The sequence below is a fragment of the Echiichthys vipera genome (assembly GCF_963691815.1).
Source record: "Echiichthys vipera genome assembly, chromosome: 1".
Classification (NCBI taxonomy): domain Eukaryota; kingdom Metazoa; phylum Chordata; class Actinopteri; order Perciformes; family Trachinidae; genus Echiichthys; species Echiichthys vipera.
Window position 1 is genome coordinate 38,455,673 of NC_139826.1, and position 71,149 is coordinate 38,526,821.

The following is a 71,149-nucleotide window of genomic DNA, read 5'->3' on the forward strand; positions in this document are numbered from 1 at the left end:
GCCAAACTCACGCTCCATCGTCCCCTCGCTCATGAACAAGATCCAGAGGTACTTGAACTCCTTCACTTGGGGTCAGGACTCATTCCCTACCTGGAGTAACAATCCACCGGTTTCCTGCTGAGAGCCACAGCCTCAGATTTAGAGGTGCTGATCCTCATCCCGGCTGTTTCACTTTACAGATCCATATCTTTAATGTTAATATTCTGAACAAATGTATGATTAAATATTGTGGATAAAACTACCCAACAGTAAATTATTTAATTAATAAGAGGAACACATTAGTAATTAATCCAATGCAATGAAATGAGTCATTCCAAATAAAGATTACCTTCACTTTAGGTACTTTTGGAACATTTGGGTGCCAGTATTGTACTTTTACTTCAGCAAGACTTTGGTTGCAGGACTTCTAGTGTGTGTGGTGTGCATATATGGATGCACTATTACACTGTTACAGGGATGCAGCTCATTTTCAAGGGGAAAACAGAGATTTAGAATTAGTTTAGTTACATAAAACTGCATCGTTTCAATGTGTTGACCTGCTTAAATTTCAAACACGTTGAAGTATTTTAGAGCTGTTAAACGTCACTGTGCAGGGTCACATATCAATTTGATTTACAAAGCATACCAAAAGTTATCTCAAGGCATTTTACATATAGAGTAGAGACCACTCTATGACTAATTCATGATTTCCAGAGACCCACACAGCTGATTCCCTCTCCTGCTGTGACTGTGCACCCGAGCAGCAGCAGCAGCAGAGCTTCAGTAATAAGATTTGCGCGGATGGATTTAAGCTGTTGCCTTCTGATTCGTCCACTCTGCACCTTATTCCCCCAGCAGCGGGCTGAGAAGACGAAACGGATCCCCAGAATGCTACAAGAGCCCGCTGGTAAGTGCTCAGTAAATGTCAAAGAAAAGTGAATCGAGGGGGGGCTGGAGACAGCAGATAAACCGGGGTCTGGTTACTGTGCGCCGTGGCTTTGCGTTTGGAGACCGGAGCGCACCGCGGCGCAGTGCGGAGCCTGGACGCATGAGCTTCCTCCCGGGGAAACTCTCCCGCACTTCACCTGTTTTCTCGGGGCAGCTGGATACGGCTCATAGATGAAAACTACTCCGGAGAGAGTCGTTCTCCGTCGGACAAGGAGCCTGTCAGTGTGCGGCGCACGGCGGAACACCGGAGACGATGTCGGGCATCTCCACTGACTCTAACAACGACACGCTGCCGGCGGCTGCGGTCACAGACTACAACTTCCCAGCGCTGATATTCGGGATCTTGCTGATTGTGATCACCACGGGTGGAAACGTGCTCGTGTGCCTCAGCGTGTACCTGGAGAGGGCTTTAAAAACCACCACGAACTACTTCATAGTCAGTTTGGCGTTTGCGGATCTGCTGCTGGCGGTGCTGGTTCTGCCGCTCTTCGTTTACGCAGAGGTAAGCACCGACCTGCAGGAGCACAGGTGGATTGGGGCACCCAGGGACACAAGGGGTCACGGGGTGGGGGTGCACATTACCAGGATGTGTGCTGTAATATTTAATACCTGTGTAGTGTCAGTGTGGGTCTGTGGGTCAACAGTCAGAAAGTCTCTCTTCGCTGTAAATACTGGCAACATGGCTGCAAAGACACGCAAATTGACTACAAAGACACACAGTGACTACGAAGACCTGCAGAATGACCTCAAAGAGATGCAAAATGACTACAAAGACCTGCAAAATGACTACAAAGACACACAAAATGACTGCAAAGAGATGCAAAATGACTACAAAGACCTGCAAAATGACTACAAAGACACACAAAATGACTGCAAATACATGCAAAATGACTACAAAGACATACGAAATGACTGCAAAGACACGCAAAATGACTACAAAGAGACACAAAATGACTGCAAAGACACGCAAAATGACTACAAAGAGACACGAAATGACTACAAAGAGATGCAAAATGACTACAAAGAGACACGAAATGACTACAAAGACACGCAAAATGACTACAAAGAGATGCAAAATGACTACAAAGACACGCAAAATGACTACAAAGAGATGCAAAATGACTGCAAAGACCTGCAAAATGACTGCAAAGACCTGCAAAATGACTGCAAAGACCTGCAAAATGACTACAAAGACACGCAAAATGACTGCAAAGACACGCAAAATGACTACAAAGAGACACAAAATGACTGCAAAGACACGCAAAATGACTACAAAGAGACACGAAATGACTACAAAGAGATGCAAAATGACTACAAAGAGATGGAAAATGACTACAAAGATACGCAAAATGACTACAAATACACACAAAATGACTACAAAGAGAAGCAAAATAACTACAAAGACACACAAAATGATGACAAAGACCTGCAGAATGACTGCAAAGACCTGCAGAATGACTGCAAAGACACACAAAATGACTACAAAGACCTGCAAAATGACTACAAAGTCACACAAAATGACTACAAAGACACACAATGATTACAAAGAGATGCAAAAAGACTACGAAGACACTTAAAATGACTACAAAGAGATGGAAAATGGCTACGAAGACCTGCAGAATGACTACAAAGACACACAAAATGACTACAGACACACAAAATGACTACAAAGACACGCAAAATGACTACAAAGACCTGCAAAATGACTACAAAGACACTCAAAATGACTATGAGGACACTCAAAATGACTACAAGGACACGCAAAATTACTACAAATACACACAAAATTACTACAAATACACACAAAATGACTACAAAGAGATGCAAAATAACTACAAAGAGATGCAAAATAACTACAAATACACACAAAATGATGACAAAGACACACAAGGTGACTACAAAGAGACAATAAGACTACAAAGACCTGCGAAATGACTACAAATACATTCAAATGACTACAAATACATTCAAATGATGACAAAGACACCCAAAACAACAAGACAACAACAACTTGTGTCTCTCTCAGTCTGGTGTTTTGGCGGTTAAGAGTATAAAAATTCAAAGTACAAGTAAAAGTAAAAGTTATATCAAATAGTTTACAAAGTTTTATATATAAAAAAAGCAAAATGCTTTATTTAACTAATCTGATGTGGGAACCAGAGGCAGAAAAAAGACCATCCAGTGCTGCTTTCCTCACGTCTTTAATCAGGGTTAATTAAATACGGGGAGACACTGGGGGGTTCCTGCCGGTTATTATGAGAGGCATGATCCATGAATCAGGATATTTACAGCCACTAAAAGATTTGAATGAGGTTATTAAAGTATTTAACGCCACCTGCCCGCCTGTCTGCCTGTCTGCCTACATATCTGTGTGGCTCAGAGATGCTCTACTGCGGCTCCTCCTGTAAGTCCTCTTTAATTAGCCGTGTTTGTGATCTTGTTACCTGCGCCAGCGGCCACAGCCAGTTAATCTAGCGAGTGTCACAGCGGCGGTTCGTCCCCGTGCACTCACTGGATTAGAGGAGTCAGTCTGAAAGTTAAAACCTTTCCACAGCCACCTGAAGGGAAGTGAGGAGAGCAGAAAGTGTTTCACTGGAGGAATGTGTTGGCTCAACCCTGAGCTGCAGTGGTGCAAGAGGATTAAACATATTTACGCTCAGATTTAGGGCTGCTAATCAGTTGGTGTGTGTGTGTGTGTTTCTTCCTGTGTGTGTGTGTGTGTGTGTGTAGTTTCAGGGCGGAGTCTGGTCCTTGAACATGCTGATGTGTGACGGCCTGATGACCATGGATGTGATGCTTTGCACCGCTTCCATATTCAACCTCTGTGCCATCAGCGTGGACAGGTACGTACGTGTGTGTGTGTGTGTGTGTGTGTGTGTGTGTGTGTGTGTGTGTGTGTGTGTGTGTGTGTGTGTATGTGTATCAATCATCCCTCTGCTTTAACACGGGAGGACTGAGGATGAGTTAGACCGTGTGCCCCAACGAAGGAAGAGAATGAAGACCCCAGTGTGAGAAAGTGAGGATTCATGATCAATGAATGAATCAAAGACAAAGAAAACTTAATAATAAATATATCTGCTCTCATTTGTACACCACTCTCGTACTCTGGACTGCAGCTGCAGCCTTTTCCCAACCCTCACCAAGTGGTTTTATTACCTAACCGCGTTATTTTATGTGAGTTCACAACGTAAACAATGTGTCCCATTGTGTTTGAAAGGTCGGTGTCTTGCTTTCGACGCCAAGTGACGTCAAAGGGTTCAGACAAATTGGTAGAATGTGACTGCACTTTAAAATATAAACAAAGTGCAGTAAACAGTTCAAAACACCGAGTTTGTGCGAGGACATCAATCTGAATTTCACTTAATCAGAGCCTTTATCCGCTAGTTGAAGTCGAGGTGTGATGGAGGGGATTCATCCGCCGTTTTGAAGCCGCAGGAGCGCCGCCCTTTTCCCTGAATGCGTTACGGGAATGATCCAAATTAGCGATTACCAAAAGCTAAAGCGTCAAACACGCAGAACAAATGTTGACCAGTCGCTCAAAGAGAAGGTTGAAAGTGTGAAGATTTAAAAGTCAGATTGAAAAAAAACGGGTAAAGTCAAACAAAAATAACAAATGGACTCCGTTAAAGCGACGTCGAGATTTTGATCAAAGAATCAGGAAACAACTCCGAGCAGAAGTCTGATGCTCTGTGCTGCTGACGGACGGAGACTCGCACTTATGCAGGAGTTGTTTAAGATAATTCAAAAGTAGTAAACTCCCGCAGTATATCACACATTTACTGCTCTGATGCTGAAGACAGAATTAAGTGTTGATGTAAAACTAAGAAGACGGGAGCTTCAAGACACTTCCTGTCTGGAGCAGCGGGGTGACGCCTTCATGGTCCTTTTTTTAATTTCATTTTTCTTCAATGGCTTCAATAAAAAAGGAATATCATATATATAATATGAGTGCATGTGTTGGAAGAAAAACATTAGATCTCATTCATAATAAACCAGTTTTTTGCTTTGACTATTTTAAAAAACATCCACTGGAACAAATATTCATTCATTCATCTTCAACCTCTTGTTCCTGTCTGGGTCGCGGGGGGCTGGAGCCGATCCCAGCTGACATCGGGCGTGAGGCGGGGTCCACCCTGGACAGGACGCCAGTCTATCACAGGACACATAGAGACGAACAGAGACAGACAACCATTCACACCTACGGGTGATTTAGAGTCATCAATGAACCGAACACCTGCACGTCTTTGGACTGTGGGAGGAAACCGGAGAACCCGGAGAAAACCCACGCAGACACGGGGACAACATGCAAACTCCACAAAGAAGGGCCCCAGCTGGGGTTTGAACCAGGAACCCTCTTGCTGTGAGGCGACAGTGCTGACATTACAGGAATTGAAGTTATAAAGAATACAGCTTTGGACTAACTTCTAATTATAATATCTGATAAATACTAAGTAATTAAAAGAATGATAAAGAAAGACGTATTAGGTATTAAGTAGCAGGTGACGTCTATTCCAAATGTGCTTCAGAGTTTCAACCCTGCTTCTTTGTTTGCAGGTTCATCGCTGTGTCCATCCCACTGAACTACAACCGTAAACACGTGGACCATCGTCAGCTCATCCTGCTGTCGGCCACCTGGCTGCTGGCCCTCGCCGTGGCCTCGCCCGTCATCTTTGGCATCAACAACGTGCCTGACCGCGACCCCAGCGAGTGCAAACTGGAGGACAACAACTACGTGGTGTATTCCTCCGTCTGCTCCTTCTTCATCCCCTGCCCCATCATGGTCCTGCTCTACTTTGGTGTTTTCCGCGGGCTGCGACACTGGGAGGAGACCCGTAAGGTCAAACTGCGCAGCAGCATCGAGGCCTGCAGGAGGCTGCAGCACGCGGCCGTCGCCACCGCCCTCCCCCCGCTGGCGGGCACCATCCCCGGGCCTCTGCCCATGCCTCTGCCCAGGATCATCGAGCGGGACTTGGCCCAGTGTCGGCTGGACGACACGGGCGACTTCATGCAGCAGGAGATTCCTTACCCTCGGCAGTACCGAGAGAACTCGGTGCCCACGGTGACGTTCAACCAGCAGCTGCACAGGAAGAAGAGAGCCAAGATCAACAGCAGGGAGAGGAAAGCTATGAGGGTGCTGCCTGTCGTAGTAGGTGAGTGTTCACGTTCTCCTCAATTAAAGAACCATAACAGCGCTTTTAATCCTGAGCCACAAATAACAATTTTACAGCTCTGCAGACACTTTACACAACACAGGCGTCGGTGCAGAAGCCTGATTCACAAATTTGCAAACACCACTTGGTTGTGGTCACGTGCAAAACTAACCTTTGGTAACCTTGGCTGTAGTTTTGTAGTAAGGGAGTGGTTGTTGTTGTACCAGATACAAGGAAACTGATTTCTGTGTGCGTCACATTCAGCATGAATATCGCTGTGAGTGTTGTTTTTCTATCATGCGGCTCACAAAACCACAACAAAACAAACATGCAAGGTTGAAGAAGAACAGTCGATTGTCTTGTCTTGTCTGCCCTGTACAAACGTTTTTGCGTTGAGGACCACAATGGAAATAAATCCTGGACTTTATTGTGTTTTTATAATCAATTGTATTTGATGTCTTTTCATGTGTGTAAGACATTTCTGATACAATCTAATAAATCAAACCAACACACGAAAAACGCCAGCACAAATGTCCGAGTGGAGAGACGACCAGATTCAGGAGCTTCAGTCAGTAATTATCAGAGCAAATTCAATGAACGGTTATTTATGATCAAAATCACGAACCGGCTCCTTGACCGTGGTGTAATCCGTGTCATGTCCTGCCGCCTGCGCGCTCTACCCAGGCGCCACCCGTGTCTAAACCTAACAGTATTTCTAGTAAGTGGGAACACGTGTGACACGGAGAATCTCCTGTTGTGTGTGACAGAGGGACTCAGGACCTGGTTCCCCTGATATTCATCTCATCTTCAGCCTCTTATCCGGGGTCGGGTCGCGGGGGCAGCAGCTCCAGCAGGGCACCCCAAACTTCCCTTTCAGGAGCCACATTAACCAGCTCTAACTGGGGGATCCCGAGGCGTTCCCAGGCCAGTGTGGAGATCTAATCTCTCCACCTGGTCCTGGGTCTTCCCCGAGGCCTCCTCCCAGCTGGACGTGCCTGGAACACCTCCCTAGGGAGGCGCCCAGGGTTCATCCTTACCAGATGATCCTGAACCACCTCAACTGGCTCCTTTCAACGCAAAGGAGCAGCAGCTCTACTCCGAGTTCCTCACGGATGCTGAACTTCTCCCCCTCTCTCTAAGGGAGACTCCAGACCCCCTCCTGAGGAAACACATTTCAGACGCTTGGACCTGGACCTGGTTCTCTGGGTCCTGACCCAGCTTTCATGACCACAGGTGAGGGTAGGAACCAGGACTGAGGGTAGATCCAGAGCTTTGTCTTCCTCAGCTCTCTTTTCGTCACAACGGTGCGGTAGAGCGACTGCAGCTCCGCCCCCGCTGCTCCGATTCTCCGGCCAAACTCACGCTCCATCGTCCCCTCACTCGTGAACAAGATCATGAGGTACTTGAACTCCTTCACTTGGGGTCAGGACTTATTCCCTACCTGGAGTAACACTCCACCGGTTTCCTGCTGAGAGCCACGGCCTCAGATTTGTCCGGAGTTAATATGTGAAAGCTATCGAGATTCAGCTTTGTTCAGTGTCAAAAGTGGCCTCTTGTTTGCACCTGCAGGGTTAAAGGAGGTCTGAACACGTCCAACCAGTTTTTCCATCAGTACAGCTGGTTCTGTTTAATATCTAGAAGTGATTATAGTCAGACCTCAGGCAGCCCGAGTGCCTCTTGCTCTTCATTACCGACATAAATGGATTTCTAAGAGCCAAACACACCTATAAAGTGTCCACTGAGAAACCTGAAGAAAGTGAGAAAGTCCTTTATTCAGACGGCTATTTCATGGTGAATTTCTAAAAGCACAGGCTGATGTTCGTACATGTTAAAATAGAGCTGGGTGAGACGCACAGCAGTGGCTCAAACTGTCTGTTTTTTTAATCTTAATTATTGTACCGTTCAGAACACACCAATCAACTCATTTTGTGCTGTTTGTTTACTGGCAGGAGACGTTATAGAAGTTATTCGGGTGCAACTTTCCACTTTAATTTCAGTCGTCTGTTTATTCACTGAAGCAGGAAATCGAAGTAAAATTGCCGGTGACAGTAGGTGAGATGTTTGAGTGCTGAACAGTTCAATATGATAATTACAAGCCTCTTTAAAAACGGCACTGCAGCAGATGAGCGCGGAGCCTATTAATCAAAAAGGATCGGAAGATAGAATTAGGGAAGAGGTCGGGAATGAGTCCTTACCCTGAGTGAAGGAGTTCAAGTACCTCGGGATCTTGTTCACGAGTGAGGGGACGATGGAGCGTGAGTTTGGCCGGAGAATCGGAGCAGCGGGGGCGGAGCTGCAGTCGCTCTACCGCACCGTTGTGACCAAAAGGGAGCTGAGGAAGGCAAAGCTCTGGATCTACCGCTCAGTCCTGGTTCCTACCCTCACCTGTGGTCATGAAAGCTGGGTCAGGACCCAAAGAACCAGGTCCAGGTCCAAGCGTCTGAAATGTGTTTCCTCAGGAGGGGGTCTGGAGTCTCCCTTAGAGAGAGGGGGAGAAGTTCAGCATCCGTGAGGAACTCGGAGTAGAGCCGCTGCTCCTTTGCGTTGAAAGGAGCCAGTTGAGGTGGTTCAGGATCATCTGGTAAGGATGAACCCTGGGCGCCTCCCTAGGGAGGTGTTCCAGGCACGTCCAGCTGGGAGGAGGCCTCGGTGAAGACCCAGGACCAGGTGGAGAGATTAGATCTCCACACTGGCCTGGGAACGCCTCAGGATCCCCCAGTTAGAGCTGGTTAATGTGGCCCGGGAAAGGGAAGTTTGGGGTCCCCTGCTAAAGCTGCTGCCCCCGAGACCCGACCCCGGATAAGCGGATGAAGATGAGATGAGATGAAGATAGAATTATAAACTAATCTGTCACAATTTCAAACCCATCAGAAATGTTTACCTGCTGCACATTTCAGAAGAAGAAATGGACTTTGGGCTCTTGACGCACTCTGTGTTTGAACTAAGTTTGTGTCGCAGCTCAGGTCGCGCTGAAGGTGTGAGGCTGCCGAAGTTCTCGCAGGTGCGGTGTGAGTGCCGGGATAAAAGCGTCACCTCTGACTCACCGTCTCTCAACAGGCAGCGCCGTTATAGCTTAAAGCCCTCAATCCAATTATTGTGCAACGCATGATGCCACCGTCACACCGTCGCTCCTGTAAACTGATCCGTTCTGATTCCTTCACCTTTTGGACCGATGACCCACCAGAGCGTTTAGCCACTACATGCAGTATGTGTGGTTTTTACATAAAGATACGTTTGCAGTCACTGCTGCCACTTTTGTGCTCAAACTGCAGCACTCAGCGGATTTACAGCCGACGTGGTGCAGGTGGTATAAGACCATAAAACCGTTAACACTCGTTTATGTCGACAGTAAAGAGATTCAACCCGCAGAGCAAAGCCTCGACTGCAGACACGAGCGCCGCAGAGGTTAACAAGACAATATCAGACAATGTTTTGTTTTTGACAAGACAGAAAAAGAAAAGACAAGATAGAAAAAGACAAGATAGAGAAGATAAAACAAGACAGAATTTTTTTCCCCTTCTAAAAATCACTGTGTCCGCGTCATAGTTTTCCTATTATCATCTGTCTTTAATACCACATCTAGATATAAGACGAGGTAGAAGATAAGACAGAGAATAAGACGAGACAGAACAAGAAAAGACAGGACAAGAAAAGACACGATAGAAATAGAAAATCTAGAAAAAGAAAAGACAAGATAGAAAAAGACAAGATAGAAATAGAAAATCTAGAAAAAGAAAAGACAAGATAGAAAAAGACAAGATAGAAATAGAAAATCTAGAAAAAGAAAAGACAAGATAGAAAAAGACAAGATAGAGAAGACAAGATAGAAATAGAAAGTCTAGAAAAAGAAAAGACAAGATAGAAAAAGACAAGATAGAAATAGAAAATCTAGAAAAAGAAAAGACAAGATAGAAAAAGACAAGATAGAAAAAGACAAGAGAGAAAAAGACAAGATAGAAAAAGACAAGAGAGAAAAAGACAAGATAGAAAAAGACAAGAGAGAAAAAGACAAGATAGAAAAAGACAAGATAGAAATAGAAAATCTAGAAAAAGAAAAGACAAGATAGAAAAAGACAAGATAGAAATAGAAAATCTAGAAAAAGAAAAGACAAGATAGAAAAAGACAAGATAGAAATAGAAAATCTAGAAAAAGAAAAGACAAGATAGAAAAAGACAAGATAGAGAAGACAAGATAGAAATAGAAAGTCTAGAAAAAGAAAAGACAAGATAGAAAAAGACAAGATAGAAATAGAAAATCTAGAAAAAGAAAAGACAAGATAGAAAAAGACAAGATAGAAAAAGACAAGAGAGAAAAAGACAAGATAGAAAAAGACAAGAGAGAAAAAGACAAGATAGAAAAAGACAAGATAGAAAAAGACAAGATAGAAATAGAAAATCTAGAAAAAGAAAAGACAAGATAGAAAAAGACAAGATAGAAATAGAAAATCTAGAAAAAGAAAAGACAAGATAGAAAAAGACAAGATAGAAATAGAAAATCTAGAAAAAGAAAAGACAAGATAGAAAAAGACAAGATAGAGAAGACAAGATAGAAATAGAAAATCTAGAAAAAGAAAAGACAAGATAGAAAAAGACAAGATAGAAATAGAAAATCTAGAAAAAGAAAAGACAAGATAGAAAAAGACAAGATAGAAATAGAAAATCTAGAAAAAGAAAAGACAAGATAGAAAAAGACAAGATAGAAATAGAAAATCTAGAAAAAGAAAAGACAAGATAGAAAAAGACAAGATAGAGAAGACAAGATAGAAATAGAAAATCTAGAAAAAGAAAAGACAAGAAAGAAAAAGACAAGATAGAAAAAGAAAAGACACGATAGAAATAGAAAATATAGAAAAAGAAAAGACAAGATAGAAAAAGAAAAGACAAGATAGAAAAAGAAAAGACAAGGAAAGACAAGATAGAAAAAGAAAAGACAAGGAAAGACAAGATAGAAAAAGACACGATAGAAAAAGACAAAGTAGAAAAAGAAAAGATAGAAAAAGACAAGACAGAAAAAGACACGATAGAAAAAGAAAAGACAGAAAAAGAAAATATAGAAAAAGACAAGATAGAAAAAGACAAGATAGAAAAAGAAAATATAGAAAAAGACAAGATAGAAAAAGACAAGATAGAAATAGACAAGATAGAAAAAGACACGATAGAAAAGGTAGAAAAAGAAAAGACGGATAAACGACAGGACACTTTTGCTGATCTCCATCTGGGAAGTTTGATCGTTGCAGCAGAAACGATACAAACAACAGAAGTAAATACAAACAGGGAACGACGTCACAACAGGAACATCAGCACGGGAGAACATGGAAGACAAGGACACGTTACAGTGGGAGAGTGAGTGATGCTGAAGGTGACAAGTTTAAAACACTTAGGGCGCACTCCCACTGTCTCTCCGTACCGTGCTCCAGCACGTGTCACGGCTAAAGTCTGGTTCCTTTGACCAGTGTGAGTGCAACTGTACTGCGCCTAGGAGCGGCACGCTTGCCGTCCACGGCCCGTTTGGGAGAGGTGGGCTTTAGTAAAGCACGTTTGCACATGTACGAGCATGAGCGTGCGCACGTGTACGAGCATGAGGCCTACGGCGGCTCTGAGGTCATTTACTGTGCGTCTGTTGGAACATAGAAAAAAGGACAAGTGGCTCTCAAAGTTAATGTCGATCCCTGACTTGTCGTACTTTTTAAATCACAAAATAAACACAGGAGTAATTATTTAATTGTGCCTCAAAATCCTTGAGTGTCTGAGGGCGCACTCACACTGTCCATCCGTACCGTGCCCGAGCACGTTTCACGACTAAAGACTAGTTAGTTTGACCTGTGTGAGGCGCGGTATGCTGGCCGTCCACGGCCCGTTTGGGAGAGGTGGGCTTAGTAAAGCACGTTAGCACGAGCACGAGCACGAGCGCGCGCACGTGTACGAGGCCTACAGTCGCACCCGCAGCCAAACTATGAAAAAAACTGCGACTTAGGGTGCACTCACACTGTCCTTCCGCACCGGGCCAAAACCGTTTTTTCAGCTAAAGCCTAGTGCGTTTGACCAGTGTGAGTGCAACCACTCCGCGCATCTGGCCGTCCACGGCCCGTCTGAGAGAGGTGGGCTTTTGTAGAGCGCGTTTGCACATGTACAAGCACGAGGCCTACGGCGGTTCTGAGGTAATTTCCTGTGCGCCTGTTGGGATGTAGAAAAAAGAAGGAGGGAACATGCGCGGACATTTAAAACAATGGCGGTGAAAGGTTCACGTTGGTGTGATGCGGAGGTGGAGTGTTTACTGCAGATTTGGTCGATGAAAAGATTCAAAAACAGTCGACAAGACGCACAAAAACTCAGAGGTCTACGGAAAGATCTGGAAACAAAGCCACGCATCGCCATGACGTCATCAATGCGTGTGACGTGTTACGGCGTGATGACGTATAGGCAGCAAGAAGCATTCTCCGAGGCCCAGGTAGTGTGAGTACAAACGGGCCTGGAGGGGGGGACAAGGACCCTAAAGCACGGGGCACGGGACGGAGGCACAGTGGGAGTGCGCCCTAAGTCCCCCTCCACACAAAAAAAAGTGTTTTCCTTCTGTTTGTCCTTGAAAATGTCAAAAATTCTTATCAAAAGTGCGGTAAAATAGAGTTTGAGCCGTGCTTTTTTGATTAAAATACTCCAGAAAATGCCTTCAGAACTAAATAACCACGACAAATCACTGACATGGGTCCCTACGTTTAACGGAGCCGGCCTGAAGCATCGCATGAATAAGAAGTGATGCGCTGATGTCGCACCGACGCTACAGCTGCGGAGTATTATGCAAAGTCTGTTCTGCACAGAGAGAGAGAGAGACATTAATCTCATCCGTCAAAGTCTCAACACAAAACCAATAAATCGTTCGCTTGTTTTATCAACAACAGGCGTCGACACCCGAGACAAACGGCCTCGGTTTGATTCAGTGACGTCGTCGTTCACGGCGTTTGCTGTTGAAGGGAAATAAGCTCATTAAAGGCGGTTGCATCAGACGGAGACGCACCTTCAGTGACGGTTTGAGGATATTTATCATGTTTTCAGGAGCACGGCTCTGAAATTACTTTAATCTGAGGTGGAAAACTTCAGGGGAGTCTCCAGGAGACGCTGTTTTCCTCAGTTTAATGTAGAAATATAAAGATAGAGACAGATATAGATAGATATACTGTAGATATAGATATAGATAGAGATAGATAAAGATAGATATAGAGATAAATTAGATAGATATAGAGATAGATAGATAAAGATAGATATAGAGATAGATAAAGATAGATATAGAGATAGATAAAGATATATATAGGGATAAATTAGATAGATAGATAGATATAGATAAAGATAGATCAAGAGATAGATTAAGATATAAAGATAGATTAGATAGATATAGAGATAGATTAAGATATAGAGATAGATTAGATAGATATAGAGATAGATATAGTGATAGATAGATAGAGATAGATAGATAGATAGATATAGATAAAGATAGATAAAGAGATAGATTAATATATAGAGATAGATTAGATAGATATAGAGATAGATTAAGATATAGAGATAGATTAGATAGATATAGAGATAGATTAGATGGATAAAGAGATAGATTAAGATAGAGATAGATTAGATAGATATAGAGATAGATTAGATGGATATAGAGATAGATTAAGATAGAGATAGATTAGATAGATATAGAGATAGATTAAGATATAGAGATAGATTAGATAGATATAGAGATAGATTAGATGGATATAGAGATAGATTAAGATAGAGATAGATTAGATAGATAGAGATAGATTAGATGGATATAGAGATAGATTAAGATAGAGATAGATTAGATAGATATAGAGATAGATGGATAAAGATAGATATAGAGACAGATAAAGATAGATATAGATATAGAGATAGATAGAGATAGAAATATATATATAGATCGATATATATATATACAGTATATAGAGAGTGAGAGAGCAAGAGAGAGATAGATAATATATATATATATATAGGTATAAATAGATATAGAGATAAGATAGAGATAAATAGATAGATCTGTGTCACCGGTGGAACAGATTTTGGCTAAATTCTATCAAACTTTCTGTTTCTTTCTGTTGTTAATCGTATTTAAAGCATTGAATCAAAACAGAAGTTCATGTAGAAACGTTGTCTCCTGCGTCCGCGTCTTAATCAACACCTGGAGCAGCGACGTCTGGAGTTATAATGATGAGACAGCGTGGTCGTTACTTTTCCACTTTGTCTCTAATGAACTCAGTCGTAAAACATTTAGAGTCACGCTGTCGAGTCGCAGGCAAACACATCGTCGTCATTCAATCTGGATCTTCAGGCGGGACGAAAACACAGAAGAAGAAGAAATTAACGAGCGATCATTTACGAGGAGACAGAGTGACTTATCTTTGGGATGAGCCGGGGCGGAGGGACGAGGCTGTTAAAACATAGTTTTATTTCCTGCCTGCAGTTACAACATGAGGTCGCCCATTTAAGTTACACTCTCACCTTCAGCGTGACACTTATTCTGTATTATTTGGTGCATTAAATCAATCTAAAAAGACCTGCTGCCATCTTTGTTTTGGTAACGTGTACGTGTGAGTTTCATTCTGTCAACTCTGCGATGAAATCTTGTGTATTTGAGTCTGTTTTTTGTTTATTTTGTGTGAGCTTTAAGGTTTCAGCCCCTCATTTTTGCAATGCAAGATTGTGCATTGTGTCTCATCTGTGCTCAGGTTAATGAGGGGCAGATTAAAGTGGTCATGGGCCCCGAGGCGACTGTTGAGTTTCCAAAGACGGACGCAGGCTGGAGGACTGAATGCACAATCTTGCAACAACAATTAGGGGCAAGAACCTCAATGTTCAAAGAAAGAAAACAAAACGAATACATAAGCTTTTATTATAAAGTTGGCAGGCAGAAAGTCACACGGACAAGTTTCTAAAACAAAGATTACAGCGCATCTTTTTAGGGTTTAATTCAATCTTTTTTATCGTGGCAAATACATTCTTAAATGGTAAATGGACTTGTACTTATAAAGCGCCTTTCTAGTCTTCTGACTACTCAAGGCGCTTCACAGTGTTTGTCACATTCACCCGTTGGTGGACATCTACAGACCATCTAATCTGACCATTCACACCACATTTACACACCCATGTGCAGCACGGGGAGCAATTTGGGGTTCAGTGTCTTGCCCAAGGACACTTCGACATGTGGACCGGGGGAGGTGAGGATCGAACCACCAATCTCTCAAACAGAGGACGACCCACTCTTCCACCAAGCCACAGCCGCCCATATAAGACATATTGTCTTAGACATTACCAGCTGTACTGCTGATAAAGTCACACAACGTATTTTTGAGACTTTCCATTCATCAATCATCCAAATGCTATATTTACAAAAACAACAACATAATACACCCACGGGGCGTTTTGAGGGGAACAGAATTAAACTATTGCTTTACCATAAAAAAATATATTTAGTCTGAATTATAACATTTTTTTGACGTTGAAAGGAGCCAGTTGAGGTGGTTCAGGATCATCTGGTAAGGATGAACCCTGGGCGCCTCCCTAGGGAGGTGTTCCAGGCACGTCCAGCTGGGAGGAGGCCTCGGGGAAGACCCAGGACCAGGTGGAGAGATTAGATCTCCACACTGGCCTGGGAACGCCTCAGGATCCCCCAGTTAGAGCTGGTTAATGTGGCCAGGGAAAGGGAAGTTTGGGGTCCCCTGCTAAAGCTGCTGCCCCCGCGACCTGACCCCGGATAAGAGGCTGAAGATGAGATGAGATTTTTTTTGACGGGTTTGACAATAACTTTCTGTCACGTTCTGTTTCCATTGTGGCAGCCATTAAGCGGCCAGCTTTGGTTACGTTTCTCCTTGATCCGTAAGCTAATTTTCACGTTTACTTAGCTGTAATGGCTAACGCTAACGGCTAACGCTAACTGTCAGTCAAACTCCTCTAATCCTTGTTTTGATGCTGTGATTTTCTGGAGGGGACGGGTTCAAACAGGCTCAAACAGACTCCGGTCTCCTGGAGCTACTGGGCCGGGTCTGACCAACCTGGCAACCCGACTGCTGGACTTGTTTTTTGTTGTTGCGACTACGATCTTGAGACAATAGATGGCGGTGTTCTGCTAATTCTACAGATTCAACCTTTGTGTAGTGTAACTCCATCTTAAAATGTGTCTAAGATGGAACCCACTTTTTCTGCATTAACATGCGTCAAATAAGAAATTTGCGTTAACGAGCAGTTGGACAGGTGTACCTAATAAAGTGGCCACTGAGGGTACAAGTTAGTGTAGTCCATGTCAGACTCTGCTATTCTGTGTCAGAATGGGTTAGAGCGGGTGTGAATTCAACTTAGCGGAAGAGGCGGGACTAAATTCAAACTGGAAAATGCTGCAACGGAGGGGCGACAACTAGATTCACTTTATAAATGTAGAAAGAGGATCAGAAGGAGTTTTGGCGGTTTGCTGAGTCAGAAGAGTACTTTTACTTTTACTCAACGTACGTTTTTGAATGTAACCAAGTTTTTCTACATTGAGGTACTTAAAGTTCATTCTTTCATTCATCCTTAACCTCTTGTCCCTGTCGGGGTCACGGGGGGCTGGAGCCGATCCCAGCTGACTTCGGGCGTGAGGCGGGGTCCACCCTGGACAGGACACCAGTCTATCACAGGACACATAGAGACAAACAGAGACAGACAACCATTCACACCTACGGGTGATTTAGAGTCATCAATGAACCGAACACCTGCACGTCTTTGGACTGTGGGAGGAAACCGGAGAACCCGGAGAAAACCCACGCAGACACGGGGACAACAAGCAAACTCCACACAGAAGGGCACCAGCCGGGATTCGAACCAGGAGGCGCCACCGTGTCGCCCTGGTACTTAAAGTTATCATCCGTAATATTTCCATCTATTGAATTGCGTGTGTCCAGTGCCTCTTTGCTGCGTGTTCACATGTGTGTGTGTGTGCGGTGTGCTGAGTCAGAAGAGTTGTGGGAAAAGCTTTTTGGAAAAATAAACAGAAGAAGAAGAGACACGATCGCCATTTCCTGCAAGTGCTCGGCGGCAGTGTGTGATTCAAAACAGCACTCACTGGGGAAATTAAGCGGACTGATTGTGCTGGTACAGAGGGGACACAGCGCACGAATGTCAGTACACTCACTGCAGTGCGCGGTTTGGGACACAGCGCACGTCTGGCCGTTAGCGAGGATTTCTCTGTTAAAACCGTCTCGGAGGCTCATTTGATGAATATCGATGCTGAAAAAACCTGTTAATCATGTCGACATCTCTTCAAACATACGGTCAAGTCCATTTAAAGTCTGATCCGACGGCTCTGGTGCACTCAGCCCACTTGGTCCAGATCAGATAAAATGTTTCGTTTTGGGCCCTGAGGGAAAACGAAAGTCCTTTCTATAATTAAAATTTCATGTTTTATTTTTATCCACTCTTCAAAAGCCGATGGGTCTGATTTTATCTCCTTGTGACGGCCTTTTTTACTCGCTGCCAGAAGGATATCAGCATATTTTTACTTATTTTAAAGATATTTTACTAATTTATGTGATTTTACTTTTTTATTTGTAGTATTTTAGTTACTTGCTATGTAGTTTAATTGATATTTTACTAGTTTAAGGTAACTTTTATTGTACCCAAGGGTAGATTTGGATGCAGGTAGAAAGAGTAGGCTGCTTACACACACACACACACACACACACACACACACACACACACACACACACACACACGACATTAATGACATTGACATAACAGTGGCAACAGGGCTCCAGACATAGAGACATGGTTAAATCTGAAATAATATATATATATAATTAATCCTGTGAATAAAGGAGTCACACACACACACATACACATACACATACACACACACACATACACATACACATACACACACACACAAACAATCTGAAATATACATGAATATATATGTGTGTGTATATTTCAGGGGGTAAAATACCGAATCAAAGTCATCCTAACAGATTCTCGCAGCTGAACCAGAATAAGTAATAAATATATAAATACATGAAGATGCTGTGCAGTCAGAAGTGAGATAAATGAGTGTGTGTGTGTGTAGTCTAAACGCCCAAGTGTTATTTAATATTATGACAGCTGAGGGAACAAAACCACCTCTGTATCTTTTAGTTTTGCAGGCGGCCATTTCGTAGCTACGGCCTGATGGGAGAGGCTGAAATTTAGTTTTACTTTAATATACTTTTATTTTGCACATTATTTTAATGTTTTAACATTTCCTTAAATAATACAAACGCCCCGAGTTTGTCCTCCCATGTTTCCTCAAAGTGTCGGAGCGCGTGTGAATTCTACGTAGCGGTGGAGGCGGGACTTAATTCAAACTAGAAAATGCTGCAACTGAGCGGCGACAATGTAGAAAGAGGATCAGGAGGAGTTTTGGCGGTTTGCTGAGTCAGAAGAGTACTTTTACTTTTACTCGACGTACGTTTTTGAATGTAACACTTCTACATTGAGTTACTTAAAGTTCATTCATTCATTCATCTTCAGCCTCTTGTCCCTGTCGGGGTGTCGGGGGGCTGGAGCCGATCCCAGCTGACATCGGGCGTGAGGCGGGGTCCACCCTGGACAGGACGCCAGTCTATCACAGGGCACATAGAGACGAACAGAGACAGACAACCATTCACACCTACGGGTGATTTAGAGTCATCAATGAACCCAACACCTGCACGTCTTTGGACTGTGGGAGGGCTGGGGCCCTTCTGCGTGGAGTTAGTGTTTCCTCACTTTCACTTTGTTTTAGTAGAAGAAGAAGAATTCCTTTATTAGTCCCGCATCGGGGAAATTAGTTTTTATTATTATTATTCATGTTACACATTATCATTGTTACATTTTTACACACACACAGGCCCGAAATACACACACACACACGCACAGACAGGACCTACATACATGCAATTAATGGAGAGATGTCAGAGCGACGGGGCTGCCAATGGGCCGACGCCCCGAGCAGTTAGGGGTTCGGTGCCTTGCTCAACAGCACCTCAGCAGTGCCCAGGAGATGAACTGGCACCTCTCCAGCCACCAGTCCACGCTCCATTCATGGTCCACACAGGGACTCAACCCTCCGATTCCCATCCCAATCACCTATGGACTGAGCTACTGCCGCCCCATTGATCCACGCTTTTACGTCGAGTTTGATTGATTTAGTTTCACCTGCGTTCGTAAAGCTGTGGGCTCGTCTCTAACGTCTCCCTGCAGCAGGTCTGAAGCCCAGTACAAAACCTCCACACGCAGTAAATCTGTGAGGAGACCGGGAGGGTTTTGTGTCACGACTACACGCAGAAAGCTAAATATTCAGACTGAAACACTTGCTGACAGCAGCACATCTGTGGACGGGGAGAGTTATTACGTTCACCTTCTGAAGGACGCGTTTCCATACTGGGAGCGATCGCCACGGTGATTAAAGAGGCGACAGGTGCGTTTGACTTCTGCAGTGTAATAACACAGTCAGCTGTGGTGGAGAGTAATTAAGTACATTTACACAAGTACTTATATACGCCGCCGTGTTGGTGACGGTGCTGACAGCGGTCAGTCTGCCGCTGGAGCTCGTCACTAACGGTTACGCTGCGTTCACTTGTAATCTGAAATCTGGAACTTCCAACTTCTGAGTCAGGCTTGTAGTAAGGGCAGAAGTGTAACAGTAACATGTATGTGTGTGTGTGTGTGTGTGTGTGTGTGTGTGTGTGTGTGTGTGTGTGTGTGTGTGTGTGTGTGTGTGTGTGTGTGTGTGTGTGTGTGTGTGTGTGTGTGTGTGTGGATTTAAGAGGGGAACATATAGGTGACGGACCGGAAGTAAAGAGGTGAATGTGTTTCAATAAAGTTTACAAAAGAGCAAAAAACAAACAAGCACATAGTGACCGTGAACGTGACAAGATGGAGGCTCTGAAAGAACAGCAGTTACGTCTTACTGCCACAGAGGCCGCTACAAACAATGCATCTCAAATTGTACGGATTATGACTGAGTAAGTAGTTTATCGTGATACACAACTATAAAAACAGACGTAGCGTCTCCGTCGAGGTCCGTTCTCTCAACTTGTTCCAATCGTCCTCGCCTACAGGAGTCTCCATCTTGTCAGACTTTTACTCCGCCTCATTTCCTCTGACCAAAAAAGGGCATGTATGTGAGGTTGTGGGGAGGGGCGTACGTCCATCTGGCTGATGTTTACCTCCGAGAAGTGAGGGCCAGAGGCTAGCTGTCACTCAAGAGGCCACGCCCCTAATTATTCATTAACTTCAACCTCCAATAACATAAAAACTAGCCCCTCCCCCTCAGTGTTGTCATGGAGATATGAGCTAAACACACAGACTAGAATGTTCTTTTGTCCTTAAACAGGTTTAATGATGCTGTGTAAACGGCCTGTTTAACATGGGGCTCAATGAGAAACTGCTCTGTTATGAAACCTGCCCCTAGTGGACACTCAGAGAACTGACGTTTTTGGCACTTCCTGATTGGATCAAACAGGAAGTCGCTGTGGTGGGGGGTTATAGACAACGTAACGCTCACAGCTCCAGACTTCCCAGTTGATCCATTTCTTTATATTTACTCGCTTTTCTCATAGTTCAAAATACATGAAATCAATGAAACAGATGGAGAAAAACGATCCTTTTCATGCAACCAAAACGAAGGATGACTAAATGAAAACATGTCTAAACTTGTGTCGGAGTGATACTTTCCGAACACTGATGTTTGGCTACAAAACCCAATTTAAAAAAGGACAAGATTTTTCTCTCTGACAAGAAAATGACCATGTATTTTAATTGCTCTGAGCCCGCTGACAGCTCACATTGTTGATTTATGACATTTCGCTGGCAAGGGCAAGAATCATTGTTCCAAAAAAAGAGACATAATTGGTGTGAGATTAACATCCCCCAGATGCTTATTGTCAGCTTTGTGATGCATTGTGTCACAATATTTTCTTTCACTGCTGGCGCCCAGAGGATGCATCTGAGCGTGACGCACGGGGCTGCAAACAGAAGTGAATCTGTCGCTTTGTGTAAGAAAAACAAAAACTGTGTTGATGATTTTTTAAAAAGGCAACGTTATGACTAACTACCATTTCCCCTGCAGGTTGCTTCCTGTTCTGCTGGACGCCGTTCTTCGTGGTGCACACGACGCGAGCCGTCTGTCTGACGTGCGTCATCCCTCCCGCTCTGATGAGCACCGTCACCTGGCTGGGCTACGTCAACAGCGCTCTCAACCCCATCATCTACACCATCTTCAACACGGAGTTCAAGAAGTTCTTCAAGAAATGTTTCAGCAGCTGCTGCAGACGCCCCGTTTCTCTCCACAGACGCTAAAGGGAGGCACCGGCACGATTGGACAGTCTGAAGCTGCTGGTTTGGTCGGTTAAATCATCTCCGCCAGCTGGATGATGCTTGATAGTGTCTGTCTGACAGGAAAATTACACTTCAACGCTGTTGCTGGTGATGTATATTACTCCCTTTATCATTTGGTGATGTACTTTCTTGATCCTCTGGGATTACTGCCCAAAGAAATGATGATGTCGGGGCATTTTCAGCTCGTCTGTACAGCACTTTTCCACTGTATATTATCAGCCTGGGATGAGGTTACGTTGGGTCTGCCAGTTCCAGTGAACGGCGAGGGATTTGTGCAGAGCCTGTCCGCCTGAAAGGATCAACTCGGGGTGAAAATGTCCCAATGGATACATAAAGATCGAATAAGCTTCAACAGAGCAGAATGTCAAACAAGCTTCATGACAAAACAAAATCCTTAAAAATCAACGACTGATCTTAGGTTAAAAGAAAAGTCTCTTAGTCGCTTTCTCACTGAGAGTTGAGAGGAGAAGATCAGTGCCTCTCTCACGTCTGTACGCTGAGTTTAAAGTAACAGGTCTGTCTCTGCTCCAGCTGGTTTAAATCAACTCGTTATCAAGGAGATCATAACGAGCTTAAACCAGCCGGCTACAACGGTCGGTCACGGTTCTGTGCGATGGCAACGGTACACATAAAAATGGCCGCGGTTCTGACCCTCCTATGTCGATCTTTACAGCGGACGTCGTCCACAGACTCTTGGAGAATCAAGGCGATTTTGGGCCTGATTCTCTGGAGGTTTCGATCGTTCTAAAGATTATTTTTACAGGTTTTTCTGTTTGGTGCGGGTTGTTAAAGCAGTTCTTACCTTTCTGGCATTTTTACTCTTTCCTTTTCTTAACTTAAAATGCTCCTAAAAAGCGTATGGTGCACTAAAATGTTAAAGAAATCCACCCGGTGTTGAAACTCATCAATATCTAATTCTCATAGTTCTGATAAAAGAATGACCAATCATTTTATTCGGTCTGAATATCATCGCAGCGTCCCTTCAGTTTCCTCCGGCTGTCACCGCTTTAGTGGCGCCTCTCTGCAGAGCAACATAGCATTAGAGTGACAGAGCGGTCCGTGAGAGAGAGCGAGGAACGGCAAAGAACTGATGCGTCAAGAGGCGAGACGCGAGTCAACACGGGCTGTGGTTTCCAGCGATGGCGGAAGCTAATGCAGCTTCATCAGGAGCTAAAAAGAGATGAGATGGTGGCGGAGTTTCTGCTGGACACATCCTAGAACGCAACATTACATGTGATAACTATCAGTTATCACTTAGTATAGTTCTGTAATACTTTGGTATTTGTGCAAGGAAGATTAGCGTTAGCGTCAGCGCTAACGTCAGCAGTAGTGTGAACAAACCACTTTCTCAGCGCACGCGTCGGGGAGGAGGGAGCGTCAGAGGTCAGGCAGGGGGAAGGGGGCGGGACTTTGGAGGGAGGCGGAGTTGTTCATGTTCAAAAAAGTGCTGTGCGACACGTCAGAAAGGTAAACATTGCTTTAAGAGTGTTTTTTTTTTTTTACCATCGCACGATCTGCTCATAGGTCCGTCCTGAAGTACCACTAAACATGTTCAACATTTACAATCCAATATCCTGTTGTGAGCGGGGAACGGCACGGACGCAGTCACGTTGGAAAGAACGATAGCAGACGAACGACTTCCTGTCAAATGATATTTTCGGGTTTTCCGCCGTTATTGACTTTGAATCTTGCTGCATGATGTTTGTGATGATCTTTACTCATCTACAGTTCTACAGTTGAGCAAAAACTTCAAACAGACGTGTCAACGAGTTTCCATCTTTAGTCTGGACACAGACGGGCAAAAAAAAAAGTCATGTTTAATCGTTGAAATCTCCGTTCGGAGACGTAACTCTTGGCAAGAAAGCGAATAAGAGTATTACCCCAAAATGTTAAACAATGTCTTTAAAGCAACATAAAGTTCACATCAATAGTCGTAATAAGACTTCTTCTGGGAAACTTTCACCCAAATTCACCAACTGATCAACGAGCAGAAGACAAAGACGGCGTCCGATGGAAAGACGCTTCATCGTGTGTGAGCGGAGAAGTTTTCCCTTTAGCGACTGACGCACGACTCCTTGTCCTCCTTCTATGAACTGTGCGTTGAAACCAGCTCACCGTGGATGTTATTACAGTAATATGAACATGTGTACTGATTTAAAGAAACATTCATAATATATTGAGCAGCAACACGCCTTACAATTACTCATCATTAGTTAATGAGATCTCTGAGGAGTTGTCCAGAACATATTTGCTTTCCCTGCACCTCAGTGATGTGATTTACTTTAGCACTGAGAGGAAGACTCCTTTAAGGTCTAAGGAATAATATAATAATGTATTTGCATTCATTCTTCTCTGGAGAGAAACTCCTGCAGTTTATTCCTGCCACCATGACAAACATATACACATTAACTTGTTTTATTGTTTCCATGATATAACATGGTTTTAATTGTTATTGCCACAAACTAGAAATGTACTTAGAGAGCGCAGACCCAAGCTAAAGCATGCTCTTTCTCACAGTGTTAATGCAGTGTGAAGGGTATTGTGTGTGTCTGCTACCTGAGTCGGCACCGCTCCAAAATGTAACGGGCTCGTCTTCAACCTACGTTTCACACGGTGCCAGTAGTGTTTTCTGTAATGCTGCTGACAAACGAGACAAACGAACCAACAAAAGACCAAACTGAGGTGAAAACGTGACTCTTGGCGGCGACAGTTATTCCAAACTTTTCTTCATATAACAACAAATGACTTTATGTTGTTTTATTAAGAGTTTTTACATTATAACAAAAATAAATATTTTATAATAGTAAACTTTTCTCATGATGAGATAAGTTTGTAAAGACACAGAGCGACTATAAAGAGACACAAAACAACTACAAAGAGACACAAAACAACTACAAAGACACACAAAACAACCACAAAGAGACACAAAACAAATAAAAAGAGACACAAAACGACTGCAAAGAGACACAAAAGATCTACAAAGAGACACAAAACAATTACAAAGACACACAAAACAACTACAAAGACACACAAAACAACCACAAAGAGACACAAAACAAATAAAAAGAGACACAAAACGACTGCAAAGAGACACAAAAGATCTACAAAGAGACACAAAACAATTACAAAGACACACAAAACAACCACAAAGAGACACAAAACAAATAAAAAGAGACACAAAACGACTGCAAAGAGACACAAAACAACCTCAAAGAGACACAAAACAATTACAAGGAGACACAAAACAACTACAAAGAGACACAAAAAAACTTTAAAGAGACACAAAATGTCTACAAAGAGACACTAAACAACTACAAAGAGACACAAAACCACTACAAAGATACAAAACAACTAGAAATAGACGCAAAAGACTACAAAGAGACACAAAACGAATACAAAGATACACAAAACGTCTACAAAGAGACCCAAAAGATCTACAAAGAGACACAAAACATCTACAAAGATACACAAAACAACTACAAAGATACACAAAACAACTACAAAGAGACACAAAATGACTACAAAGAGACACAAAACAACTACAAAGAGACACAGAACAACTAGAAATAGACGTTAAAGACTACAAAGAGATAAAAAACAACTACAAAGAGACACAAAACATCTACAAAGAGACACAAAACGACTTTAAAGAGACACAAAAGAACTAAGAGAGATTTGTGCCACATAGAAAATAAAGATTTTTAGTTTAAATTAACAGAAAACATCTACATAGACATTAAACTTTTGCTACATACTAAATTTGTTGTTATAATAATGTACCAACTTACGCTATAATGTGAGAATGTTTCTCTTTTTTAAAGATAATTGGAAAAGTTTCTCATTTAAACTGAATTCTTTGAGTAGTAATAATGTGAAAAATGTGCATTATAACAGGAAAACCATCTCAAAGGGGAATTTTCTTGTTATGACGTAAGTTGGTTTGTTGTCTTCAAATACAGAAAACACAAATAGACAAATCACAAATAAATGAAGACGACAAATCTGACGAAGAATAAAACGCGCTGAAAACTCAAGCAAATAAAGTTGTTGTGCGAAACTAAGTGTAAGTGCACACACACCGCAGATATTTGATATAATAATGATAATATATCTATATTTAATATTTATCTCATGCAACTTTAAGCTTTGCAGCGTGTTTCTTTATGTTGCACGTGTTTGTGTGTGTGCATTTTCTACACGTGCAGTACGTTTAGTCATAATAAAAGTCCTTCAATGAGCGTAGCAAAAGTTTAATAACGAGTATCGAATGCCCAGCACCACGTACGCTCTCTCATTTTAACAGCATACGGAGGTTTCTTCTAATAACAAATCAACAAAAAAGAACGTTAAAATGAAGTTTTCCTTCTTTTAAAGGACACGAGCCGAAAGTTTCGCGCCTAAGTGATGATGTTATTATTATTATTAAAACAGAATAATTTGGTTTTCCAGTAAAAACAACATGAACATGTCGTTATAACACGAAAAATACCCTGTGGCAAGCGTCTAGTTTAAATGAGAAAGTGTTTTTTTGTCTTGGTGGCAGTTATACGTTTGTTTGTTAAACTTATTTCCAGCTGATAAATTAATTCTCCTACATCATGGGTGTCAAAGTCAAGGCCAGATCCGGCCTGCGAATGAATGATCTTGGCCCCCGGGATGATATTTGATCAGTATTAGAACCGGCCCGCACGCCACAGCCGCCTGCTGGTGTTTGTCATGCACCAAAACTACATAACCCACAATGCAACGGTAGCCTGCGAACTCACTGCAGCACCTCGGCTTCATTATTCATCGGCATTCAGGGCAGATGTCAACTTCCAGCCCCCCCCTCCCAAGGTGGACGATGAGAACAGGGTGTTTGAAGCACATGTTCACACAGCCGTGCGTCTTTATCTTGATATTAAGGAACATGTTTTATTTTGAAGGAAGTTTGTTTTTGTCTGTGAGCCTGTTGGAAAATCACTGACAGAGCCGTACAAAAATATTGGATTATTAATTAAATTATTATATAAAATACAGTACACTGTGTTAGGTCTTGGTTCAACAGGTTAAATGCATCATTTTCATATGTTTTAATAAACATTGAACCAGTCCAGCCCTCGGCTTGTAGCAAATTTGGTTTTTTGGCCCCCTGATGTATTTGACTTTGACATCCCTGCCCTACATAAAATAGTGTAAATGACATCTACTCATATTTAATAACTTTACACTCTCATCTCTTTAAACTGTGCATCTATAAAGGCAGAAACCCCCGTAGAGGAAGTCGTTTTGTATTTAACTGAGTGGTGAAAACACTTCCTGTATAGTTTGTATGATGTTGAATGAATAGAAAATGTAACCGGAGCATCTCCAGATTGTGTCTTGATAACGCTGCAACGTTGGACTCATAATGATCTCGTGTCAAGTTCTGTGAAAACGTCGTCTGTGTTCAGGAACTGAAAGTATTCCCGACTGCAGGACGGCTGAAGTGTGAGCGGTATCGCCCTTTAAGCCACAGTATGTATGTATGTTTGGTTACTGACTGTGCCTATTGTACGCCATATCCACGTTTTATGTGGAGAACTTTCTAATAAAGAGTTTCCTCTTTGCAAACGTCCCAGCGGCCTCGGGCTCAGATATAATCAGCTCAGCTGGAGGTTGACGTGGTCGAACGACCTCGTCTGATAATGTGGGGAAACGTCATGTGACCTGAAACACCTTGTGTCGGGGAAACAGACCTTTCATTCAAAGACACGACTGTGCCGCAGTTTGATGCCAATTTTAAAATCTTGTTTAAGCACGGGTGGATCTTGAGACGATGGGGCCCGGGGCACAAAGAATGTGTAGGGGACCCCCCCCCCCCCCACAGCTGCTACAAATGAGCGAGACACCCGCAGACACAAAACATGACTCTTGCGTCGCTGTAGTTGTGTCCCTTTCAAGCTGTTTTGTGTCTTTTTGTAGCAATTTTGTGTCTTTTTGTAGTCTTTTTGTGTCTCTTAGTAGTCATTGTGTATTTCTTTGTAGTCATATGTGGCTTTGTAGTCATTCTGTGTCTTTGTAGTCAGTCTGTGTCTTGGTAGTCATTCTGTGTCTTTGTAGTCATTTGTGTCTTTGTAGTCATTCTGTGTCTTTGTAGTCATTCTGTGTCTTTGTAGTCATTTGTAGTCATTTGTGTCTTTGTAGTCATTTGTGTCTTTGTAGTCATTTGTGTCTTTGTAGTCATTTGTCTCTTGGTAGTCATTTGTCTCTTGGTAGTCATTTGTCTCTTGGTAGTCATTTGTCTCTTTGTAGTCATTTGTCTCTTTGTAGTCACCTGTGTCTTTTTAGTCATTTGTCTCTTTGTAGTCATTCTGTGTCTTTGTAGTCATTTGTAGTCATTTGTCTCTTGGTAGTCATTTGTCTCTTTGTAGTCACCTGTGTCTTTGTAGTCATTTGTCTCTTTGTAGTCATTCTGTGTCTTTGTAGTCATTTGTAGTCATTGTGTATCTCTTTGCAGTCATTTGTGTCTTTGTAGTCATTTGTGTCTTTGTAGTTATTTGTGTCCTTGTAGTCATTTGTCTCTTTGTAGTCTTTTGCATCTTTTTGTAGTAACTTTGTATCTTTGATGTTGTTTTATGTCTCTGTAGTCATTTGTGTCTTTGTCGTCATTTTGTCTCTTTGTAGTCATCAGCTCGGCTGGAGGTTGACGTGGTCGAACGACCTCGTCTGATAATGTGGGGAAACGTCATGTGACCTGAAACACCTTGTGTCGGGGAAACAGACCTTTCATTCAAAGACACGACTGTGCCGCAGTTTGATGCCAATTTTAAAATCTTGTTTAAGCACGGGTGGATCTTGAGACGATGGGGCCCGGGGCACACAGAATGCGTAAGACCCCCCCCCCCCCCCCACACACACACACACACACACACACACACACACACAGCTGCTACAAATGAGCGAGACACCCGCAGACACAAAACCTGACTCTTGTGTCGCTGTAGTTGTGTCCCTTTCAAGCTGTTTTGTGTCTTTTTGTAGCAATTTTGTGTCTCCTTGTAGTCATTTGTGTCTTTGTAGTCATTCTGTGTCTTTGTAGTCATTTGTGTCTTTGTAGTCATTCTGTGTCTTTGTAGTCATTCTGTGTCTTGGTAGTCATTCTGTGTCTTTGTAGTCATTTGTGTCTTTGTAGTCATTCTGTGTCTTTGTAGTCATTCTGTGTCTTTGTAGTCATTTGTAGTCATTTGTGTCTTTGTAGTCATTTGTGTCTTTGTAGTCATTTGTGTCTTTGTAGTCATTTGTGTCTTTGTAGTCATTTGTCTCTTGGTAGTCATTTGTCTCTTGGTAGTCATTTGTCTCTTTGTAGTCATTTGTCTCTTTGTAGTCACCTGTGTCTTTTTAGTCATTTGTCTCTTTGTAGTCATTCTGTGTCTTTGTAGTCATTTGTAGTCATTTGTCTCTTGGTAGTCATTTGTCTCTTTGTAGTCACCTGTGTCTTTGTAGTCATTTGTCTCTTTGTAGTCATTCTGTGTCTTTGTAGTCATTTGTAGTCATTGTGTATCTCTTTGCAGTCATTTGTGTCTTTGTAGTCATTTGTGTCTTTGTAGTTATTTGTGTCCTTGTAGTCATTTGTCTCTTTGTAGTCTTTTGCATCTTTTTGTAGTAACTTTGTATCTTTGATGTTGTTTTATGTCTCTGTAGTCATTTGTGTCTTTGTCGTCATTTTGTCTCTTTGTAGTCATCAGCTCAGCTGGAGGTTGACGTGGTCGAACGCTCTCGTCTGATAATGTGGGGAAACGTCATGTGACCTGAAACCCCTTGTGTCGGGGAAACAGACCTTTCATTCAAAAGGACGACTGTGCCGCAGTTTGATGCCAATTTTAAAATCTTGTTCAAGCACGGGTGGATCTTGAGACGATGGGGCCCCGGGCACAAAGAATGTGTAGGACCCCCCCCCCCCCCCACAGCTGCTACAAATGAGCGAGACACCCGCAGACACAAAACGTGACTCTTGTGTCGCTGTAGTTGTGTCCCTTTCAAGCTGTTTTGTGTCTTTTTGTAGTAATTTTGTGTGTCTTTGTATTTGTTTTATCTTTTAGTAGTCATTTTGTTTCTCTTTGTAGTCATTCTGCATCTTTTTGTAGTAATTTGTCTCTTTGTAGTCGTTCTGTTTCTCTTTAATCCGTTTGCATCTTTTTTTGTCTCTTGTCTTTGTCTCTTTGTAGTAATTTTGTATCTTTGATTTTGTGTCTCTTTGCAGTTGTTTTGTTTCTCTTTGTAGTCATTTTGCATCTTTTTGTAGTAATTTTGTATCTTTTATGTTGTTTTATGCCTGTAGTCATTGTGTATCTCTTTGTAGTCATTTGTCTCTTTGTAGTCTTTTGCATCTTTTTGTAGTAACTTTGTTTCTTTGATGATGTTTTATGTCTCTGTAGTCATTTGTGTCTGTTTGTCGTCATTTTGTCTCTTTGTAGTCATTTTGTGTATCTTTGTAGTTGTTTTGTATCATTGACGTTGTTTTGTCTCTTTGATTTTTTTTTTTTTGTATTTTTTGTAGAACTACAAAGAGACACAAAATTACTACATTTTGCATCTCTTCGAAGCTGTTTTATGTCTCTTTGAAGCCTTTTTGTGTCTCTCTGAAGTTGTTTTGTGTCTCTCTGAAGTTGTTGTGTGTCTCTGAAGTTGTTTTGTGTCTCTCTGAAGTTGTTTTGTGTGTCTTTGAAGTTGTTTCGTGTTTCTTTGAAGTTGTTTCGTGTCTCTTTGAAGTTGTTTTGTGTCTCTTTGAAGTTATTTTGTGTCTCTTTGAAGTTGTTCTGTGTCTCTTGGAAGTTTTGTGTCTCTCTGAAGTTGTTTTGTGTTTCTTTGAAGTTGTTCTGTGTCTCTTGGAAGTTTTGTGTCTCTCTGAAGTTGTTTTGTGTCTCTTTGAAGTTGTTTTTTCTCCATATAGATATTTTGCATCTCTTTGTAGTTGTTTTGTGTCTCTTTGAAGTTGTTTTGTCTCCCTGAAGTTGTTTTGTATCTCTTTTAAGTTGTTTTACGTCTCTTTGAAGTCATTTTATGTCTCTTTGAAGTTGTTTTGTGTCTCTTTGAAGTTGTCTCTTTCTGGTTGTGAAGAGAATCTGTCTGATTCATGTTCAGAGCTTCCTGCAGCAGATCCACTGACACTCCTCTGCATACTTATACTAAACGCTACAGAACAAAATGAACAATATGGCCCCTCAGAGGCCCCGTGACCTGTTGGACCCCTGGGACTGTGCCCAGTCGTCCTGTTCAGGAACCCATCCATGCATTTAAGAAGCCATGTAGTGCAGGATTTCTGCCTCCCTGAGGGAAAACCAGAAAGTACTAGACATACTTTAAGATAGTTGTACAACACCAACATTACTGCTGTTGAATTAAATGGGATGAATGAAGCTGGGAAACCACAAAGTTAGAAAAATATACACCCAACTGAGACGTGCAAATTGGACATGGGTCTGTACACTCTTATTAATTCCTACTCAACATGTTAATATCAATATTAATCTGTAATTTTACTGTTGTGGGGCTGAAACAGCAGGTCAGTGAAATCTCATCAGTCACAGCCGCGTGCTTCGATCCAAAAAAGCTTGATGCCAAAAATCTACATTCATAAAGTGACAGAACAATTTCAACAGGTCGTCCTATCAGAACGACTACACTGACGTATTTAACTGAACCAGAGGGAACGAGACAGCACCAGGACTAAACAGTTAGTTTATTTAAGTGGCTCCAAATACTTGACTTGTCGAGTTGTCGCAGAACTGTAGAGTCTTTTTTTAAAGCACTTCTCATCCATGTTGTGTAAAGTGTTCATCTGTTCAGTGCTTTGAGTAGTTTGTGTTAAAGGTCCAGTGATGCTTTCAGGTGAAGCGAGCGGATAAGCAAGGCCGAGACTCCGATGAGAAAACTTGAGACGCGAGAATGGCGTGAACACGTCCTACAAAAGCACCTTTTCATCCACAAAAATGCTGCGGAGAGTGGAGGTAAGCTAACGCTATTAGCTAAAGTTACTGTGTTGACCTGCTTCAGTAGCGATCAATGCGTGTGACGTGTTACGGCGTGATGGCGTATGGACAGCAAGAAGCATTGGCCGGCCCTGGCAGTGTGAGTACAAACGGGGTTGGGGCGCGGGGGGGGGGGAGAGGGAGGGGGGACAAGTACCCTAAAGCCCGGGTCGCGGTGCGGAAGGACAGTGTGAGTGCGCCCTAACTGGTGTGAGATCCAGGTATTTAACCTCTCACTAGGCCGATGATGTCACTGACACCCTTTGTGCTCCAAGTGCCAACAACCGCCGTTAGAGTGACAGTCGTTGGTGGAAGTAGGTCTGGACTTGGTTAGTGCTCTATTGAGTCTGAACGACAGTCGTTGGGGTCACAGGAGGACGTTTGTGAACAGTTGTTCTTTGAGGTTGGATTGTTGAATGAAGGGATGAAAGGGCAGCATTGTAAACTGGAGATAAGTGGTGTCTCAGACCTCCTCCTCTGTTTAGCGATGGTTTCTCCACTTTTACATAGATGCTCCTTTTACTCCTCTTTCAAACCATCTGTAGCAATAGTAAATGACAGTAGAGTGGTGCGAGGATTTAAGTGCTGACTTTATGAAGCACACACATCTGCGTGAAAGACCAAAAAGTTTTGTGGCAGTTGGTATCATGCGGTGATAAAATACCTAACTTGTGACAGACGTCATCAGCAGCTCGAGCGGGCGTGAAAAAGAGGTGAAAATTGGAGCGAGGTGTCAGAGCTGGGTCGATATAAAAAAAGAAATCTGACGCGGGTGATGAATTTGATCAAATCTGTGATCATGTGCACGACAACTAAACCCCTAAAAACAGACTTTTTCTCTCTTTCTCAACTGGAGGAACTCACAAGTGAATTCAGCTCACACTTCATCACATGGTGTAAGACATCTCGCCCCCCCCGGCGCATCAACGGTGGCTGCTCACCGCACCTGAGAGCACGACTTCACCGGGGAGCCGGGTTCGCACTACACTGTGAATGCATGTGTGTGCCGATAATCAACTTATCTTGGGACGGGCGAATGACCTTAATTTGATCATATATGGGAAACAGCATTTACACAAAACATGAGAAACCTGGATTTAACAATCCCCCGTACGGTTCTGGAGCGTCAGCATCAGTGCGAGTCGTCAAATCTGTCATTTCTGTATCGACGGATACAGAGGTCAGGTCTCAGGGGCAGCAGCTTTAGCAGGGGACCCCAAACTTCCCTTTCCCGGGCCACAATAACCAGCTCTAACTGGGGGATCCTGAGGCGTTCCCAGGTCAGTGTGGAGATCTAATCTCTCCACCTGGTCCTGGGTCTTCCCCGAGGCCTCCTCCCAGCTGGACGTGCCTGGAACACCTCCCTAGGGAGGCGCCCAGGGTTCATCCTTACCAGATGATCCTGAACCACCTCAACTGGCTCCTTTCAACGCAAAGGAGCAGCGGCTCTACTCCGAGTTCCTCACGGATGCTGAACTTCTCCCCCTCTCTCTAAGGGAGACTCCAGACCCCCTCCTGAGGAAACACGTTTCACACGCTTGGACCTGGACCTGGTTCTTTCGGTCATGACCCAGCTTAATAAGTTTTTTGGTAATTTAGATTTGATTTAGTTTTAGTTCCCCTTTATAAAAACATTGTAAAACATGTTTTAAAAAAAAAATCACTTTTTATTGTTGTCGACGACGTCCTTCTCTCCGTCAGATTAACAAAACAACCAGCACCCAAAGTAACAAACAGGGATCTTTGTGACACTGAAGGTGTCGTCATGGCTCCCTCTGCTGGTTAGAAAGTCTCATTAAAAGACCAAAACCACAGCCTGATGACATCTTTAACAACAACAAATGCACCATTTCCTCCTGATTCTTTGTTAAAAACTGCAGTGAACACCTGTTTCAGGGAATAACTGACCGGTTTTAAATAAGAAACGATATATTTGTGAGATTAACATGTGTTTTTATTACAGCACCACCGGCATTCAGCATGAAACTCTGACTCTTTGTAGAAGTTTTGTCTCTCTGAAGTCATTTTGCATCTTTTTGTAGACATTTTGTGTCTCTTTGTAGTCGTTTTGTGTCTCTTTGTAGTCATTTCGTGTCTCTTTGTAGTCATTTCGTGTCTCTTTGTAGTCATTTTGTGTCCCTTTGTAGTCATTTTGTGTCCCTTTGTGGTCATTTTGTGTCTCTTTGTGGTCATTTTGTGTCTCTTTGTGGTCATTTTGTGTCTCTTTGTAGTCATTTCTTGTCTCTTTGTAGTCATTTTGTGTCCCTTTGTAGTCATTTTGTGTCCCTTTGTAGTCATTTTGTGTCTCTTTGTGGTCATTTTGTGTCTCTTTGTAGTCATTTTGTGTCTCTTTGTGGTCATTTTGTGTCTCTGTGGTCATTTTGTGTCTCTTTGAAGTCGTTTTGCATTTTTTTGTGTCTCTTTGTAGTCGCTTTGCATCTTTTTGTAGTCGTTTTGTGTCTCTGAAGTCGTTTTTTCATCTTTTTGTAGTCGTTTTGCCTCTTTTTGAAGTCATTTTGTGTCTCTTTGAAGTCGTTTTGCATCTCTTTGTGGTCATTTTGTGTCTTTGAAGTCGTTTTGCATCTTTTTGTAGTCGTATTGTGTCTCTTTGAAGTTGTTTTGCATCTTTTTGTAGTCGTTTTGCATCTTTTTGTAGTCATTTTGTGTCTCTTTGAAGTCGTTTCGCATCTCTTTGTAGTCGTTTTGTGTCTCTTTGAAGTCATTTGTGTCTCTTTGTAGTCCTCTAATTTCTCTGCAAATGAGTCAGTTCTGAAAAACCTAAAAATCTAAAATATCATTCTTTTTCTCCTGTTTCCCTTTCCTTAAATAAAATTACATTTTAAACGTTTTACTTTTACGGTAATCACACAAAGCAGCAGTTTTCAGTCTTTTAAGTGATAAAAACAAAGGCTGTCATCGAGGTTGTCGTTGCATTTCTCACCCCGAGTTTTGACACATTTCAAGAAATAAGAAGAAAATATTGCACATGATTCTTATTATTAGGTCATCAATATACTCTATTGCTCGTACATCCTTGCGTGTCACTTACCTGTGTTTTACTGATATTTGACTAAGAACCATTTCCCACTGTAGCAGTTCCTTATCTCCAGTTTCCATTGATACAAACAAAGATCCAAGTATTTCCACATGAACCAAGTTTAAAAAAACAAAAACAAAGTCTGGATTGAGTCTCGCAGTGTTGGTGTTTTCGTTACAGTGAGTGAATAAAGTCAAACCTCCAGCTCGATGTGGGGAAATCGTCATTCTTCTGTCGTTGCAGCCTGCAGACAAAAGTAAACATGACGTCAGTCAACTGAAATAACAAATGTATTACTGCAAAATATGTTTCTTCACTCCTAAAAGGGCCAAAAGCACAGAAGCAAAAGGCTCATGGGAACTAGAGGAGTTGTTGTACGTGTGAGGTTGTAACTAGGGATGCTCGATATTGGCTTTTCTGCCGATATCCGATATTCCCATATTGTCCAACCCTTAATTTCTGATACCGAAATGACCCGATACGGATATCTGCAGCCTTTTTACACCAAAATTCATCACATATCACCTATTATGGAATTAACACACTATGCCTGATTTTATTGTGATGCCCCACTGGATGCATACATAAATGCAACATGGCTTTTCAAATGTAAACACAGTCCGTACAAAATAAGTTATTGAAAAAAGTGCCATTCATTTATTTGTTTGTGTTTTTAGAGAGAATATTTTGCCTCAAACAACACTACAGACAACATCACAACAAGGAAGATGCATCTCTTCAGTCCAGAGTAGTAAACAAACTTAGTTTTCTTTTTCCACACTGAGTAACGCCTGAGCCGTAACTTGGCAAATAATACAATAAATAAATTAGCAGTCAAGCTCAACATGCTAACCTGTATTGGATCTAATGGATACAGCACCAGAAATTAGCTTCTCGACGTGACTGTAAACAATGCTGTACAATTCAGGTCAGCACTGGTCTGAGAAATACTTGTGACTGGGCGTTATACAGACATAACGGGGCTCGAGGAACTCCACAAGTTTGGTGAATCCGGCATCTTGAACGATAGAAAAAAGGTTTGTTCTCGGTGTCGGCAGTTGCTTCTTTTCATCACTTTGCTGCACAGATGTAGCGTTTAACTCCGCATGATTCTTCTTGAGGTGGGTGATCAAATGTGATGTATTAAAGGAAGACGCCTTGTTTCCTCCTCTCATAACCAAAACGCCGTGCAGTCATTGCAAATCGCAAATTTACTGTTAATAGGTGACACTTGGAAATACTTCCAAACCACGGACATCTCATGCACCGGGCAGGCAAGCTTTTATCGGTGGGCCGATATTATCGGACATCCCTAGTTGTAACCAAAACACACACACTCACTTTCTCAGCAGCGGCGGCCGTCATCAGAGCGTCCAGCTCCTGAGTCCAGCCGAGGGCGCCAACCAGGGCTTGCACTCCGCCGACCACGTCACCCAGCTGCACGACGTCATGAGGCCGACGACGCCAGGCGAACGGACCCACCAGGTCCCTGTTGATGAGCAGACGGGGAACCGAGCTGCGCACCGCTCCTGCGAGACTGGCGAAGGGCTCCACCTTAAAATGTTAAAAAAAAAAACGTGACTTTTTCAAATAATTTATGTTGTGCTTTTGATATTTTGTCATATTCTTTGTTGTTAGGAAACAGACGGAGAAAGATGTGCATCAAAGGTCCAGAATCAAAGCAGGGATTTTCTGGTTACGTTGCCTCGAACCAGCTGCTGTTTCTGCCAATAACAGCTCTTTACACTGATGGCGTGATGTGTGTGTCACATGAGGCCATCACTGATAACGTAGTGAGAAGGTTTAAGGTAGGACTCAAAAATATTTAACCAACAATACAACTGCCAAGAACCTTGAGTGTGAGGTGACGAACCCTCACAACTCATCCCAGGGTCTTTTTTCAGCAAATAAGCCGTCAAGACAGTTTTTCCCGTGTATGAACTATTAACGGAGAAATCCAGGAGAGTCGCTAACAGCCGGACGTGGCTAACAGTGATTAGCTCGGGGCAGTACGGTGAAGGCATTCAAAGGTCTTTTTTAACCACTAATGCTGCTGAAAATAACACTAAACCTCTGCAGCAGCATGAGAAGAGTCCCTACACACACAACAAAGCAGCAACAGCGTAGTTAGTGAAGCCAGAGTTTATTTAAAGAGTGTTTTAAAGACTTACCTACTGGCCCCTGTACCAGCTCCTCTCATAGTAAAGTCCATTCAAGTGGATTACCAAAGTCAATCCCAAAGGAAGGAGCCCATTGGTGCTTTGTTTTGTGTGTAGGGACTCTTCTCATGCTGCTGCAGAGGTTTGCTGTTATTTTCAGCAGCATTAGTGGTTAAAATGACCTTTGAATGCCTTCACAGCCCCGAGCTAATCACTGTTAGCCACTCTCCTGGATTTCTCCGTTAATAGTTGTTACACGAAAGAAACTGTCTCGATGGATTATTTGATGACCCAATTTGCTGAAAAAAGACCCTGGGATGATTAATGAAGCTGTATTTTAATATTAAAATCCCATAAATGTTCCTGCAGGAAAACATTTGTATTGTTTACTTCGTGCTGCGCCTGAATATTAAAATATAAAAACCTGCAACTTTTTAAGTGACAAGAACGTAAATGTTAAAACTCTTGTATCTTGTGGCTGCTATTAATTGATCTTATTGTTTCCCTCCAGTATTTTCACTTTAAACTATTTAATAAAAAGCAAAAATCTAAAAAATAAGATTAATTCAGAGTCGGTTTCATGTTTAATCTGCTCCAGTTTTAAACCCTCTACACCCGTCCCTGGTGAGATTACAGGGACACGGTGTGGTTTGAAGCACTCACCTCCAGTGAGGTTCCCATGACGATGAGCAGGTCGGCCATCGGGAAGTCTGTGAGGTACTTAAAGAAGTGGCGTGGAAGCTCCTCGCCGAAAAACACGATGTCAGGCTTCACCACGCCCTTACAGGTGGGACACTTCGGGACCGTCCCTGCCATCACATCTGCCTGAGGAGACAAGATGGAACGTTTATTATTAATAATAATATAAATATATTTCTATAATCATCAGTTTAAAGCAGGGGTTTCAAACTCATTTCAGTTCAGGAGCCACAACAGCCCAATTGGATCTCAAGTGGGCCGGGCCAGTTAAGCCTCTTATCATCCTAAATGTTATAAAAATCTAGATTTAATTTGACATTTAAAGTTAAAATTCAAATGGAGTTTAGGCCCAAAATGGCTGCCGTGGTTCGGGCTGGAGTCGGGTTTGGACAGCGGGTTCCTGCAGGGTCAGGCGTGATTTCAGGCCTGATCATAGATCTTGCATGCTTATTATTGGTGTCTGCACCAAGAACACCGTCACATGGCCGACGTTAGCCGACAAATGGGGACGGTTAGGGTTCGGCGTGGAAACCACTTGGTTAGGATCAGATCAGAGGCCGTGGTTTGGTTCAGTGCGTCCGTCCTCATGAATAAGAGTCGACCTGACAGCGACACAACGGCAGCTTCAGCACTTTTATTGAAAAATTGCTCATTTTTAAACTTTGCAAAGTCATCTCCTGGGCCGGATTGGACCCTTTGGCGGGCCGGTTCTGGCCCACGGGCCGTATGTTGGAAACTTAAAGAGATATTATTTTGATTTGCTCAATGTATCAAACTTTTAATTACAAAATCAAACAATACTAAAAAAGGTACAACTGTATAAAATAAAAGAAAACTCAAGTTTCCCTTTGTTCACTACTGGATGCTGATTGTTTGTTTTGTTGTGTACTCGAGCAATAAACCAACGAAAACGTCCTTTGCGTTAGAAATAATAACCCTCATTTAATTTCATAATGAAGCCACGTACTTACCACTTGTTCAAAACGCTCAGGCACAGTCGAAAACTGTTTGCTCCTCCACTGATCAGCAACACCTGAGCAACACTCAAGTGACCTGCCTGACCCAAGCAACCACCCGCTTCAGGTCAGTAGCACAAAAGGAAATACCTCCCCCTAGTGGTTCGGAGGTATAAGGATTTTTAAATGAAACATGACCCCTACACTGTTTTTTAAGTGTTACGGTAAATGCGTGGCTTGGCTAAATGTGCAGCGTTGGCGTCAGTGGGTTCAGTTCAATTCAATTCAATTCCTTCTGTGTGGAGTTTGCATGTTGTCCCCGTGTCTGCGTGGGTTTTCTCCGGGTTCTCCGGTTTCCTCCCACAGTCCAAAGACGTGCAGGTGTTGGGTTCATTGATGACTCTAAATCACCCGTAGGTGTGAATGGTTGTCTGTCTCTGTTCGTCTCTATGTGTCCTGTGATAGACTGGCGTCCTGTCCAGGGTGGACCCCGCCTCACGCCTGATGTCACCTGGGATCGGCTCCAGCCCCCCCCCCCCGCGACCCCGACAGAGACAAGCGGTTGAAGATGAATGAACGAATGAATGTGTCAAGTCATAACAAAAGTGATCTCAGGACCCTTTACAGAGTAGGTAAAGACCACACTCTATGACTTATTTATGATTTACAGAGACCCAACAATTCCCCCGTAGAGTACGGTGGAAACGAAAACCTTCACTATAACAGACAGGAACGTCAGACAGACCCAGCTCTGTGGAGGACGCACATCTGTCTGCACCGGAGAGAGGAAGAGAAGGAGAGAGAGAGAGAGAGAGAGAGAAGAGACACACAGATGGACAGAGAGAGACAAAGACAGACACAAAGACAGAGAGAGACAAAGACAGACAAGGGACAGTCCCAGAGATGCAAGCAACCACCAAAGTAACAGTAACTATAATAATGTCTGTAGTAATGTGAATGTGACCCATATGTTGTGGCGGTTGTGACTCACTCGCAGCTCCTCTCCCTCGTATTTCCTCAGGCACACGGTGCAGGTGGAGGTCGCAAATGTACCGTGAGCCTCCACCAACATCTCCGGAGGAATCCCCGCCACTTGATACACAAGATAAACAAAAGACGGTGGCTTAAAAAAAAAAAAAAAAGACTCAATGCGGAGTCATTTCTAGAAACAAAAAGAGTTCAAACCCTTACGTCTCTCCAGCCCGTCGATGTTCTGCGTGTACATCCTGAGGAGCTGACTCTTCTGGTGAAGCAGTCGTACAAAGTAATGGGTCACATTGGGCTGGTAGTTCCCCGGGTACAGCTCTTTGGCGAGGGCGAAGAAGGGATTGGGGTTCTGATGGAAGAAGTGGATATCAAAAATGGCCTCGGCGTACGGCAGGTCATACTTCTGCAGGTTGTCGTAGAGGCCGCTCCCTGGAGACCTGAAAGACGAGGATCAGCTGAACACACTTGATATTTACAGGTTTATACAAATTAAACTTTTTTTTTTTTTTAACCTGAAATCTGGGATGCCACTTGGCGTGCTGATCCCAGCTCCGGCCATCACCACCACCCTCTTGTACCGCTTCTCTCTGATGCTCTTGGCGACGTCCCCCAGGGTCTGCTGCGCCTCGGCTGCGCCGCCACCGTGGGAGGAAAACCCTCGGGTCCCATTCCACCACGGAGACTTTGTGTGTCTGCGAAGAAAAAGCAAGACAACGGTGACGTTCGTGATCGAGAATCGTTGTATTGTCTACATGAACGCCACAGAGATTTAGCGGAAGGATCGCCGTCCATGAAGGCGGTTTACGAACGTCTATCTTTGAAGAACATCACATAAACACCCAGTATCTGATTGTTTCTATACTCTATCATTAATAGCGATATTAGTGCGATTTACTCACTCATTTACAAATAATAAACGCACTTTTTTTGCACAGTCAGCAAAAATGACTGATTCATAGAAAAGAATTCGGCAACAATTTGAAATCTACATTTTAAAGAAGAAGAAGAATTCCTTTATTTGTTCTGCTATTTCTATTTCTTAATTTTACACACACAGGCCTGAAATACACACACACACACACAACCACACAGACACACATTTTTCGCATTTCTTATTAAACTTTGCTTGCTGGAGTCTTTCCATGTTGAGTATCTCTGCGACTATGTCCAATCCGTACTCATGCCCTGTTAGAAGCCACACGTGTGCTAAAGTGCCCTCTAGGAGCCAAGTGCCCTCTAGGAGCCAAAACATGCTAATCCAGGGGTGTCAAACTCAGGCCTGTGGGCCAAATCTGGCCCGCGTTGTAATTATATTTTTCCCGCAAGATCATATCCAGGTTCTGTGAGAGCTGGCCTGAGAGTATAAATCACACACACGTCTACTTTTCTGTTCACACACATGAGCATCCATGCTGCCAGTCTCTGCAGACACACTGAATCCACCCCTCCCCAAAAACGCCCCAAAGAAAGATGGAGGACAGCAGCTTTCAGCAGATGATCTGTGTGTGAAGGTAAAGAGCTGTTTGTCACCGTGGCTGTAACCAAAGAATCAAACAGAAGAAACACCACGACAAGAACAAGGAGCTGCACTGGAAAGGTTCAGCGTTACACATCTGGAGAGAAGGAAAACATGTATATTTGCAGTCTGTAGATATTGAGTTTGGCCCGCAACTTTGTCCCAGTTTTTAAATTTGGCCCACTGTGAATTGGAGTTTGACAACGCTGTGCTAAAGTGTCCTCTAGGAACCAAAATGCATGCTAAAGTGTCCTCTGGTAGCCAAAACACATGTTAACGTGCCCTCTAGGAGCCAAAATGTGTGCTAAAGTGCCATCTAGTAGTCAAAACATGTGCTAAAGTGGCATCTAGGAGTCAAACGTGTGCTAAAGTGCCCTCTTCAGTTGCGAGGATGTGCCATGTGCCCTATTTTCCTTTTCGCCCCTGCCCTTCGAAAAGTCTGTGTACGCCACTGGATGACAACCTGCATCTGAAGCTGTCAGACAGATGTAATGAAGCAAAACCGAATTACCTCTGAGATGTAGTGGAAAAAAAGTATAAAGTAGCATAAAATGTGCAGTAGTTGAGTAAAGTTGTCAGGTGAGGAGGTGTGAGGGTGATATACCTGCACAGAGCTGCTGCACCTTCACCTGGACACAAACTCCTTTCACCCAAACCTATTAAAAACAAAGCGTGAGTCACAATTATGAATCACAAAACACTTGTTCTTCACTAACTTCACCCTGAAGTTGTCCTGAGTCCTCACCGTTTGCACACAGTGTCCTGTTTGCTCTCGAGCACAGGTACAAACAACAGAGTCTGACAGCAGGTGACATGAATGAGGAGCTCACTAAAGAAGCCATAACACCTCTGTAACTTTTTACTTCATGGCGGAAACACGTTCCTAAACACGGACAAGACCTTTTAAAACACTTCCTCCCCCTAAAACCACATCAAATATGTAACTAATAATGACTAGCTGCCTGCTGACATGTTTGTTGTCCTTCCTTATGACGCGGGTGGGAGTGACGTTACCGTAATGTACCATATACGCTAGCTAATTTCAGCTAACGTTACACAAACGGTACCCCGGTCGCCTATATTTCGTTAATGTATTTAAAACAACTGAAATATAAAATGTATAAAGTCCAAGATGTCAGCATTACCATATAAACAAAAGAAAAGTTCGCTATTATTTGCTAACTGTTAGAAACCGTTAAAAACGCCGCCTTCATTTCCCATCGTCCTTTGCGCTCCAGCAGAACAGCAAACTTGCTTGACCGGATGGGGAGTGACGTTACCGTAATGCACAATATACGCTAGCTAACTTCAGCTAACGTTACACAAACGGTACCCCGGTCGCTTATTTTTCTTTAATTAATTTAAAACAACTGAAATGTAAAATGTATAAAGGTCAAGATGTCAACATTACCACATATAGAAAAGAAACGCTCGCTTTGCTGGCTGTGTTAGAAACCGTTAGAAACGCCGCCTACGTTTCCCATCATCCTTTGCTCTCCAGCAGAGCAGCGAACCTCCTTGACCGGATGGGGAGTGACGTTACCGTAATGTACGATATAGTCTCGCTAACATCAGCTAACGTTACACAAACGTAAGCTCGGTCGCTTATATTTCGTTAATTTATATAAAACAACTGAAACATAAAATGAACAAAGGTCAAAGTGTCAGCATTACATGTGAAGAAAATAAACGCTTGCTATTATTTTCTAACCGTTAGAACCCGTTTAAAAAACGCCGCCTTCATTTCCCATCATGCTTTGCGCCCCAGCAGACCCACAACACAACACGGCAGCAGCTTCCTGACGCTAGCAAAAGACTCAACAACATTTATAATTCCCCCCCGAGTTTCTCCGCCACCATGAAAGATGTCAGCGGTTTCCTCAAACAGCAGCAGAGCAACAGCTCCACGCCGGAGATGGCGACGGAGTGGCACACGTTGGAGGATTTGTACAACAAAAGGTAAAGGGAAAAAAAAAAAAGGTTAGCTAGGCTAGCTGATGTTAGCTCGTCCATTCATTGGAAATGCACGCTGAGTCATGCACGGAGCTAGCATTAGCTGCGGGTTGAGTTAGCCGCAAGTTTAACCTCGTTTTCACCGTAATTTAAAACACGTTTAATTTATAACGCACATGTTATTTAGTGGATTAAAGCTGTGAACACAACACAACACACTGACGCTAGTGGAAGACAGTTTAACAAAGTTGTTTTTGTTTGTTAGCCTGGATGCTAATGATGCTAATCACGTAAGAACACTCAATAAGTTTAGTTTTAGTAGATTATACAGAATGACACTTTATTGAACATGTTATAATAACAATAATATTTCAAACCAAATAAAGCAAACGAGCAGAATTGTAAGAGATAGACACATGACTCAAATGCTATGGGAGGAAGATGTTAGACACTTGTCTGCTCCTATCCCCTCTTTATTCTGTAATTATTTATAATTATTAGTCATAAACAAAGTAAAAATTCAGTTTAAATCAGTCGGTGGGTTAAAACAAAACAATAAAAAAGACAAAAACAGGTGAAAAAGAAGAAGAAAACAAAACAACAAACAACAATAAAGACCAAAAAACAGAAATTCAGTTTCACCTTTTATCCATCTGAAAGTTGCTTTTAGTTTTAGTTGTTTCTTTGTGTTTTCAGTCGTTTTCATGCATCTGAACCATCATCACTCACTCACCGTTTGTTCTTAAACGTCTAATATTAATAGAGATTATGTGCAAACAAGATTTATCCGTGATTCAAAGTCAGTTTTACATTTTATCCATCTGAAAGTTGCTGTTAGTTTTAGTTGTTTCTTTGTGTTTTCAGTCGTTTTCATGCATCTGAATCATCATCAGTCTCACCGTTTGTTCTTAAACGTCTAATATTAATAGAGATTATGTGCAAACAAGATTTATCAGTGATTCAAAGTCAGTTTGACCTTTTATCCATCTGAAAGTTGCTGTTAGTTGATTTCCTGACATTAAACGACATGTTTCTCTGTTTGTTTTTTAATCTTCATGACCCTGTTTTTATTTTTTTGACAGATTGTGGCACCAGTTGACTCTCAGGGTGACGGACTTTGTTAAAGATCCTTGCTTCAAAACAGGAGATGGCCTCATTCAGGTAAACACACACACACACACACACACACACACACACACACACACAACCTTTAAGTTTCACAGCATGTGACTCGTCTGTAACATTTATATATTTCATGTAAACCTTAAGGGGAGTTTATAAAAACGATAAAATAAATCCTGTCAAAATCCTCTTTGTGGCCAATAAAACTTCAACACTTCGATGATTTCTGTGATCTGACCGCTCTGTCTTTCTTCTCCTTAAAGCTTTATGACAACTTCATCAGTGACTTCGAACACAGGTGAGATGGAAGTCCCTCAAACACTCACTCCAGCCGTGCAACACCTGCCTGTTCACTGTTTTCTGTTTGTTTGCTTGTATCAGTGTTAATCTATTCTCTTTGCCCCCCTGATCAGAATCAACCCCTTGTCCCTCATGGAGATTATACTGTATGTTGCCAGACAGATGAAAGGTGAGAAGAACATGATGCAGCAGGGAATATTTCTCTGCAGATTACACGTTCACCCACGTGTTTATTGGTGTTTACAAGACTGTTTTTGCTCCCAGATCCTAAGGATGCCATCGCTTTTCTCGAGAAGACCAGAGAGAAGGTAATTCGATGGATAAAACACAGTAAATATACCGAACACCCAACCCAGCGGTGCCCAATCCTGCTCCTGGAGAGCCACTGTGCTGCATGTTTCAGGTTTCTCTCTGCTCTGACACACCTGAGTCTAATGATGTGCTCGTTATCAAGCAGCTGAAGCTCGTCACAGGTTTGATTACCGTTAGACGCAGGTGTTTTAGAGCAGGGAGGAACCCAAAACATGCAGCACAGTGGCTCACAGTGAGATTATGAAATATACCCAACGCTTAACCAAAGCGTCTGCAGCCTTAAACAACAGTCCAGTTTAAAATGTTCGGTGTTTACTTTCAACGGGTTGGACCGGACTTTATGATAATTTTGAAGTTTGTAGTTTGTGGTGCTGTTGAGAGCTGTGTGTGTCCTGCACAGTTACATCAATAAAGATACGTTAAATAACAGAAACTCCTGCAGTTAAACAGCATCACAAACTAATAGTTTGTAGTAACACAAACTGTGCGTGTATGTTTTGTTTTAACTGTAGCATTATACTGCGTTCGCTTTACCTCAGTGTTCCTAATACCCTGAGTGTAAATGATGGAATTTGATCAGACTTTAAGGGCGCACTCCCACTGTGCCTCCGCCCCGTGCCCCGTGCTTTAGGGTCCATGTCCCCCCCTCCAGGCCCGTTTGTACTCACACTACCTGGGCCTCGGAGAATGCTTCTTGCTGCCTATACGTCATCACGCCGTAACACGTCACACGCATTGATGACGTCATGGCGATGCGTGGCTTTGTTTCCAGATCTTTCCGTAGACCTCAGAGTTTTTGTGCGTCTTGTCGACTGTTTTTGAATCTTTTCATCGACCAAATCTGCAGTAAACACTCCACCTCCGCATCACACCAACGTGAACATTTCACCGCCATTGTTTGAAATGTCCGCGCATGGTCCCTCCTTCTTTTTTCTATGTCCCAACAGGCGCACAGGAAATTACCTCAATACCGCCGTAGGCCTCGTACTCATACACGTACATGTGCAAACGTGCTTTACAAAATCCCACCTCTCCCAAACAGGCAGTGGCCGGCAACCGTACCGCTCCTTGACGTGGTACGGTTGCACTCACACTGGTCAAAGGAACTAGACTTTAGCCGCGACACCTGTTTGGGCATGGTACGGAGGACAGTGTGCGTGCGCCCTGACGTTTCTCTGTCTGTTTCAGGTGAAAAGCAGCGATGAAGCCGTCATTCTCTGCAAGACTTCCATCGGCAGACTTCAGCTGGAGATCAACGATCTTCCTGCCACAAAGGTAAACGCTCCCGAACTCTCAGCTCTCTCCCTTTTCTCCTTTTCTTGTGCCTCACACCTCGTTCAGACGTAACGCGTCATGGCACATTTCGACAGAAAGCTGCTGGTAGTGTTCACACGTCATGTGTCGGTAACGTCAACCGCTGTCAAACAAAACACCAGAAGTGACTCTAACTCACACGCGGGTGTAGTTCATTTTCTCACTGAAATAACTCGTCGCAGCCACACTCAAAAAAAAAAGCAACAGAACAAAGCAGGTGGAGAGTCGTCTTCACTGCCTTTTTACCTCAAATTTACTTTGGAAATGTCCACAGTGGTCATAGGAGACGTGATATTTCTCCTTATTTTTTATTTACTCTCTCTTTGTACGCTTAAATTAAACAAGCAGCGAATAAAAAATGGGATAGCAGCCAAACTTTACCCCTTCGAACCTGATCGATGCATTTTTATGTAAAAAAAACCAGAACATTTTATCCTCAATGTCCCTCAAGGATAAACATCAATGTTGAGAATATAAATATATAAAAGTGTTTAAATCCTGCTCATAATCATCATATTTAAATATGTTCTTCAGCGTCGGTGTTGTCGGTTCATCCATGGACACAAACACCAACTGTCTGTCCAGATTAGATCATTCATTCATTCATTCATCTTCAACCGCTTATCCCGGGGTCGGGGTCGCGGGGGGTGTGCTGGAGCCGATCCCAGCTGACATCAGGCGTGAGGCGGGATCCACCCTGGACAGGACGCCAGTCTATCACAGGACACATAGAGACGAACAGAGACAGACAACCATCGAACAGATTAGATAATATCCAACGTTATTACAGCAAAGTGCAGTTTAGCATCTAACCACCACAGAGTGCATACAGATATTTACATTTAAACATATGTTAATGTACGGATTCTTGCGTCAATATTGTGTGGAGAGAACGATCCATTTCCTGAAGCATGACGGAAACGCTGGTTGTAAAAACATCTATTCTTAAAGGGGTGAAAAGCTATTTAGTTTTACATTATCAGTACCGTATTCTCCGCACTATAGGAGCACCTAAAAACCTCCACATGTCTCAAAAGCTGACAGTGCGCCTTATAATCCTGTGCTCCTTATATATGGACCAATATTGAGCCACGACAGGTCTCTTTTTGTCAAAAACAAAAGTACTTTGATCCCCAATGAGCAGGTGTTTGCTCTTTGTCGTTGCACGTCTAGAAACTCATTGAAGAAGTCGAGGAAATGCTGAATAACTTGCCCGGGGTGACGTCGGTCCACGGCCGGTTTTACGATCTCTCCAGCAAATACTATCGCATCATCGGGAACCACGCCTCCTACTACAAGGACGCGCTACGCTACCTTGGATGCGTGGACATTAAAGACCTTCCAGGTGAGCAAAGGCAGACACTGGGGCTGACGGAGCACAGATACGACGTCTTTGATCTGATGTTGGTGTTGTTGTTGATGTTTACTCCACAGAGACGGAGAAGCAGGAGAGGGCGTTCACTCTGGGACTTGCCGGACTCTTAGGAGAGGGCGTTTACAACTTCGGAGAGCTGGTGGGATTAAACACGGTGGTCTTCGCGTTGTGGTGCTCGCTGTCCAGCCTTTGAAGCTTGTTGACGTGTGTGTGTGTGTGTGTGTGTGTGTGTGTTGTGTCTTTTATAACAGCTGATGCATCCTGTGCTGGAGACCCTGAGGAACACGGACAAACAGTGGCTCATCGATACGCTATACGCCTTCAACGGAGGCAATGTGGAGAAATTCCAGGGCTTCAAGTCCGCCTGGGGCCAACAGGTGACCACCATTTATACCGCAGCTCAGCGTAGAGTTTAAAGGTTGAACCGGTCAGCGAGGTCAAGCCCCCACGCATTTTTCCACTACATGGTCCCGAAAAATCAAACACTCTTTCCTTCACGTTAAATCCTGGAGATATTTCTGTTATCTATCTCTAACCTGCAGCTCGTATCCGTTTACCGCGCAACACTAAGCCTGTGAATGTTCTCATTTGTCCTGGTCATCGTTATCCTCAAAGCAATCATTGATTGTAACACTAAACACTTTTAAAAAGATCTTTCTCTCTCGTCTCCTCACACACGAGTTGAGTCTTAACGACACTTTAGTATCGGCTCAGCTCGCTCTGAACCTCGACGAACTTTTGCTCATTGAAAACCAAAAAAAGGATCGTGTCGAGCCTTCCTGTGCAGTGGAAAAGCACTAAAAAGTATCAATATTCTCAAAATAGGGCCTTAAAAGTATTGAATTTGAACCCGGTGACTGTTATTTGTTGCTGATCGTTTTTTCTCCTCTCGTTTTTAGCCCGATCTCGCAGCACATGAAGCCAAACTGATGCAGAAGATCCAGCTGCTCTGCGTGATGGAGGTAAGAGCACGGGAGTGTTTCGCAGAGGCCCACAGTCTCCCAGATTTCATCAGCTGTTTAACGAGGAACCTTGTATGAATCTTGCAGCGCCACCTTCTGGTCAAACTGCAGAGTAGCAGCTTTCTCACATAAATAACACCAACAGTGGTTAGCACTGTCGCCTCACAGCGAGGGGGTTCCCAGTTCGAATCCCGGCTGGGGCCCTTCTGTGTGGAGTTTGCATGTTGTCCCCGTGTCTGCGTGGGTTTTCTCCGGGTTCTCCGGTTTCCTCCCACAGTCCAAAGACGTGCAGGTGTTCGGTTCATTGATGACTCTAAATCACCCGTAGGTGTGAATGGTTGTCTGTCTCTGTACGTCTCTATGTGTCCTGTGATAGACTGGCGTCCTGTCCAGGGTGGACCCCGCCTCACACCCGATGTCAGCTGGGATCGGCTCCAGCACCCCCCGCGACCCCGACAGGGACGAGCGGTTGAAGATGAATAAATGAATGAATGAATGAATGAATGAATGAATGAATGAGTCTGACATTGATCGTTTTTCACAGTGACCTCATCTCTGTCACACACAGAGGTTCGTAAAAACATGAATATTAAAGCCATTAAAACGTCTTCTTTCTCTTTCAGATGACTTTCACTCGTCCGGCGAACCACAGACAGCTCACCTTCACTGAGATCGCTCAGAGCTCCAAAATCCCCGTTAATGAGGTCAGTGGGATGATGTGTGTTTCATCAGCCCGTCGACGGATGTCAATGAAACTTCTCTGACTGTTTCTCGGTGCCTCGTCTATCTTGTCACGCTGAACATGTATTTATACGTGCGGTGCAGGTGGAGCTGCTGGTGATGAAGGCTCTGTCCGTGGGCCTGATCAAAGGGAACATCGATGAGGTGGACCAGAAGGTGCAGATGACCTGGGTGCAGCCCAGAGTGCTGGACCTGCAGCAGGTTAGTCCTCATTACGTAACATTTTTAGTTTTTTTTTTTTACAGTAACGTCCAATCCTACGTTAGCAACTGTAACTAGGCACAGGGGGCCTGTTAAAGCCCCGAACACACACACACACAGGTGTTTTTAGTTCTTCTGACTGATTAGACCTCAGCTTGGGTTAAGGGGGGAGGGGCTACCCTAAAGCACGGGGCATGGTACGGAGGGACAGTGTGAGTGCGCCCTGAGTCACAGAAACAGCGCCGCGATCGTCACTCGGAAGCAATTTACGGGTGAGACAGTGACGCTGAAGTGGCTGGAGCCGCTGCTCGATTGGTGCGGCGGCCATGATATGCAGGAACCAGGAAGTAGGTTGTGCCAGACCGAACCAATCCCCGACAGGAGGCCACACATCCTACTTTGCATATATACAAACACTTAGGGCGCACTCCCACTGTCCATCCGTACCGTTCCCCAGCACCTTTCACGCCTAAAGTCTAGTTCCTTTGACCAGTGTGAGTTCAATGCGGTCACGGCCCGTTTGGGAGAGGTGGGATTTAGTAAAGCACGTTTGCACATGTACGAGCACGAGCGTGCACACGTGTACGAGCACGAGGCCTACGGCGGTTCTGAGGTCATTTCCTGTGCGCCTGTTGGGACGTAGAAAAAAGGAGGGACCATGCACGGACATTTCAAACAATGGCGGTGAAAGGTTGACGTTGGTGTGATGCGGAGGTGGAGTGTTTACTGCAGATTTGGTCGATGAAAAGATTCAAAAACAGTCGACAAGACGCACAAAAACTCAGAGGTCTACGGAAAGATCTGGAAACAAAGCCACGCATCGCCATGACGTCATCAATGCGTGTGACGTGTTACGGCGTGATGACGTATAGGCAGCAAGAAGCATTCTCCGAGGCCCAGGTGGTGTGAGTACAAACGGGCCTGGAGGGGGGGACAAGGACCCTAAAGCACGGGGCACGGGACGGAGGCACAGTGGGAGTGCGCCCTTAAACACATGAGCGGGGAATAACGAAAGCCGTAACAGTGATCAAATGACCAAAATGATGTTGTGTTTTCAGATTAAAGGTATGAAGGAGCGTCTGGACTTCTGGTGCGGAGACGTGAAGAACATGGCCATGCTGGTGGAGCAGCAGGCCCACGACATCCTCACCTGAACCCCAACGCCTCTCCTCCAGTCCGCAGACGGACAAACTTCTTCACCAACACCAACTCTGTTTTCTAAATGTTTACCTTTCATTTTCACTGTTTATTACCAACCTGTAAAAATACACTCTGGTGTTTGACGAATAAACATCTGGTTGTGACGTTACTGTCCTCGTCTGGAAACATGGATTAAAAATGACCGGAATGAGGGGTTGTGTGTTTTGTGTCTTTCAGGAACATGTTAATTAAAGTCTGTCCAACTTTGAGTTGTAAATTAAGAATTAAGGGAGTTTTTAGTTTGTGTCTTTAAGCATTTGAGCCTTTATCACTTCCTACATGAGGCTGACGAGTCCACCTGTCGTATGCAGAACATAACTGCGTTTAAACGGCATAATCCAGAGGGAAAATCATCCTTTTTAACATATTTCAATTAATCTCTTCTTTTTAGCCTGATTTCTTCTTTTTTTTTTTTTTACTTTATTAAAATGTGGTATGCAATTTCATGAGGGTTAGGGTTACAAACACATCACTTCATCTCATCTTCATCCGCTTATCCGGGGTCGGGTCTCGGGGACAGCAGCTTTAGCAGGGGACCCCAAACTTCCCTTTCCCGGGCCACATTAACCAGCTCTAACTGGGGGATCCTGAGGCGTTCCCAGGCCAGTGTGGAGAACTAATCTCTCCACCTGGTCCTGGGTCTTCCCTGAGGTCTCCTCCCAGCTGGACGTGCCTGGAACACCTCCCTAGGGAGGCGCCCAGGGTTCATCCTTACCAGATGATCCTGAACCACCTCAACTGGCTCCTTTCAACGCAAAGGAGCAGCGGCTCTACTCCGAGTTCCTCACGGATGCTGAACTTCTCCCCCTCTCTCTAAGGGAGGCTCCAGCCCCCCTCCTGAGGAAACACATTTCAGACGCTTGGACCTGGACCTGGTTCTTTGGGTCCTGGCCCAGCTTTCATGACCACAGGTGAGGGTAGGAACCAGGACTGAGCGGTAGATCCAGAGCTTTGCCTTCCTCAGCTCTCTTTTGGTCGCAACGGTGCGGTAGAGCGACTGCAGCTCACGCTCCATCGTCCCCTCACTCGGGAACACGTGCTGCACGAGTGGCAGTGAAGGTGAGGGGCCTCGACATATCACATATTTAAGTTAAATATAGTTGATTAAAAGCTATATTTTAAATAATAACCCACCCACGGGGCATTTTGAGGGGTGCAGAATGAAAGTATATTTAGTTTAGAATTATTAGCACCTTGGCTCAGAAAATGAAGCTTATTTCCATGTTAAATCTACTTCCTGTTTATGTCACGCCATGTGCATGTAAACAGAAGCAGCTCCACATCTGCAGCACCTCCAATAAAACGTCCGCTCCAGTTTAGTTTGGGACAGTGTCCGGTCCCATTTCGGTCCGGTCTGTGGGTTCTGGAGGGTCTGGTCCACTAATATCAGGTCCAGTAGAGTCCACATCAACAGTAATCTGAGGTAGCACCGGAGGTAGGGGTTCAGTTCCCCCTTTGGACGTTTTTTTACAAAACTCCAAGCAGGGATTGAACCCACGGTGGCAGGACCTCCTGGTCGGCAGGCGGCGTCCTTCCCCACTGGACCGTCTTCAGTACTGATGGAAACAAACAACCAGAGACACAAAGAGGATCAGACTGAAGCAGGAATCTGCAGAAACTTCAGCTCCATCAGTCCTGAGACACAAATCTCTCACTTCTCACTTTACTCTCATTTAGTTGTTGAGCTTCTTCAGCTGCTGGTCTCAGGGTTTACAGGTGGAACCAGGTCTGCAGGTCCTGATGGTCCAGAGAACGGGACTCCTGATGGTCTACAGGTCGGAAGCTCCTGTATCTTTGTATCTTAAAGCAGCTGAAGCTTTCAATTTAGATGCAAATTTGTTTGAATGAATGCGTAAATTAATGTTGGAGTTTTGTAAAAAACATCCAGAGTGGGAAAAGAACCCAGACCTCCTGCATGTGAACCAGGAGTCCGGACCTTTGGACCGTCAGGAGTCCTTAACTCTGGATCATCAGGAGTCCTGACATCTAGACCATCAGGAGTTGTGACATCTAACACATCAGGAGTCCTGACCTCTGGACCGTCAGGAGTCCTGACCTTTGGACCATCAGGAGTCCGGACCTTTGGACCATCAGGAGTCCTTAACTCTGGACCATCTGCAGATTCTTCCACAGTCTCTTTTCTTCGTCCATTTGAATAAAAGAAGAAAAAATAGCTTTTCCTAAACCTGGACTTGAACCCAGACCTCCTTACCGTAAAGCAGGAGCTCCCGACCTCTAGACCATCAGGAGTCCCATCCTCTGGACCATCAGGGACGACAGGACCTGCAGACCTGGTTCCACCTGTAAACCCTGAGACCAGCAGCTGAAGAAGCTCAACAACTAAATGAGAGTAAAGAGAGAAGTGAGAGATTTGTGTCTCAGGACTGATGGAGCTGAAGTTTCTGCAGATTCCTGGTTCAGTCTGATCCTCTTTGTGTCTCTGGTTGTTTGTTGCCATCAGTACTGAAGACGGTCCAGTGGGGAAGGACGCCGCCTGCGGACCAGGAGGTCCTGCCACCGCGGGTTCAATCCCTGCCTGAGGTATACCTCACAACCACTCATACACTAAAGGGTTCAAAACTTGCGTTGCAATTTCTCGTCGGTTTCAACTTACGAACTTCAACTTGAAACAAATACTCTTTACTTTGTATCTTTAAGCAGCTGAAGCTTTTAATTTAGATGCAAATTGGTTTGACCTCTAGACCTTCAAGAGTCCTGTCCTCTGGACCTTTAGACCGTTAGGAGACCCGACCTCTGGACCATCAGGAGTCCTGTCCTTTGGACCGTCAGGAGTCCTTAACTCTGGACCATCAGGGACATCAGGACCTGGCTGTCATGCTCCATGTTGAACTGATCCAACTCCACAGTAAAGTTTGTTTCTGCAGATTCTTCCACAGTCTCTTTTCTTCGCCAGTTGAAGTTCATAAGTTGAAGTTCCCAAGTTGTAATCGACGAGAAATTGCAACGCAAGTTTTGAACCCTTTAATGTTTGAGTGGTTGTGAGGTGTACCTCAGGCAGGGATTGAACCCGCGGTGGCAGGACCTCCTGGTCAGCAGGCGGCATCCTTCCCCACTGGACCGTCTTCAGTACTGATGGAAACAAACAACCAGAGACACAAAGAGGATCAGACTGAAGCAGGAATCTGCAGAAACTTCAGCTCCATCAGTCCTGAGACACAAAACTCTCACTTCTCACTTTACTCTCATTTAGTTGTTGAGCTTCTTCAGCTGCTGGTCTCAGGATTTACAGGTGGAACCAGGTCTGCAGGTCCTGTGGTCCCTGATGGTCCAGAGGTCAGGACTCCTGATGGTCTAGAGGTCAGGAGCTCCTGCTTCACTGTAAGGAGGTCTGGGTTCAAGTCCACGTTTAGGAAAAGCTATTTTTTCTTCTTTTATTCAAATGGACGAAGAAAAGAAACTGTGGAAAAATCTGCAGAAACAAACTTTACTGTGGAGTTGGATCAGTTCAACATGGAGCATGACAGCCAGGTCCTGATGTCCCTGATGGTCTAGAGGTAAGGACTCCTGATGGTCCAAAGGTCAGGACTCCTGATGGTCCAGAGGTCAGGACTCCTGACGATCCAAAGGTCCGGACTCCTGATGGTCCAAAGGTCAGGACTCCTGGCGGTCCAGAGGTCAGGACTCCTGACGGTCCAGAGGTCGGGTCTTCTGACGGTCTAGAGGTCCAGAGGACAGGACTCTTGAAGGTCTAGAGGTCAGGACTCCCAACGGTCTAAAGGTCAGGACTCCTACGGTCCAGAGGTCAGGACTCTGGTGGTAGGCTCTCCTGGTCAGCAGGCTGCGTCCTTCCCACTGGACAGTCTTCAGTACTGATGAAAACAAACAACCAGAGACACAAAGAGGATCAGACTCCTGATGGTCCAGAGGTCAGGACTCCTGGTTCACATGCAGGAGGTCTGGGTTCTTTTCCCACTCTGGATGTTTTTTACAAAACTACAACATTAATTTACGCATTCATTCAAACAAATTTGCATCTAAATTAAAAGCTTCAGCTTTTTTAAGATACAAAGTAAGTTGAAATTCGTAAGTTAAAGTTGAAATTCGTATGTTGAAGTTCGCAAGTTGAAATTCCCAAGTTGAAGTTCATGATGAAATTCGTACATTGAAGCTGAAATTCGTGAGTTGAAGTTCCCAGTTGAAATTCGTGAGTTGAAGTTGAAATTCGTGAGTTGAAGTTGAAATTCGTAAGTTGAAGTTCCCAGTTGAAATTCGTACGTTGAAGTTGAAATTCGTGAGTTGAGGTTGAAATTCGTAAGTTGAGGTTCATGATGAAATTCGTACGTTGAAGTTGAAATTCGCAAGTTGAAACCGACGAGAAATTGCAACGCAAGTTTTGAACCCTTTAATGTTTTAGTGGTTGTGTGGTGTACCTCAAGCAGGGATTGAACCCGCGGTGGCAGGACCTCCTGGTCGGCAGGCGGAGTCCTTCCCCACTGGACCGTCTTCAGTACTGATGGAATCAAACAACCAGAGACACAAAGAAGATCAGACTGAAGCAGGAATCTGCAGAAACTTCAGCTCCATCAGTCCTGAGACACAAATCTCTCACTTCTCACTTTACTCTCATTTAGTTGTTGAGCTTCTTCAGCTGCTGGTCTCAGGGTTTACAGGTGGAACCAGGTCTGGAGGTCCTGTGGTCCATGATGGACCAGAGGACGGGACTCCTGATGGTCTAGAGGTTGGGACTCCTGATGGTCCAGAGGTCAGGATTTTTGATGGTCCAGAGGTCAGGACTCCGGTGGCAGGCTCTCCTGGTTGGCAGGCTGCGTCCTTCCCCTCTGGACTCCTGGCGGTCCAAAGGACAGGACTCCTGACGGTCCAGAGGTCGGTTCTCCTAACGGTCTAAAGGTCCAGAGGACAGGACTCTTGAAGGTCTAGAGGTCAGGACTCCTGACGGTCCAGAGGTCGGGTCTTCTGACGGTCTAGAGGTCCAGAGGACAGGACTCTTGAAGGTCTAGAGGTCAGGACTCCTGACGGTCTAAAGGTCAGGACTCCTACGGTCCAGAGGTCAGGACTCTGGTGGTAGGCTCTCCTGGTCAGCAGGCTGCGTCCTTCCCACTGGACCGTCTTCAGTACTGATGAAAACAAACAACCAGAGACACAAAGAGGATCAGACTCCTGATGGTCCAGATGTCAGGACTCCTGACAGTCTAGGGTTTAGGACTCCTGGTTCACATGCAGGAGGTCTGGGATCAGTTCCCACTCTGGATGGTTTTTACAAAACTCCAACATTAATTTACGCATTCATTCAAACGAATTTGCATCTAAATTAAAAGCTTCAGCTTCTTTAAGATACAAAGTAAGTTGAAGTTCGCCAGTTGAAGTTGAAATTCCCATGTTGAAGTTCATGATGAAATTCGTACATTGAAGTTGAAATTCGTGAGGTGAAGTTGAAATTCGCAAGTTGAAGTTCCCAGTTGAAATTCGTACGTTGAGGTTGAAATTCCCAAGTTGAAATTCATGATGAAATTCGTACGTTGAAGTTGAAACTGACGAGAAATTGCAACGCAAGTTTTGAACCCTTTAATGTTTGAGTGGTTGTGTGGTGTACCTCAGGCAGGGATTGAACCCGCGGTGGCAGGACCTCCTGATCCGCAGGCGGCGTCCTTCCCCACTGGACCGTCTTCAGTACTGATGGAAACAAACAACCAGAGACACAAAGAGGATCAGACTGAAGCAGGAATCTGCAGAAACTTCAGCTCCATCAGTCCTGAGACACAAAACTCTCACTTCTCTCTTTACTCTCATTTAGTTGTTGATCTTCTTCAGCTGCTGGTCTCAGGATTTACAGGTGGAACCAGGTCTGAGGGTCCTGTGGTCCCTGATGGTCCAGAGGACAGGACTCCTGATGGTCTAGAGGTTGGGACTCCTGATGGTCCAGATGTCAGGACTTCTGATGGTCTAGAGGTCGGGAGCTCCTGCTTCACTGTAAGGAGGTCTGGGTTCAAGTCCAGGTTTAGGAAACTCTCTTTTTTCTTTTTTTATTCAAATGGACGAAGAAAAGAAACTGTGGAAGAATCTGCAGAAACAAACTTTACTGTGGAGTTGGATCAGTTCAACATGGAGCATGACAGCCAGGTCCTGATGTCCCTGATGGTCCAGAGTTAAGGACTCCTGATGGTCCAAAGGTCCGAACTCCTGATGGTCTAGAGGTCAGGACTCCTGATGGTCCAGAGTTAAGGACTCCTGATGGTCCAAAGGTCCGGACTCCTGATGGTCCAAAGGTCCGGACTCCTGATGGTCCAGAGGTAAGGACTCCTGATGGTCCAGAGTTAAGGACTCCCGATGGTCCAAAGGTACGGACTCCTGACGGTCCAGAGGTCAGGACTCCAGTGGCAGGCTCTCCTTGTTGGCAGGCTGCATCCTTCCCCACTGGACTCCTGGCGGTCCAGAGGACGGGACTCCTGACGGTCCAGAGGTCGGGTCTTCTGACGGTCCAGAGGTCAGGACTCCAGTAGTAGACTCTCCTGGTCAGCAGGCTGCGTCCTTCCCACTGGACCGTCTTCAGTACTGATGAAAACAAACAACCAGAGACACAAAGAAGATCAGACTCCTGACGGTCCAGAGGTCAGGACTCCTGGTTCACATGCAGGAGGTCTGGGTTCTTTTCCCACTCTGGATGTTTTTTACAAAACTCCAACATTAATTTACGCATTCATTCAAACAAATTTGCATCTAAATTAAAAGCTTCAGCTGCTTTAAGATACAAAGTAAGTTGAAATTCGTATGTTGAAGTTCGGAAGTTGAAACCGACGAGAAATTGCAACGCAAGTTTTGAACCCTTTAATGTTTGAGTGGTTGTGTGGTGTACCTCAGGCAGGGATTGAACCCGCGGTGGTAGGACCTCCTGGTCCGCAGGCAGCGTCCTTCCCCACTGGACCGTCTTCAGTACTGGTGGCAACAAACAACCAGAGACACAAAGACGATCAGACTGAAGCAGGAATCTGCAGAAACTTCAGCTCCATCAGTCCTGAGACACAAATCTCTCACTTCTCACTTTACTCTCATTCAGTTGTTGAGCTTCTTCAGCTGCTGGTCTCAGGGTTTACAGGTGGAACCAGGTCTGCAGGTCCTGATGGTCCAGAGGACAGGACTCCTGATGGTCTAGAGGTCGGCAGCTCCTGCTTCACTGTAAGGAGGTCTGGGTTCAAGTCCAGGTTTAGGAAAAGCTATTTTTTCTTCTTTTATTCAAATGGACGAAGAAAAGAAACTGTCGAAGAATCTGCAGAAACAAACTTTACTGTGGAGTTGGATCAGTTCAACATGGAGCATGACAGCCAGGTCCTGATGTCCCTGATGGTCTAGAGGTAAGGACTCCTGATGGTCCAAAGGTCCGGACTCCTGGCGGTCCAGAGGTCAGGACTCCTGACGGTCCAGAGGTCGGGTCTTCTGACGGTCTAGAGGTCCAGAGGACAGGACTCTTGAAGGTCTAGAGGTCAGGACTCCTGACGGTCTAAAGGTCAGGACTCCTACGGTCCAGAGGTCAGGACTCTGGTGGTAGGCTCTCCTGGTCAGCAGGCTGCGTCCTTCCCACTGGACCGTCTTCAGTACTGATGAAAACAAACAACCAGAGACACAAAGAGGATCAGACTCCTGATGGTCCAGATGTCAGGATTCCTGACAGTCTAGGGTTTAGGACTCCTGGTTCACATGCAGGAGGTCTGGGTTCAGTTCCCACTCTGGATGGTTTTTACAAAACTCCAACATTAATTTACGCATTCATTCAAACAAATTTGCATCTAAATTAAAAGCTTCAGCTTTTTTAAGATACAAAGTAAGTTGAAATTCGTAAGTTAAAGTTGAAATTCGTATGTTGAAGTTCGCAAGTTGAAATTCCCAAGTTGAAATTCGCAAGTTGAAGTTCATGATGAAATTCGTACATTGAAGCTGAAATTCGTGAGTTGAAGTTGAAATTCGCAAGTTGAAGTTCCCAGTTGAAATTTGTGAGTTGAAGTTGAAATTCGTAAGTTGAAGTTCCCAGTTGAAATTCGTGAGTTGAAGTTGAAATTCGTGAGTTGAAGTTGAAATTCGCAAGTTGAAGTTCCCAGTTGAAGTTGAAATTCGTGAGTTGAGGTTCATGATGAAATTCGTACGTTGAAGTTGAAATTCGCAAGTTGAAACCGACGAGAAATTGCAACGCAAGTTTTGAACCCTTTAATGTTTGAGTGGTTGTGTGGTGTACCTCAGGCAGGGATTGAACCCGCGGTGGCAGGACCTCCTGGTCGGCAGGCGGCGTCCTTCCCCACTGGACCGTCTTCAGTACTGATGGAAACAAACAACCAGAGACACAAAGACGATCAGACTGAAGCAGGAACCTGCAGAAACTTCAGCTCCATCAGTCCTGAGACACAAAACTCTCACTTCTCACTTTACTCTCATTTAGTTGTTGAGCTTCTTCAGCTGCTGGTCTCAGGATTTACAGGTGGAACCAGGTCTGCAGGTCCTGTCGTCCCTGATGGTGCAGAGGACAGGACTCCTGATGGTCTTGAGGTCGGAAGCTCCTGCTTCACTCTAAGGAGGTCTGGGTTCAAGTCCAGGTTTAGGAAAAGCTATTTTTTCTTCTTTTATTCAAATGGACGAAGAAAAGAGACTGTGGAAGAATCTGCAGAAACAAACTTTACTGTGGAGTTGGATCAGTTCAACATGGAGCATGACAGCCAGGTCCTGATGTCCCTGATGGTCCAAAGTTAAGGAGTCCTGATGGTCCAAAGGTCCGGACTCCTGATGGTCCAAAGGTCAGGATTCCTGGCGGTCCAGAGGTCAGGCCTCCGGTGGCAGGCTCTCCTGGTTGGCAGGCTGCATCCTTCCCCACTGGACTCCTGGCGGTCCAAAGGACAGGACTCCTGACGGTCCAGAGGTCGGGTCTTCTGACAGTCTAGAGGTCCAGAGGACAGGACTCTTGAAGGTCTAGAGGTCAGGACTCCTGACGGTCTAAAGGTCAGGACTCCTGACGGTCCAGAGGTCAGGACTCCTGATGGTCCAAAGGTCAGGACTCCTGATGGTCCAGAGGTCAGGACTCCGGTGGCAGGCTCTCCTGGTCGGCAGGCGGCGTCCTTCCCCACTGGACCTCCTTCAGTACTGATGAAAACAAACAATCAGGGACACAAAGACGATCAGACTCCTGATGGTCCAGTCATCAGGACTCCTGACATTCTAGGGGTCAGGACTCCTGGTTCACATGCAGGAGGTCTGGGTTCAGTTCCCACACTTGATGGTTTTTACAAAACTCCAACATTCATTTACGCATTATTTCTTACGAATTTGCATCCAAATTAAAAGCTTCAGCTGCTTTAAGATACAAAGTAAAGAGTATTTGTTTCAAGTATAAATTCGTAAGTTGAAGTTCATGATGAAATTCGTACGTTGAAGTTGAAATTCGTAAGTTGAAGTTCGTAAGTTGAAGTTCATGATGAAATTCTTACGTTGAAGTTGAAATTCCCAAGTTGGAGTTGAAATTCGTAAGTTGAAACCGACGAGAAATTGCAACGCAAGTTTTAAACCCTTTAGTGTTAGAGTGGTTGTGTGGTTTACAGGTGGAACCAGGTCTGCAGGTCCTGTGGTCCCTGATGGTCCAAAGGACAGGACTCCTGACGGTCTAAAGGTCAGGACTCCTGACGGTCCAGAGGTCAGGTCTGCAGGTCCTGTCGTCCCTGATGGTCCAGAGGACAGGACTCCTGATGGTCTTGAGGTCGGGAGCTCCTGCTTCACTGAAAGAAGGTCTGGGTTCAAGTCCAGGTTTAGGAAAAGCTATTTTTTCTTCTTTTATTCAAATGGACGAAGAAAAGAGACTGTGGAAGAATCTGCAGAAACAAACTTTACTGTGGAGTTGGATCAGTTCAACATGGAGCATGACAGCCAGGTCCTGATGTCCCTGATGGTCCAGAGTTAAGGAGTCCTGATGGTCCAAAGGTCCGGACTTCTGATGGTCCAGGCAGGCTCTCCTGGTTGGCAGGCTGCGTCCTCCCCACTGGACCCTCTTCAGTACTGATGAAGACAAACAATCAGAGACACAAACAGGATCAGACTCCTGATGGTCCAGTTGTCAGGACTCCTGATGGTCTAGAGGTCAGGACTCCTGGTTCACATGCAGGAGGTCTGGGTTCAGTTCCCACTCTGGATGGTTTTACAAAACTAAAACATTAATTTACGCATTAATTCAAACGAATTTGCATCTAAATTAAAAGCTTTGGACGAAGAAAAGAGACTGTCGAAGAATCTGCAGAAACAAACTTTACTGTGGAGTTGGATCAGTTCAACATGGAGCATGACAGCCAGGTCCTGATGTCCCTGATGGTCCAGAGTTAAGGAGTCCTGATGGTCCAAAGGTCCGGACTCCTGATGGTCCAAAGGTCAGGACTCCTGGCGGTCCAGAGGTCAGGACTCCGGTGGCAGGCTCTCCTGGTTGGCAGGCTGCGTTCTTCCCCACTGGTCTCCTGGCGGTCCAAAGGACAGGACTCCTGACGGTCCAGAGGTCGGTTCTCCTAACGGTCTAAAGGTCCAGAGGACAGGACTCTTGAAGGTCTAGAGGTCAGGACTCCTGACGGTCCAGAGGTCGGGTCTTCTGACGGTCTAGAGGTCCAGAGGACAGGACTCTTGAAGGTCTAGAGGTCAGGACTCCTGACGGTCTAAAGGTCAGGACTCCTACGGTCCAGAGGTCAGGACTCTGGTGGTAGGCTCTCCTGGTCAGCAGGCTGCGTCCTTCCCACTGGACCCTCTTCAGTACTGATGAAAACAAACAACCAGAGACACAAAGAGGATCAGACTCCTGGTGGTCCAGATGTCAGGACTCCTGACGGTCCAGAGGTCAGGACTTCTGGTTCACATGCAGGAGGTCTGGGTTCAGTTCCCACTCTGGATGTTTTTTACAAAACTCCAACATTAATTTACGCATTCATTCAAACAAATTTGCATCTAAATTAAAAGCTTCAGCTTCTTTAAGATACAAAGTAAGTTGAAGTTCACCACTTGAAGTTGAAATTCGCAAGTTGAAATTCGTACATTGAAGCTGAAATTCGCAAGTTGAAGTTCCCAGTTGAAATTCGTATGTTGAAGTTCGCAAGTTGAAATTCGTACGTTGAAGTTGAAACCGACGAGAAATTGCAACGCAAGTTTTGAACCTTTTAATGTTTGAGTGGTTGTGTGGTGTACCTCAAGCAGGGATTGAACCCCCGGTGGCAGGACCTCCTGGTCCGCAGGCGGTGTCCTTCCCCACTGGACCGTCTTCAGTACTGATGGAAACAAACAACCAGAGACACAAAGACGATCAGACTGAAGCAGGAATCTGCAGAAACTTCAGCTCCATCAGTCCTGAGACACAAAACTCTCACTTCTCACTTTACTCTCATTTAGTTGTTGAGCTTCTTCAGCTGCTGGTCTCAAGATTTACAGGTGGAACCAGGTCTGCAGGTCCTGATGGTCCAGAGGTCAGGACTCCTGATGGTCCAAAGGTCAGGACTCCGGTGGCAGGCTCTCCTGGTTGGCAGGCTGCGTCCTTCCCCACTGGACTCCTGGCGGTCCAAAGGACAGGACTACTGACGGTCCAGAGGTCGGGTCTTCTGACGGTCTAGAGGTCCAGAGGACAGGACTCTTGAGGGTCTAGAGGTCAGGACTCCTATGTCACATGCAGGAGGTCTGTGTTCAGTTCCCACTCTGGACCATTTTTAATTTATGCATGAATTCAAACAAAAGTGAATCTAAATTAAAAGCGTCAGCTGCTTTCAGATACAAAGTAAATAGTTTGTGTTGATTTCCAATTTTAAAGTTTGATTTAAAAATAAAATATTTGCCCGTTGAGCTTCTAAAGTTGAAATTCAAAAAGTCACAACCTGAAATCGATGAGAGATCGTAAACGTACGGTGTTTGTGAAGCTTTGAACCCTTTAGAAATCTGTGGGAGTTCATTTTGATTAGAATAAATTAGAAACAAAATGGCCGACGATGGCTTTAGTGCACATCTGGGTACGATACAAAGTGTCTTCCCTGGGGGGTTCTGGAAGTTTGTAGGGGGCGCTGTTTGGCTCGGATGAAACCAGGATGATTTCTGACCCGAGAGAGACAAAAGAGAATCCTTTGTTGTTTTCATAATAATGCGACACATTTCTGTCACTCCACAAACGTCAGCCAGTCTAATTGATACGATCTGAGCTGCGTACGGACGTGTTCTTGGCGCCCAATAAAAGTAAACCACGCCTCAAATATGAGAACACGAGCGGAGAGTTAAGTTTGCTGCCGTTCGACTGGAGCAACAGGAAACGATCTTCCATCCTTTTTAGTTCGATAACAGAGAAACAGAATATCTACGTTAGACTAGCTGGATTAAAAACAGACAATAATAAAGCCTTCTTCTTCTTTTTCTTCTTCTTCTTCTTCTTCTTCTGCTTCTGCTACTTCTTCTGCTTCTTCTTCTTCTTCTTCTGCTTCTTCTTCTTCTTCTCCTTCTTCTTCTTCTTCTTCTTCAGCTCAGACGTGCGTCGACCTCCACGCTTCACCTCCTCGCGTCTCTTCTGTGGGTGAATCTATCCGTGTGCGTAGAAAACTGTTTCTTTAAACAATCAAAGTCCTCAAGTGTTCATGTTAAAGCTACTTCCTGTTTACGTTTGGTTGCAGAGAGGACGGAGACAAACAGGAGAGAAGAGAGGAAGGAGACAAACAGGAGAGAAGAGAGGAAGGAGACAAACAGGAGACAGAAGAGAGGACGGAGACAAACAGGAGACAGGAAGAGAGGACGGAGACAAACAGGAGAGAAGAGAGGACGGAGACAAACAGGAGAGAAGAAGAGAGGACGGAGACAAACAGGAGACAGAAGAGAGGACGGAGACAAACAGGAGAGAAGAAGAGAGGACGGAGACGAACAGGAGACAGGAAGAGAGGAAGGAGACAAACAGGAGAGAAGAAGAGAGGACGGAGACAAACAGGAGAGAAGAAGAGAGGACGGAGACAAACAGGAGAGAAGAAGAGAGGACGGAGACAAACAGGAGAGAAGAAGAGAGGACGGAGACGAACAGGAGACAGGAAGAGAGGAAGGAGACAAACAGGAGAGAAGAAGAGAGGACGGAGACAAACAGGAGAGAAGAAGAGAGGACGGAGACAAACAGGAGAGAAGAAGAGAGGACAGAGACAAACAGGAGACAAGAAGAGAGGACGGAGACAAACAGGAGACAGGAAGAGAGGACGGAGACAAACAGGAGACAGGAAGAGAGGACGGAGACAAACAGGAGAGAGGAGAGAGGACGGAGACAAACAGGAGAGAAGAAGAGAGGACGGAGACAAACAGGAGAGAAGAGAGGACGGAGACAAACAGGAGACAGGAGAGAGGACGGAGACAAACAGGAGACAGAAGAGAGGACGGAGACAATCAGGAGAGAAGAAGAGAGGACGGAGACAAACAGGAGACAGGAAGAGAGGACGGAGACAAACAGGAGAGAAGAAGAGAGGACGGAGACAAACAGGAGACAGAAGAGAGGACGGAGATGAACAGGAGACAAGAAGAGAGGACGGAGACAAACAGGAGACAGGAAGAGAGGAAGGAGACAATCAGGAGAGAAGAAGAGAGGACGGAGACAAACAGGAGACAGGAAGAGAGGACGGAGACAATCAGGAGAGAAGAAGAGAGGACGGAGACAAACAGGAGACAGGAAGAGAGGACGGAGACAAACAGGAGAGAAGAAGAGAGGACGGAGACAAACAGGAGAGAAGAAGAGAGGAAGGAGACAAACAGGAGACAAGAAGAGAGGACGGAGACAAACGGGAGACAAGAAGAGAGGATGGAGACAAACAGGAGAGAAGAAGAGAGGACGGAGACAAACAGGAGAGAAGAAGAGAGGATGGAGACAAACAGGAGAGAAGAAGAGAGGACGGAGATGAACAGGAGACAGAAGAGAGGACGGAGACAAACAGGAGAGAAGAGAGGATGGAGACAAACAGGAGAGAGGAGAGAGGACGGAGACAAACAGGAGAGAGGAGAGAGGACGGAGACAAACAGGAGACAGAAGAGAGGACGGAGACAAACAGGAGAGAAGAAGAGAGGACGGAGACAAACAGGAGAGAAGAAGAGAGGACGGAGACAAACAGGAGAGAAGAAGAGAGGACGGAGACAAACAGGAGAGAAGAAGAGAGGACGGAGACAAACAGGAGACAGAAGAGAGGACGGAGACAAACAGGAGACAGAAGAGAGGACGGAGACAAACAGGAGAGAAGAAGAGAGGACGGAGACAAACAGGAGACAGAAGAGAGGACGGAGACAAACAGGAGACAAGAAGAGAGGAAGGAGACAATTAGGAGACAGAAGAGAGGACGGAGACAAACAGGAGAGAAGAGAGGAAGGAGACAAACAGGAGACAGAAGAGAGGACGGAGACAAACAGGAGACAGAAGAGAGGACGGAGACAAACAGGAGACAGAAGAGAGGACGGAGACAAACAGGAGAGAAGAAGAGAGGACGGAGACAAACAGGAGACAGAAGAGAGGACGGAGACAAACAGGAGACAGAAGAGAGGACGGAGACAAACAGGAGAGAAGAAGAGAGGACGGAGACAAACAGGAGAGAAGAAGAGAGGACGGAGACAAACAGGAGAGAAGAAGAGAGGACGGAGACAAACAGGAGACAGAAGAGAGGACGGAGACAAACAGGAGACAGAAGAGAGGACGGAGACAAACAGGAGACAGAAGAGAGGACGGAGACAAACAGGAGATAGAAGAGAGGAAGGAGACAAACAGGAGAGAAGAAGAGAGGACGGAGATGAACAGGAGAGAAGAAGAGAGGAAGGAGACAAACAGGAGACAGAAGAGAGGACGGAGACAAACAGGAGAGAAGAAGAGAGGACGGAGATGAACAGGAGAGAAGAAGAGAGGAAGGAGACAAACAGGAGACAGAAGAGAGGACGGAGACAAACAGGAGACAGAAGAGAGGACGGAGACAAACAGGAGAGAAGAAGAGAGGACGGAGACAAACAGGAGACAGAAGAGAGGACAGAGACAAACAGGAGACAGAAGAGAGGACGGAGACAAACAGGAGACAGGAAGAGAGGATGGAGACAATCAGGAGACAGGAAGAGAGGACGGAGACAAACAGGAGACAGAAGAGAGGACGGAGACAAACAGGAGAGAAGAGAGGACGGAGACAAACAGGAAAACACCGACAGAAGGAGACAAAAACACCGAGACTAGAAAGGAGAGGAGGGCTGCCCTGATGGAGTCATTACAGACTTCATTCACACAACTCTCACCAACACCTCCATCACAGAAAATGTCTCCCCCCAAGCTCCCCCTTTATACCGAAGTCCGTGCGTCGTCAAAGTCTACACGTGCCCGTATATAGTCCTGTTATTCACTTGACAGGGTGTGATCTCATCGGCCTCTATTTCCTGTTATTCACTGTTGAGGGAATAACCACAAAATGATGCAACACATGTACTTTTGATCAAAATGAAGCTGGTGTTACGTGGTTCTTGTTGCTCTGTGGTATAGCATTACTTTCTACCACGTTAGCTGTAAACCCATGGAATAAATGTCAATTTAAATTAAAGACGATGCAGCTGTTTACAAAGTGCAGACGTGCTGCAGTCATCCGCAGAAAAACACCTTGATCTCATTAAAATGAGTCTGAAGGTGTTGGTGGTTATGAGTAAGAAGCAGTTCAGCGCTGAACTGCACCCGTTTGTGGATCCATGACAGTTTGGGCTGAAGTGAACGAGGGCAGGTGCTCCTCCGCCCGCCCCATTTCCCTCAGCTCTTCAAGTGGTGTCTGTGTGACGTGTGCTGTAACGTGACACCAAGGGCGGAGGGTAAGTGAAGGAGGACGTGTTGAACAACTAATGAAACGCAGCTTTTGTTGTGGCGCTCCTCTTCCTGGAGTGAACACAGCTTGATAACCCCTCCCTCCTCCTCCTGCTCTGAAACACAGCCAGCTCCACTCTGAACTCCACTTATTTCCTTGTTCCCTCCCCTTCAGATCTACACTTTGAAAATGGGTGGAACCAACATGGTGGTGACGTGCAGGAGCTGACAGGCCCCACTCACTGCACACACACATGTTGTTGAGATCAGAGCTCAGACTAGTTTCACTGCTGAGGAAGAGAAACGCACACAGGCGTTGGCACTGAGAGGTGAAATGGCGCAGAAAGGAGTTCAGCTGGACCGGGAAACCTTCTCTTGTTCCATCTGTCTGGATCTACTGAAGGACCCGGTGACTATTCCCTGTGGACACAGCTACTGCATGAACTGTATTAAAAGCCACTGGGATGAAGAGGAGGGGAAGAAAACACACAGCTGCCCTCAGTGCAGGCACAGCTTCACACCGAGGCCTGCCCTGCTGAAAAACACCATGTTAGCAGTTTTAGTGGAGGAACTGAAGAAGACTGGACTCCAAGCTGCTCCTGGTGATCACTGCTATGCTGGACCTGAGGATGTGGGATGTGATGTCTGCACTGGGAGGAAACTGAAGGCCCTCAAGTCCTGTCTCTTCTGTCTGGCCTCTTATTGTGAGAAACACCTGCAGCCTCATTTTGACTCAGCCACATTCAAGAAACACAAGCTGGTGGAGCCCTCCAAGAAGCTGCAGGAGAACATCTGCTCTTGTCACGATGAGGTGATGAAGATGTTCTGCCGTACTGATCAGCAGTGTATCTGCCACCTCTGCCTTGATGACGAACACAAAGGCCACGACACAGTCTCAGCTGCAGCAGAAAGGAGCCAGAGGCAGAGAGAGCTGGAGGGGAGTCGACTAAACATCCAGCAGAGGATCCAGGACAGAGAGAAAGATGTGAAGCTGCTTCAGCAGCAGGTGGAGGCCATCAACCGCTCTGCTGATAAAGCAGCGGAGGACAGCGAGAAGAGCTTCAGCCAGCTGATCCGTCTCATGGAGAAGAGACGCTCCGATGTGAAGCAGCAGGTCAGATCCCAGCAGGAAACTGAAGTGAGTCGAGTCAAAGAGCTTCAGGAGGAGCTGGAGCAGGAGATCACTGAGCTGAAGAGGAAAGACGCTGAGCTGGAACAACTCTCACACACAGAGGATCACAACCAGTTTCTCCACAACTACACCTCACTGTCTCCACTCACTGAATCTACATCCAGCTTCAAGATCCGTCCTCTGAGACACTTTGAGGACGTGACGGCGGCTGTGTCAGAAGTCACAGAGAAACTACAGGACGTCCTGAGAGAGAAATGGACAAACGTCTCACTGACTGGGACTGAAGTGGATGTTTTACTGTCAGATCCACGAGCAGAGCCCAAGACCAGAGCTGACTTCTTAAGATACTCACGTGAAATCACACTGGATCCAAACACAGCAGAGAAATATCTGTTATTATCTGAGGGGAACAGAAAAGCAACATGCATGAGTGAAGAACAGTCTTATTCTGATCACACAGACAGATTCATTAGATATCCTCAGGTCCTGAGTAGAGAGAGTCTGACTGGACGTTGGTACTGGGAGGTGGAGTGGAGAGGAGAAGTTGATGTAGCAGTCGCATACAAGAATATGAGCAGAACAGATGAATTTGGATTCAATGACAAATCTTGGATGTTATATTGTAACAACAACAGTTATAACTTTTATCACAACAACGTCCAAACTCCCGTCTCAGGTCCTGGGTCCTCCAGAGTCGGAGTGTACCTGGATCACAGTGCAGGTGTTCTGTCCTTCTACAGCGTCTCTGAAACCATGACTCTCCTCCACAGAGTCCAGACCACATTCACTCAGCCTCTCTATGCTGGACTTTGTATTGATGATGAAAACTCTGCTGCTGAGTTGTGTAAAGTCAAATAGTCAGAAGTCATTTAATGGTTAAATCCTCAAACTTATTTCGTCTCCACGTTTGTCGCTGAGAGCTGAGTTTTCTTTCCACGTCTCGGCTGCACACAGATCAGCTGTCACTCACACGTTGTGGGCGGGACTTTGACGTCTTGTCATTAAGTTGTGGTGTAAATGTTTGAGTGTCTTTAGGTGGCGCTCCTTCCTGCGTGTGTTCAGCCACGGAGCCTATCACTGCTCATGGGGATGGAAAAGGAAACGTGTGTGTGCTCTAAATGTCTGATGAATATCTGATTCTATGGATGCATTTGTATGTTGTTGTTTCTTTGTTTGTCACACGTACGAATGAGGCTCTGGGATTGATGCTAAAGTGTAATAATCCAGATTATAATGAGGGAGGAAATCCTGATTCTTCTCTGTTCCACAGCTGAGATTCTGCTCAAACATGTTGACTGTGTGGATGAAGTGTTCCTGAAATCATTGAGTCATTTCACTTTACTGATGGGACGTGTGAACAAACTGAAGCTTTATCAAGAAATAAACGTCAACACACTCTTTTTCTTCTTGTTATTATTTCAGGGTATCAAACAAAGCTGATGGAGAAAATATGAAACGGTATAACTGAGCCAGCTTTTCCTCCTGAAACACGTGACAGGTCCAGACGGGGCTGCTGTAAAAACTGGGAGGTAATTGGGGAATGAGGAAGAGGTGAGCATGTGGAGACCGGCCACTGGGACGGGTGAGGAAGTCCGACGACATCTGGGGAACGACGAATCTGGAGAGTTCCTATTAGGTCCATTTTGAGCCATTTCCCTTTAACACGTCTTCTGTCAGACTGGTGGTGTCGTGATTGGATCAGGACAGTCTCCCTCTCCTTTTTTAGTCGTTGTTTTTGTCTCCCTCTGTCCGTGTTTTTCCGTATGTGCTCCTCTTTTCTGTTTCCCTGGCTTGTGCTCGTTTTCCTGGCAGGTGTGTCTCGTTGGCACTGATCACCTGCCACGCTGTATATTAACCCGGTCCTGAGCCTCATTCGGTGCCGGATCACACTCTACATACCCTGATGTCTCCCTGCGTACCTTTCCTCTATTGCTCATTCCCCGTGTCCAGTTTGTATCAGTTCTCTTCTTGTTTTTACTTTGTTTCTTCGTGCACCTTTTTGTAAAATAAGTTTATTAAATGTGTTAATACCGTCTCCTGAGTTCCGTGTCTGTATTTGGGTCCAATCCACCGCGTATTCCCCGTCACCCCACGTGACAGGTGGAAAGAAACCATTCGTTTGACTCCACTTTGTGCGTCTAAATCCACCAAAAGTTATCATTAAATCAAGCCTAATTTGCATAATTAATCATAAACTTTTTGGTAAACTTGTAGTACAATCAACTGGGGGACATCTACGGTGATATCTGTTAGTTAAATGTTTATTCACCTGAGGATCGGCCGCGTTCATCGCATATCCGATCGGGCTGATTAGTCGATGTCAGAGCAGATATCTGATCCTGGTATCAGATCTGTGCATCTCTACTTTGTTCAGATATCTTTCAAAGCCTCGTCATTTTATCCTTAGAGACACCTGAGACATCTGTGGGAGAGGAAAGAAAGAGAGCTGGTGCAAAATGGTTTTTTAATTTCCTGCTTTTTCTAGACTTGAGCTGCTTTAACGTGAATTTCCGCGGTGTGGGATCAACGTGTCATGAACGGTACTCGGAGGAACTCAAAGGGACCCAGATGCAGACACGGACACAGAGTAAGATGTAAACAAGTGTTTTATCAAAAAAACTATGAACACAAAGTGTCCAGGGAGCAGGGGGGAAAAGGGAATGAGGTCCAGGTGCAGGTGAAGAAACAACAACGTGGTGATCAGGGGGAAAACTCGAATGGGTGGTAGACGAGCAGGCGAGGGTTCAGACGGGGAAGCAGGATCTCGGGGAACGAAAACAAGAGGAACAAAAAAACAATTAACGAAGAAAAATAAACACAGATCGAGGAAACTAGCATAAGTTAAATGGGAGGCAACCAAGTAAGACACGGTGCCACGTAAATGCGAAAACGGTCTGGCGCCGATTGGGTCCCCCATCCGGCTTTTTACGCTGCAGGTGTTGATGAGGTAATTAGCCGAAGGTGGGCTGATCCACGCCTTCCAGCTCCAGACAAACAAACACAAAGGGAAAGACACGTGCATGGAGAAACAGACAGAGGGAAGAGGGAAAGGTCTGACAGGACAGGGATCCTGACACAACGAAGTTTATCCAATGTTAGTGCAGTTACAGTAAATCTTTCCCCTCTGAGACGTAAAGAACCACGAAACTGTACTTGAGTAAATGCACATTTACAAATGCATGTGTGAACTTTTTTGTCCTACTCTTAAATATAACTTTGAATAAAGTCACCATGTGTTACTGGATAAAAACAGATGCTGGATCAAAGCGGGCAGTTGGATTTCTTCCTGTAAACGACACAAAGTGTGGCATCAGACATCTGCGCGTCTTTACTTCCGTCTGAGAATAGATGGATCACCAGCTGCTCAGGAAACCATCAGCGTTTTAAGAAGAATCACCTTTAAAGTGTCATTCCAGCGCAAAATCATCCCGTGGTCTTTTTCTGCCCTTACATCCATCAAATAAAGCACGGAGGCAGTTTTTTTTATGTGTAAACTATTAATGGAGAAATCCAGGAGAGTCGCTAACAGCGGGACGTGGCTAACAGTGATTAGCTCGGGGCAGCACGGTGAAGGCATTCAAAGGCTTTTCATACACAAGGCAGACTCAAAGTGCTTCACAGCACAACATGTCATGGATTCAAATGCATTACAGAAAGACAAAGAGAATAAAAAAACAGACAATAATAAAAACAGTGCGGACGTTAAAAGTGCAAAGATTTAGCAGAAAGCTAAGGTGAACATAAAAGTGTTCAGTGTAGTTTTTAAAGTGGTCAGAGTGGCTGAAAGTCTCACATCTTCAAGGAGTTTATTCCAGCTGTTTGTTGCATAATGACTGAAAGATGCTTTCCCTTGATTTGAGTTTACTCTGCGAACCACAGAGGATCTTAGTGACCTAGAAGGTTTATGTAGTGGGGTCTTCAAAGGTCTTTTTTAACC

General features: G+C 44.6%; 4 protein-coding genes across 5 annotated transcripts; 3 read left to right on the plus strand and 1 right to left on the minus strand.

Annotated features, from left to right (window-relative positions):
• Nucleotides 1-1,180: 1,180 nt before the first annotated feature.
• On the plus strand, nt 1,181-21,425 carry drd4b (dopamine receptor D4b; the record flags this gene model as incomplete). Its single annotated transcript, XM_083920734.1, has 4 exons — nt 1,181-1,429; nt 3,658-3,770; nt 5,482-6,077; nt 21,196-21,425. The coding sequence occupies 4 exons, from the start codon at nt 1,181-1,183 to the stop codon at nt 21,423-21,425; spliced, it is 1,188 nt and encodes a 395-aa protein (XP_083776860.1).
• Nucleotides 21,426-33,398: 11,973 nt separating this feature from the next.
• On the minus strand, nt 33,399-41,699 carry sirt3 (sirtuin 3). Of its 2 annotated transcripts, none has more exons than XM_083917870.1 (8): nt 41,553-41,699; nt 41,412-41,463; nt 39,804-39,983; nt 39,496-39,728; nt 39,296-39,396; nt 37,313-37,474; nt 35,828-36,044; nt 33,399-34,734 (listed from the first exon to the last, which is right to left on the minus strand). In XM_083917870.1, the coding sequence occupies exons 1-8, from the start codon at nt 41,647-41,649 to the stop codon at nt 34,499-34,501; spliced, it is 1,278 nt and encodes a 425-aa protein (XP_083773996.1). In that variant the 5' UTR covers nt 41,650-41,699; the 3' UTR covers nt 33,399-34,498. The 2 variants fall into 2 exon arrangements, with proteins under 2 accessions (XP_083773996.1, XP_083773997.1); XM_083917871.1 differs by having other exon boundaries at nt 34,580-34,734; nt 35,832-36,044.
• Nucleotides 41,700-42,586: 887 nt separating this feature from the next.
• psmd13 (proteasome 26S subunit, non-ATPase 13) lies at nt 42,587-50,438 on the plus strand. Its single transcript, XM_083917899.1, has 13 exons — nt 42,587-42,766; nt 43,843-43,921; nt 44,146-44,180; nt 44,296-44,351; nt 44,447-44,490; nt 45,683-45,769; nt 46,982-47,153; nt 47,243-47,322; nt 47,435-47,560; nt 48,083-48,145; nt 48,769-48,849; nt 48,971-49,087; nt 50,146-50,438. Exons 1-13 carry the CDS (start codon nt 42,666-42,668, stop codon nt 50,239-50,241), a joined length of 1,137 nt encoding a protein of 378 aa, XP_083774025.1. The 5' UTR covers nt 42,587-42,665; the 3' UTR covers nt 50,242-50,438.
• Nucleotides 50,439-66,414: 15,976 nt separating this feature from the next.
• LOC310950189 (tripartite motif-containing protein 16-like) lies at nt 66,415-68,036 on the plus strand (the record flags this gene model as incomplete). Its single annotated transcript, XM_083917855.1, has 2 exons — nt 66,415-67,742; nt 67,862-68,036. 2 exons carry the CDS (start codon nt 66,415-66,417, stop codon nt 67,959-67,961), a joined length of 1,428 nt encoding a protein of 475 aa, XP_083773981.1. The 3' UTR covers nt 67,962-68,036.
• Nucleotides 68,037-71,149: the final 3,113 nt, after the last annotated feature.

What these genes read in the sequence shown, in the direction of transcription:
- psmd13 (XM_083917899.1), top strand. Translation starts at nt 42,666, where the DNA reads ATGAAAGATGTCAGCGGTTTCCTCAAACAGCAGCAGAGCAACAGCTCC. An exon ending in TTTACAACTTCGGAGAGCTG is followed by an intron (nt 47,323 to 47,434) that starts GTGGGATTAAAC and finishes CTTTTATAACAG; the next exon opens with CTGATGCATCCTGTGCTGGA. An exon ending in AGTCCGCCTGGGGCCAACAG is followed by an intron (nt 47,561 to 48,082) that starts GTGACCACCATT and finishes TCTCGTTTTTAG; the next exon opens with CCCGATCTCGCAGCACATGA.
- sirt3 (XM_083917870.1), bottom strand. Translation starts at nt 41,649, where the DNA reads ATGGCTTCTTTAGTGAGCTCCTCATTCATGTCACCTGCTGTCAGACTC. An exon ending in GGTGCAGCAGCTCTGTGCAG is followed by an intron (nt 39,984 to 41,411) that starts GTATATCACCCT and finishes TTTTCTTCGCAG; the next exon opens with ACACACAAAGTCTCCGTGGT. An exon ending in AGTGGCATCCCAGATTTCAG is followed by an intron (nt 39,729 to 39,803) that starts GTTAAAAAAAAA and finishes CTCGTCTTTCAG; the next exon opens with GTCTCCAGGGAGCGGCCTCT.